Here is a 69,387-nt window from a genome sequence, read left to right as displayed (position 1 = left end):
ACTCAATGCTCTCATCTACACTTGGTACGGCTTACCTATTGTAAGCAAAGGATGGGAAAATTTCTCCCTCATCACTGTCAATGGCCTAGGTTTCCTACTGGAATCCTCCTATGTCCTCGTCTATCTTTTCTTCTCTTCACCGAAGGGAAAGGTCAGTCCATTCAAACATCCTTGGAATCTTTTGATACTTCTAGGAGTCAGAAGCCTTTTTTTTCTTTTTCACACAGTTTGGGGAACAAATGACTAATGTTCATAATTTAAGCAACATATTATTCAATGAAAAAAACTCCGTCAAGGCTTGCACGAAGATTTTGAAATATTTTCATGACATGATGCAGGTGAAAGTTGCAGCATTGACACTGACCTTTCTTGCACTATTCGTAGCCACAGCATTAATCTCTGCCTTTCTGTTGCACGATCATCATAAAAGGAAAGTATTTGTTGGGAGTGCAGGGTTGATAACTTCAACAGCACTGTATGGTGCCCCTCTTATCGCTGTGGTGAATCTTCATAACTCATCATACTGTCTACAATTAAAACATCATGATTCTGGTTTTCCAAAACTAACAGATGCTAATTGGCTAAAGCACTACATGAATGCACAAATTATCATGTAACATGAAATCTATCATGTTTTGACATATACTTCTCGACAAATAATAAATTATTGGACCCTTTTGACAAGGAATTAACATCTTACCTGGATATACTGCAGAAGCAAGTGATAACAACCAAAAGCGTGGAATTCATGCCATTTAGTCTGTCACTCTTCACTCTACTTGCGAGTTGCTTCTGGGGAGCTTATGGACTACTGAGTCATGATCTCTTTATCATGGTCAGTGAAAGTCCAGTAATCTTCACTTGCCATACTATCATCCTTTTACATTTCATAGCTTCGTAAACTGCTTTATGATTCTTCTAACTCGAATTTTATCCACTTGGCAGTCACCTAATTTTGTTGGAATTCTCTTTGGCATCCTCCAACTGGTGGTTTATTGGAAATATAAAGGAAGAGGAATAGAGGAAGACACAAACAAATGGGATATAGAGAAGATCAAAGAGAAGCCCATCCAAGTGCAGCAACTGGTAACTGAAGACGAGACAAAAAAGCAAGAACTGAGTTATGCATACAGATTTCTACTTACACATTTATTTAATCTATGTATGCCACACTGCGAATATAGGTCGCAATTTGCATAAAAAAACTAATGGAAGAAATCTTTGTTCCTAGATTAAAAAAAAAAAGAAAAAAAAAACACTCTAAAAAACTATGATGAGATAGTTTTATATTAACCTTCCCTACTACATTATCTGATATTGATGGGTAAATGATTGAACCAAGTTAGGAATAAATTAAGTCATGAAGGCCAATATCATCGAATTTTAAGGCTCGCCCCGGGTTAACACAATCAACACAGATTCTATCAACATTTCAAGCATTAAACAAAACAGCATCTAGTCCTGTTATTTGCAAATAGATTCAATTTCATGACATTAAAGAACAGCTATATAATCTACCAATTTCAATAATTGTAAAAGTACCATAATTAAACAAATGATGTAGAAGCACAAACAATTGATCACAAACCCATAGCATGAACACTATATTGTCTAATCAAAGTTTCACAAATTCAATTGGGAACTTAGAATGTGACATTAAATCAAGAAATAACTTACGTATAGTTCATTGGCCACAAACTCCTACAAAAACATACTTCCTTCATTACATGCACCCATTTTGACTTTAACATTTGCGTAGGAAACAGGTTTGACCATTAAGAAAGAATTATTAAAAATTAATACTTTGAAAATATATACTTCTTCCATTCTTTTTTTATTACACCATAAGGGATTTCACGCTTGCCAATGCATTACTTTAGCTATCAATATCTTCAATTATACTTTTGTAAAAATGATAAAAATTTGATATTTGAAAAGTAGAGTTCGATACGAATCTAACTAGATCCTACATGACTATATTTTTCCTAATATGTAAATCACAAATGATTAAGTGAATAATGTAAAAGTCCTAATAGTGCAATAAAATAAAAACGAAGGAAGTATTAAAGTTAACCCAAAAAACAAATAAAATAATGCTATTTAATTTACATATTATTACTACTACATAATAAAAGTTGGTCAAAGTTGTATATGAGCAGCATAAAAGTCAACATGGTGCATATATTGCGAAACGGAGGAGGTAGGATTAACTAATTGCAATGAATTTGGAACAATGAGATCAAAGCAAACAAAATTAAGAAATTAATAATCCATAGAAGGCAAAGAATTGTGTATACCTCATATATCTTGGGATTGGTCATTGGTGTAACCAGTAAGCAGTGTTTTGCAAGTGACTAAAGCTTGATTAGGCATTTCGTCGAACAGTTGGAGTACAATCGCCGACATTGAAATGTACTCGTAACTTAGCTACTTAGGTGGATTTACTTCGGTTCAATTTTTTGAAGGTGGTTAACATTTGGAAGCAAAAGGTTCACGACATGGACTATAGAGTGAGAATGCCATGAAAACTTTACTACTCAGTATAATTAAAAATATTCAAAAACTTTTGTATATATCCAATGTATAATAATATTACTGTACATCGGGATAACTTTTGTTGAATTTAGGATAACTTTTACACTTTTTTGAGTAACCTTTATCAATAAAGCATAAATAACTTTTATTGATATCAGGATAACTTATATATAATGGGTAATTTTCATTTATTAAGGGTAACTTTTGATCATTTTAAGATAACTTTATCCTGGATATACAATATTTTTATTATACATCCGATTTTTTTAAAATATTTGTGAAAAATATTAATGATCAAAATTTTGCAGTGACATAAGTAAAATTTGGATAGTAGTACGAAGTATATTTTATAAGACTATAATGCATTTAAAAAATTGTGAAAGGCCAAGTGAGATAAACAAAAAGGAATACAAAAGGTATATTATTTAATACAATGAGATTAGAAATGCCCTTAATTTAATTAATCGAATTTATAGGATAGACACTTTGAAAACAAAAGAGAAGAATAAAGAGTTTGTCTAACTGGGATCAAACTCAAGCAAGGCTCAATTCTTACCACTAAGCCTAACTTTACTTGATACTCAATTACATTATCTAGTTTTGTATGGTTATGAACTTCTAGATCCATATTCATACTTTAGTTGCTTTTATGTTATGTAAATAAACTTTATATTTTTTTTTCAAAGGACACCTGTTTTATGTTTTGAGGGGTGTCAATTTAAACCAAATGTACTATCTAGATTTGAAGATGCCAAAAACTTACTTGATCGACTAGATCCAAAAAAATCTCGATTGATAAGATTTCAACTCATATAAATATGATAATTTAGCATAACTTTACTCTGAAATAGATCTAACCCAACACAACCTCATCAAATCCAACTTTGGTACGTGACCGAATTGATGTACACCTCAGTCAGTAAAGGAGGCGTTATTTAACAATTCCTTAAACAAACCACCTCCTCGTGCGCATTAAAAGCTTTGAGCTTATTTTTAAAAGAAAAATACAAAGCTGAAAAAACAATAAAACGTGTCAAACCAATGTAAATCTTACACTTAGCTTGCATATAAGCTCCCTACTTCCATGCATGAAGACACGTATCAGTTCAACTTAGCTTCCAACCATCACTATTATGTCATAACCCATTCTCTCTTATCAACATCATCATATAAACTTTATGATAATCCTTTCTTCATAAAGTTATCATATCAAACGATCCAAAATTAAAAAAATAAAAATGGTGAAACTAGCAAGTGCAAGAGAGAGTAGGCTATATGGGCCAAGGCTAGCAAGAAATCGATCAGAATACATGAATGCTGGGCTATACTTGTTTGGTGCAATCGTCTTATTAATGGGCTTTATAGCCCAATTCTCTAAGGAGCCCAAATCTGGCCTTCTCCTACTATTGATCGGTTTTTTTCTTATCACCGCCGTCAATGTTCATGATTTGGTGGCCCACCTTGCCGGAATCGATTACCGGTTGCCGTTGATGGAGTTTGATATTCAGCTTGCTCTTGTTGAGTTTGCTGTTCCTGTTGTTCAGATTCTTGGCTCGCTTTTGTCTTTCTTAGGAGTCCTTTTCCTACTCATTCTGGTATGTTTTTTTTAAGAAAAATATTTGGTTACACTTTTTTCTTTTGTTTTTTTGACGGATACTTTAATTTTGATACTCGTATAGTCGTATATACCACCGTTACCTAACTATTGCAACGTGCTAGAATTTGGTACCCCTAATGATAAATGCAATTTTTAAGGATGCAAATAAGCATGTAATATTATTACTCCGTAATTAAATTTAGGAATAATATTATTGATAATTTGAAAGTATTTACTTAGATGAACCTAACCAGAGTATGTTTTATTTTCCAACATGTAAAATAGATTGTATTAATTAATATGTTAGATGCATGGTCAAATAGGGGTGTGTTAAATAGTTCAAATGTTTAAATTTTGTACTCCGTAATATTCATAGAATCATAGCTAATTCCATAAGGAAAAATATTACAATTAATTTATTAAACTTGGCATCGGTTCTTCCGCCGCAATGACAAGATATTTGATTTATTTGATAGATAGGAGATCACAAAGAGCAATAATATAAACGGGATTCAATTTCGCATATTTTTTACTCCACTAAAAGCTTATTGATAGTGGATATAGATGCAACTAAGGCAATGTGGGTAGTTTTTCTTCTAGTGTACTTAATAAGATGAGCACAAGCACAAGACTACAAGAGCATCTTGAGCACTAAAAAACCCTGTCAAGATTTAGTAAGTAAAAAGCAAAATGGAGATGTTGTTATGTATGTTATATGCAGTATTCTAATTAGGATTTCTTTCAACACTGATTACCTGCGGCAGGAAGAGAAGGGTGTTTATCACAGCAGTTTAGAAAGGCATGCCTTGAATATGCTGATTGCCGGGCCAGTTTTATGGCTTATTGGTTCGATACACAATTCATGTCAAATCTACGAAAGAGCTGATGGCCATATTCAAATATTGCAAGAGAGTGTCAACATTCCCTTTTTATTGGCAAGCTTATTGTTTGTCGTTGGTGCAATTCTCAATAGCCGCGAGCAATCAAGATGGATTTACCATGGCCTCATGTTACTTGTAAGTCATTTTTTCTTGGTCTATCGTCTATGGTTGTAACGAGACTCAAATCATCAACAACCTCCCCAAGTCTTGTATTAGTTGAGGATGTTATGATGTACTGCATTCTTAAATTGATGTCATGAAACCTTATAATTTGTCAATATGTATGTTTTTAGCTAATTAAATTGTTGTACATTATAAATCTATGACTTCAACTAATGATATAATGTTGGAATGCATGCAGGGGAAAACATGGGTATGGTTGGGCATATTTGGGAGCTTACTATTGTTCATAGGAGGATTAATGAATGTGGTGAAGGTGTTCAAGATGCAACAAATGAATGGACTACGTTTAGAGAAGCTACGAGGAGGGGCTCAAGAAGGGTTAATTCGAGTGAGAGAAGGTCGAGTTCCTCTAATGAATGAGGAAAATCTTTCTTCTCGTCGATTAAAATCAGGAGCTGATCAGTCAAAAGGGCCTAATCCGGCAACCCCTTATAAAGATGTTCTTGTTGGTAACACTTGAATTGAAGGAGTAATATAGGAGATGGAGCAATGTATTATGTATATGACTTTCTCCATATTGATGAACTATTGATGATTGTGAAATCTTTTCTCGGCCTATTTGAGTAACAAGTTTGTTGCTAGAATCTTTTAATTAGTTTTGTCCGATACAGCTTGAAACTTGTTTTATATTCTCGTGTTATAATACACGGAGTACCTTTCTCCTTAATCTCTCCCTTGTGTGATAATTTCTCAAAAACAAGGAAATATGAAAATGGGATCACTCATGTTACTCGTTTTACTTAATAAGAAAGGCGGAAAGTAAAGAAATATTAGTAGATGACAGAAACTAATAATAATAATAATTAAAAAACAAATAAAAAAAAGACTCATTGCCCTTTAAAAAAGCACGTAGTCTTGTCATCTCGTGTTTTTTTTTTGTTTTTCACATAATTTACAAAAAATAATGAAAAAGGTAAGATACTTGCATAATTTGACAATTTATCAAAACGGGTCAAGTATAGGTTACTTTCATGCTGTGTTAACTTTATGTTTTATCTCATTATTTCAGTACTCACAGTAGTTTCAATTGTGTTGTCTTATCATGTTATACACTTATAAATCAGCTCTAATTTCTTATGTGAACTGATTATTCAACACCCCTAATGGGCCCTCCCCCTAATGTTGGCCTTTGAGGCCCTAAAATAATCGACGTTCGTAAAAGCGTTAAGTAAAAGCGTTTTTCAGAATTTCACTTAACTTCAGATAAATTGAAATCACCCAAAATTGAAACCCATAAAAGAAGAAAAAAACCCATGATTTGACAAGTTTCACCGGAGAAGCCTCTGCTGTGTTCGCTCATCAATCTTCAGGTACACTTTCTCTCTCTATAATTTCTAGGGTTTTGATTATGCTTTAATCAGAAATTACTGATATACTGTTTCATTTACGTACAATTGCATCAACAATGTTGAATTTACAACCAATAATTTCATCAACAATGTCGTGTTAAACCCTAGTTTTTTCAGGTTTTATCGGAAATTTTCACGATGCTTGTTTTTGCTTTCAATTCAACTTAAATCTTTAGTGTTTCTGATCATTCTTTGTTGCTGCAACTCATTCAAACAATGTGATTTTGGGGAAATTGAAATTGCCTTGGATTAATCAATTAGGGTTTAACTCGATTGTTTGTTTAGAAAATGCTTTCGATTAGACAATCATAGACGAACCAGCTCTAATAGACATTGTTGATTGTTCCCAATATTTGAGCAGGATGATAAGTCAGAAAATTGCTGCAGTAGCTTATATGTGGAGTTCTCTTATGATATTACTGGGGTTTCTTGCTCAATTTACGTCGTACCCGAAATATGGGGAGGTTTGGATTATGTTTGGTTCTTTCGTGATGACGCTGGTGAATGTTTGGTATTTTCTTATGCTTAATGCCAAAGATCAATGTTACAAGGAACTGCATGTTTTCGAGCTGGTTGTTGATCTGGGTCGGCTTTTTGGCATAATTCTTGCCTTACTGGGTAACATCTCAATCACCATCATCAAGGTATATATACTACGTAGTAATTTTGTTTTCGGGTTTTTTGAATTGTGCCATTCGATTGCTTAGTTGCTGGTTTACAATATGTAAGAAACAAGATACAACAATGTTTGTTATTAATATAGTCTGTCTAATCTGTATGCAGGGTCCCGTTTGGTTGTTGTGGGTCGGTATCATTGGCTGCATACTGATGTTTGTTGGAGGTGTGGCGAATCTGGCAAAAGAAATCTGGATCGAGACGTTGGAAGGAAAGAGCTCACTCCCGGTGAAGCAAGGCGAGTAATGTTTTGGTGGTTTTCCGGGGTATCATGGCTTGTATAAAAGTACTATAACTGAATTTTTTGCTATCATGGTTTGTAAAGAGGTATAGCAGTTAACTCGTAGGTATTATGCATTTATGCATATCACAATAGTATGACAGATTGGCAGGTTTGAGATGTTGAGGCGTTGATGAATTTCTGCTGATAAATACTAGTATTACTACTAAGACAAGCATCTGAGTGCTAAAATTATACGTATCACTCTCACAGTGAAAATTATACGTATCACTCTCACAGTGAAAATTTTCTCGTCTAATTGCAAAATACTTTCTTGTTCATGGTGATTTTAAGATATTCATCTTAGTCATACTACGGATTTTAAATCGAAATGGAATGCAGCCAATATACTAATTGGCCATAAGTTTAGAGTAAACCAGACATGTTTGAACTAATCTAATACTTTGTATACAGTTGGTTCATGCTTCTTTTGTTCAAGATAAATTTAAAGCTTGCACATTTGAAGATAAGCATAAGCTTGATCAATTTGAAGATATATTGAGTTGCACGCAGAGTTTAGGTAAGATTGAATAGCATCTAATTAGTACCCACATTTTGTACAAATCGGTCTAAAACCGAGATCAGATCGATTAGTTTAGACAGGTTTTAGATCTTTGTATGTTTATTTTCAAGGATAATGCTCATTACTTCTTTTTTTTTTTTTTTTTTTTTTGAATAAAATGTTGGGTAGACATTTTATTTCAAATCATTTTGTGCCAAAGTGGTGATGCTTTGAGGAAACATGCACACCTATACAAACAACTTCCGAATTGTTATGACTTATGACTGTGAGTGTCCCATCTAAAAGCTAAATGGGCTATTGTATTTTCTACTCGTTTTACGTGAGAAATATTATACGAGTAGTAATTAGGAGGAAGCTAAAAACTCAATAACAGCATTAGGGAAAGACCCTGACTATTAATATCCACTTTCATTGCCACTGATATAGAGTCACATTCAAGCCAAATGTTGTTTTATCTAAACCGTCTGGCAATCTTGATGCCATATCGAACTACAGTCGCTTTGGCAAGCTCAGTGCCCCACTCACCTTCGAACCTACGACTTTTGTCGCAGACGCCCCCCTTCAAGGGATCCGGCCAACAGCGAGCCAGAGGCTGAGCGAGGTATAAGCACGAGCCTTTGCAATTGTAAATTCCTTGCTCACATAGGAACCATATTCTACTGCATTGCTGACAAAGCTTAGAGTCGTGTAAACCACATGGAGATTTTGTTCTCGAAGACAAGCTCATTACCTAAAATACTACAAATTTAACAAACATATTGATGTATATCGGTGTAAATTATGCTTAGGTACTTTAAACCTTTCATTTTTATTTTTTTTATAATGATATGAGAAATAAATTAATAAATAAATAAATTATATACTTTATACTTGATAAATTTATCATGCGATGCCTTTGTGGAAAGTATAGTATTAGTCAAAGCATATTTTAGTATTAAATATTGTAATAACAAAAACAGTAAAATGTGAAAATGAGATCACTCAGTTTTCCGTAGATGAGTAAGGAAATTTTAGTAGATGACAAAAATTAATACTCATGATAAAAGATGCCATAATTTGACATTGCCGTTTTAAAAATTCGTAGTCTCTTGATCTCATGTTCATTTTTTTGTTGTTCACAAAACTTATTAAAAATTAGGTAAAAGTTAAGATACTTGCATAATTTGACAATTCATAAATAGGAACCGCGCTTAGGCTGCGTTGTTTTTATGTTGGGTCAACTTTGTATTTTTTTCTCAATACTAGTGCGGCTAATGTACTCGTCATAGTTAGTTATGTCCAAAAAGTTCTTTCGGTTTGACGTTATATTATAACTTTAGTTGTTACTTGTTAGTAGTGTTAATGAGAGAAAATATGTAAGCAAATAATTTTTTTTTTTTTTTGAGTATAAATGTTCACACAATAAAAAAAGTGGACGGTCCTTAAAGGTGGAAAAAAAAAAAAGGTAGACGGTCGTTAAAGATGAAAAATTGTAAATGTGAGATCCTTGTATTATACTTGACTCACATTTTTAGGGCATAATCATCTTATCACTATTCATAAGAGTTTTCTCAGACTTTAAAAAGTAGGAATTTTTGCACTCATACCAGTTTTGATCCTATTGTGAGGCCCTAAAATAATAAACATTCAAAGAGTTATTTTCTTCTTATTTCATGTCTTTACAAAAATTTAAATATTGAATATCACGTCAAAGAGTTGTTTAGTACTTTAGTTAAATAAATGAGTATTTTAACATTATGTTGAATGACTGCTTTTTAAAACGATCGGTAATTATTTTGCGATCGATTATCATCTTAACATTCGGTAATTAGCGATCGTTTTTAAAATTATTTGCTTACTATTTCATTTTACCGAATGATATGACGTTCGTCGTTAATATTGATCGCTAAAAACGTGTTTTTTGTAGTGGTCTTTGATCGTATTGGTAATTTTAAATTTTCAAAGACAAAATTAATATATCCTTTTTATTTCTTACTATTAATCAAAGAAGTATTTATAAATAATTCATATATAGGGTTTTTTTTCCTAATTCAGTAATTATTATTGTCTAGTATATGACGATTATATGTTCTTTAAAAAAGATTTTCAAAGATTGCATATTTTTAAGTAATTATATGTTGTCAAAACACATATTTATAGTAGTTACATATTCATCTATAAAATGTAAAACATCTTTACTTATTTTATACAGTTAACTATGAGAATTTAACCCACTCCCCCGAATCATTTTTTAAACTAAGTATCTTAAGAGTTTATGTGTCAATTACTTCAAAAAGATTTTCGAATCCAAACAATTATCCCAACCAAGAAATGTGTCTTTTACCCCTAGAGCAGTGGTGAGAGAAGATGACTTAGTGTTCCTAAATAGTGAAGTAACTAACATGGAGACTAAAAATGTTTTGTTTATGATGGCTCCCATGAAGAGTCCGGGATCGGATGGGATACAACCTAGATTTTTCCAAAAATATTGGGATGTGGTGGGAGATTCTATTATTAATCTTGTTACTAACTGTTTTAGGAATGGCAAAATACCGGCTTATGTTAATGAGTCGTTTATATGTCTCATTCCTAAAATTGATCATTCGGAAACCATGAATGATTTTAGACCAATTGGGTTGTGTAATACTATTTACAAAATCATCACTAAAATCATTGCTAATAGAATTAAGCCGCTTTTGGGTGAATTAATCAATCCGGTTCAATCAAGCTTCATAGAAGGTAGATCTATCGATGAGAATATTTTAGTTATTAAGGAAATTGCTCACTTTTTCAAAAAAGCGAGTAAAAAACACCTTATGGCTTTCAAAATCGATATTTCTAAGGCCTATGATAGTTTAGAATGGGGGTTCATTAGAGAAACTTTAATAGGATTAAACTTTCCGAACAATCTTGTTAATCTCATCTTAAGTTGTATTACTACCCCGTCAATCTCAATTTTATGGAATGGAGAAATTACGGATAGTTTTACTCCTTCAAGGGGGATTAGACAAGGGGACCCCCTCTCGTCCTACATTTTTGTTCTTTGTCTTGAACGACTCTCTTTAATGATTGAGAACAAGGTAGGGGAGGGACTTTGGGATCCGATTAAAATTGATCATGATGTTAAGGTGTCTCACCTTTTCTATGCCGATGATGTCTTCCTTTTTGCTAAAGCCTCGGTTGAGAATGTTAAAGCTATTAAGGAAGTCCTTTTGGAGTTTGGTACCAAATCGGGTTTGTTCATTAGCCCCACTAAGTCTAAGGTCATTTTTCCTCCTAAAATGAGTTTATCTCTTAAGAGAACCATCCTTATATTAACGTTGCTAATATTAAAGGTGCTCCCTCCTTTGGTAAGTATCTAGGGGTCAATATTAGTCCTAATAGACTTAAAATCTCGGATTATGTTGATCTTCTAAATAAAACCAAGAATAAAATAAAAGGTTGGCAAGCTAAACTTCTTAATATGGCCGGAAGATGCACTTTAATTAAATCCGTTCTCAATTCTTATCCTCTTTATACTATGCAAACTACTCTTCTTCCTAATACCATTCTAAATGATTTAGAAGGAAGTTGTAGGAGATTCCTTTGGAACAAAGTGGATAGAACCCATTATCTCCCTAGAACAAGTTGGGAAAAGGTTTGCCTTCCTATGGGTTTGGGTGGTCTTGGTATGCGTAATCTAAAAAATTGGAACCTCGCGTTTATGGCTAAACTTGGTTGGAGAATTATTCATGAACCGGATAAATTGTGGGTTAAAATTCTTAGAGCTAGGTATTTTAAAAGATCCACTTTCCTTAATAGTATTCCTAGTGCTAATGATTCTCCTTTATGGAGAGACATTCTTAAAGGGAAGGAATTACTAATGAAAGGAATATCTTATAGAATAGGAAATGGAGAAGACATTTGTCTTTGGTTTCACCATTGGGTGGGGGAAAAACCCATTTATTTAATCATTGAAAAACCTATTCCGAATTATATGGCTCATTGGGGTGTTAATCATATCATTAGCAACGGAAAATGGAACACTATTAGAATAAAACATATCATTCCGGAGTTTCTTTGCAAGCTTATTGAAAGCATTCCATTACCCACTGTGACTAAGGTTAAAGATGCTCTATGTTGGGGCATTGAGACCAATGGTCAATTCACCATAAGGAGTGCATATAAGCTTGCATCCAACTTCTCCTCCCATCATTCTTTCCCAAGTATTAACTGGAAAAAGCTTTGGCACATTCCCATCCCATTTAAGTACAAAATGTTAGTTTGGAACATTGGGCATCAAATCCTTCCCACTGCTTCTGTTTTGGCTGCTAAAATTGATAACTTTGATTCAAATTGCACTAGATGTAGTCTTGATTTGGAAACTCATTTACACTTGTTTAGGCATTGCATAAACGCTAGGACTCTATGGACTAGGATTTTCACCTTAAATAAGATGGATAAGGAGTTCAATTATCATACCTTTTTCAATATTAATTGGGAGGGTTGGGTGAACTACAATCTTAGCATGAGCACTACTTGGAGAGTTACCTTTTCAGTTGCTTTGTGGCACATATGGAAGGGGCGCAATTATGCGGTTTTTAAGCTTGCTATCTATCACTCAATTATCTTGTTTTATAAATATAAGCAGGATTTGGATGCTACTCTACATATATTTCAGGGGAAAGGAAGGATCCCTGCTGCTCTTATTCGTGAAGCAAGATGGCAAAGGCCAAGAGGAGCTTGCATAAAGATCAATACAGATGGAGCCTTGCGAAAAAATGGGCATATAGCTGGTGCTGGAGCTGTAGCAAGACTCTCTGATGGGACTTGGTTCTTTGGAAAGGGCTAGAATGTGACTGCAAGTACAGCTGCACAGGTGGAATTGATGGCAATGCGAGGGGGGATGCAGATGGCTGTTGATGCTCAACTCAAGGAAGCCATCATTGAGACAGATGCTCTATCTCTTAAAAAGACAATTGAAAGTGTTGAGAAGTATGGAACTCATGAGCTAGCAGTGATACTTGTTGATATGCAGGCCTTACTTGATAAGGGCTGCTCCTTCAGCTTCAATTATGTACCAAGAGAAGCCAATAGAGTGGCTCATAAGTCATAACATTGCAAAGAACGCTCTTGAGACAGGAAGTTTGGCTATAGCTATGGGGGTAGAGACAGGAGCAAAATTTTATGATGAGCCCCCCCAGCTTTGCAAAGGAAGTCTACGAAGATGATTTCACTAACAGCATCTGAAGGGAACCTAAATTGCTTGCTGGTCAATGATGAACTGGGATACTTGGATCAGTTTCTATTTCTTTTTAATGTAATGTACCTTAGGAGGGCTATGTTTATGAACTGGACTATTTTGCTTGCAGTAACTTTGATGATCATCAGCTTTCATAAGCTGAAGGGGATAAGCGTTTATGTGCTTAGACACCCTAATTTTGTAACCTTGATCATTTCCTTAATTAATTAAGCTCCTTTTTGAAAGACAAACTTGTTCTAATTGACATTGTTCCCACTGTTTGAGCAGGATGTATTGTATGAAAATTGCTGCAGCATTTCATATGTTGAGTTGTGGTATGATATTACTTGGGTTTCTTGCTCAATTTACGTCCTACTCGAAAGATGGGCGTACGGTTATTATGTCTGGTTATGCCTTGTTTATGGTGGTGTGTTTATGGTTGCTCATAATCAATGCCAAGACTCCAAAGGAACTGCGCGTTTACGAGTGGGCTTTTTTTGTGTGTCAGGTTTCTGGCTCAGTTCTTTCCTCTCTCAGCACAATCAACATCAAGGTATCCAGTAGTAATTTTGTTTTCGGGTTTTCGAATCGTGTCATTCCATTGTTTAGAGTTCGTTTGATATCGCTGTGCTTTTCCTTTTTGGTTTTTTTTTTTTTTTTTGTTTTCAAAATTATACGAGTACTTGGTATGTTATATGCCGTATAATTAGTTACAAATTGGTTAAAACTGACAACAGAAAAGTTGAAAGCCCCTTATTAATAAGGTTTGTCTAATCTTTATGCAGGGTCCTAATAGATTTGTTTGGGCCGGGGTTGGGGCCGGTGGGAGTCTGCTGTTGTTCGTCGGAGGTGCGGTGCTTTTGGCTAAAGAAATCCGGATCGAGCAGCTTCAAGGAAAGATCCTCCCGGTGAATCAAGGCGAGCTGTAGTAGCTTTTTAATTGGTTTTCCTATAGAGTTTTAACATTCTGATTTCATTTTTTTTTTGGGTTATCATAGTTTGTATAAAGGTACTTAACTGAATATTTTGTTATCATGGATTGTAAATAGGTAAATAGCAAGTTACTCGTAGGTATTATGGCATTTAGATGTTGAGGCGTTGGTAAATTTCTAGTGAAAGTTGCATATATCACTCTCACAATGAATGTTTTCTAATTCTCTGATTATTAATGATAGTTTTAAGAAAATCATAGTCATACTACGGAGTAATGGCCAGTAAATCAATCTCATGAATGTCATGATGATGGATTTTAAATTAGATCATGAGTTTTTCAAACTATTATTTTTGGTAGTGGTAATCAAAATGAAATGCAGCCAATATATTACCGGCCATAAATTTGGAGTAAACCAGACATATTTGGATTAATCTAATACGAAGTACTTCTATATACTGTACTTTACTAGGTTCATGCTTCTTTTGTTTAAACTCTAAATTGGTCAAGATCAATTTAAAGTAAAAGCTTGCACATTTGGATTTAAGCTTAAGCTCTGTCAAGTTGAAGATTGAATAGTGTCTAATTCGTACCTACCTTTCGTACAAACCGCTCTATAACCTAGACCAGATCAACTGGTTTGGACAGGATTTAGACTTTAGATCTTTGTATAAATTGTATATACCTTAGATTTATAAGGATAGAAAAATTAGAAAAAAAATCAATCATACGGAAGGAAAAAAAAAATACAGACTCAATTGTACTTTAAAATCTACCAAGAGTCCACAAGAGAAAGACAGTAATTTTTAATAGAAGCAACGAAATACGAAGTATTTGATTAGATTTTAAAATATTTGATGATTAGATCTTAATTTCGTTAAATATTACTTTGCCTTTACCACTAATCTACCAACTCAATTCTACATATCTATCTAATACAATAACAATATATGTGTAATTTTGGGGCCTCTTATATTTGGAGGCCCTGTGCGAGCCCGCACCAGTCGCACCACCCCTGTCTCTCTCAACTGGGCAAGCCCCGAATCACTCATTCTCTCTCTCTTTCTCAACAATAGCGGGATTGTTTTAACTCTGGGGATGGAGGGTGTAGCACCAGCGACAATGTTGAATTTAGTGTTGAGCATCTCTGTCATCAGCCAACGTTAACAAGAATTATGTCCAATAGCTCCTCGACAAAGCTCCTCAGGTTATCAATTTCAAGGTGAAAAGGTCATCCCTACCCTTTGGGGGTTGACTAAGCCTTTAATTTGACCTTTATTTTATTCATAGGATTTTTATTTAATTTGACCTTTATTTTATTCCAAGGATTTTTATTTCACTTGGCGACAAAACCACTGGAGATGGTGGTATCAATAGTGTTAGTGGACGATTTAATGGATGAAGCCTGAAAATGGTGTTATCAATGATAGTTTCAATGGAGGAAGCAGCTTAGACACCATTATTAGTGTCAACAAATGAAGTTATGATATGCATGGGCTATGGTTGTTCGTGATTAAGCATTGACGAATCACAAGTATGAGCTAGCTGTTATGACTAAGCATAGATTGACAAAATATGTTACTCCCTCCGTCCCTAAATTACATTCCTCTTTGGAAATTTACACGGGAATTAAGGAGGGAAGAATAAGACAAATAACAATAATTGGATAATGCAATGGGAAGTACAAAGATAGAGTAGTTATTACTCATGACATGTCATCAATCCTTTGCAAAAAAAAAGGACCAATCACATGCTCCTAATTGAAAATTTTTAACCAATCATATTCATTGTAATTTGGCACAAGGATTATGAGTGAGATTAGGTAAGGATGAGTGAGAAAGCATTAAATATAAAACAGAAAAAGAGAGTTGATTTACTAAAAAAACTTACTTAAAATAGAAAGGAAGAATATAATTTTGGAATACCCAAAATAGAAAGGAGAAATGTAATTTAGGGACGGAGGGAGTAATAATAAAGATAAACTAGGGCGAGCATTAATTGCCTTAGGCTAAATTTTAAAATTGATTAAAGAGCTCAAAAAAGAAATTCCATTCAATTTAAGATGCTACAATATTGTAAAGTTGCAACTAATAAAAATCGGAGGTAATATTAAAAAATAATTAAACAAAGTTCCTTGTAAAACAATCCTTATGGCTTATGCATTGTCAAGCTAGCAAGAAAACTACTAGGGAAAAACATTTCATTCAAAATTATTATTATTATTATTATTATTTTTTGGAGAAAAAAAAACGAGAAAACTTAATTAAGATTAAACTCAGTCGAGATCTAGGCCAAGGACTATGAGTAAAAAAGCTCATACTCATGTTTTCAAATTTGTTATTAATATCCTATCTTACCACTAATTCATTTGCCATGCGTTTGGATTAGTTAATAATATTCTCATCTTACCACTAAATGAGCCATCCTAATATGTTAACATGATAAATTGAAATAACACATTACCCTTTCTAGAAAATTTAAAATGTTCACAAGACACTTTACTTAACACATTATAAAATTGCAATAGATATTTTGCGTAGCATACTATATCTTCAACTATTCAAGTAACGGTGTGATGCTTTTACATAAGATTTATTTACAACTAGTGAGTAGCTCGGGCATTGCCTCGGATTGCTACTTTTATATTCGTGCAATTGGGGCATTTTTTGTAAGGATTTTGAAATATGAAATCGATATTATTGAATGTTTTTTTTTTTTTAATAATTAAATCACGTGATTTACACTTATGTACAATTTTTTATAATATTTATAACACTCAATGGGCTAAGATGGTTAATAAGCCACCTTTGATATAAGTTGTTGGGGGTTCAAATCCCCTTAACATCATATTTTTATATACTAAGTATGAAGTAATGTGGATTGCTTGGGTGATGATGTGTCATAAAGAGATGTTTTTATAAATTATTAAAAATATACACCATAACATTGTTAGAGTATTTTAGGGATTAAAAAAATTATATTTCATACATTATTTAATAACCATCCTATTGTATGGAGTTATTTTCTTTATCTATTACTGTAATTTTTTATTTTTTTTTTACAAGTAATACTGTAATTTTTTTTTTCATTTTTTTTTCTTCTGAAAACAGTATTACTGTAATTAATATAGCACTAATCTTTCTTTTGTGGTTTCAAAAAAAAATCTTTCTTTTGTTTTTTTTTTTTTTAGAAAAGGTATGGAGTAATTTTGTTGGAATGTGTTTTTACACTTGACGAGTATTTATCCTCAAAATACAATGATGACCGTTGATCTACTTAGATCTAACGGTTGACATTATATGATGCGTTTCATTACTCTTCAATCTTCATCCTCCCATATTTTCATTTTTATTTAATTTCTATTGGAGCTTCTCACTTTTACGCTGCGTCTCTCTATCTCTCTCTTCTCCATTGAAGCGTACTCTGAATTCTCCATTAAAGTAGCTGCTGAGCTTACTCACCTCCATTGAAGCAGCTTCTGAGGTATGGTGTTTTGTTCCTATTTCTTTAATAATCTAATACCAATTTCACAATCTAGGGTTTAATTTCTTACTATCGTAAATCGTCAGTATTGTCAATTTAGGGTTCTTCGAAGGCAATTGAATTATTGTTTATAATTTCTGAAGTTATGAAATATTATAACGAGCGAATTTGCTGCTAGAATTTTGCTATGTGTAGTTTTAAGTTAGATTGCTAGGATTAAGCGAGATTGCGAGAAGAATGTTATTTGATCCTCCGATCCTAATCTGATTCGGTTGCTAATGTGTTGCACCTTTTGACCTTAATCTAGCCCACGAGCTGAGCCGAAAATATTTGAGGCGATTCGAGCTTCGAGCCGAGCCTGTCTATTACTTCGTATATTGTAGCTCGATCCTATGACTATTGGAGTATTCGGGCTCAGCTTGAAGGTTTAGCACGCCTAATATTTGATCATACACTCCACATGATTGCATTAGCAAATTGGATTGTTGAATTATCTTCTTCATTGCTAGGCTATGCAATACTATGATTTATTCTATATTATGAATTTATGATAGATTGATAGGATATCTGTATGGTTTTGAAGATATCGCTACTCAGTGAAAATTATGACGGCTTATTTATGGAAAAATTGTCACTTAGAGGGTTTTATATATGCCATTTTGAAATTATACCCTTCTCAAAATAGAGTAAAATATTGCAATATACATACTTTATAACCTCTTTTAAATCTAATATTGAGACTTCTTTCAAGTTTAATGAATCGAGCTTGAGAATGATGTCATGAAATTCCATATTTACCATCTGCCTTGTATCTGTTTTACAAAAAAAAAAAACTATATCGTCCCTATGATCAACAAATAGCCTGAATCCTCCTTTCTTTCTAGTAGAGCAGGGCCTATGTTGCTCAGACTCGGCTAGAAGTGTAATACATCGGTATCAGCGGTATGTGTCCAAGTGATAGGCATGGCCACTTCATAATTTTCTTGCCTAACTTTGGTGAGAAATTAGGTGTACAAGTGTCAAACAAATGATTAGAATCCTCCTCTCTTTCCAGTGGAGCAGGGCCTATGTTACTTAGACTTGGTTACAAGTGTAATTCTCTGGTATGTGTCCAAGTGACAGGCATGTCCTATTTATGAAATTTTTGCCTAACTTAGGCAAAAAATGAAGTGTTCTAGTCTCAAATCAAAGTCCGAATGTTGAGTATCCGCCGTGAGGGTCATGAGTATTTGAGGTGAAAAAATCATTAATTGGGTAAGCTGTATAATGGAGTTAGTTTGCCTTTCAATATATTATCATTTTTTCAATCAAGACGAAATAATGAATATTTGATAAATGTTCTTGCTCAATTTAGAGTTGTTTGATGTCCAATTGATGGTCAACTTTTGGTCATTTTTTGCTGAAAGATAGTGTTACTTTAATAAAAATATCAAAATGTGTGGTTTAGAAATTTATGTAGTGTAGTTCTTAAAGAAAATGCTGGATATAATGATATTTTCTGAGTGCTGCAACCCCCCATACTCCCAAATAAAATGGCAGAAAATGTTTGTCAAACTGGAAATGTAACACATAGCTAATCTGAGTGGTTAATTGATTTCGTTTAGAAATTTTCAGCTGTTGTCGATATTGTGCTGCAGGAGTTTATTGCTTCATCTGTGTGGGGCTACTTGTGTAATGGCATCTGTGTCGAGTCAGCCACAGTTCCGTTACACCCAACCACCATCGAAGGTGCTTCATTTGAGAAACTTGCCTTGGGAATGCACTGAAGAGGAGCTGATAGAATTGGGGAAGCCTTTTGGTAAAGTTGTCAACACAAAGTGCAATGTTGGGGCCAACAAAAATCAAGCGTTCATCGAATTTGTAAGTGCCAATAATATTGCTGTCTTACTATTAACACCAACCTCTCCTGAGGTGAGATTTAGTAAATAGCTGATGCTTACCTTCTGTTATACTTCCTCCGTTCTGTTAATATTGCAACAATGGACTTTTTGCACTATTCATCACTCTTGTTTGACTATATAATTATGATTTATACGTTAAACAAAATATAGTCATGTGGGATTTTGTTGGATTCGTCTCATAAAATACTTTCACAATATTAAGTTTTTATAATTTTTACTCTTACACAATTATAGATATTTAGCATATAAAATGTGCATTGGGATGTGTAATTTCTTCCTTGTTGCAATATTAATAGAACGGAGGAAGTATTATTTTTATTTTATAAGTGAAGCTATCTTGAGGTTTTCAAGGATTACTCGATTGAGGACATTCATAGGAACTGGGTCAATCTTTAATTTATTTTTTGGTTTTAAATGAATGCTTGTCCTCTTTTGCTGGTACTTCTTTATCTGATTCTCTGTGCTGTTATTATAATTTAATTTCCCGATAAAGAAAATCTATCTTTTTTAACTGCATTCCTGCGATATAGTGCCTATGTGGTCAGAGTATGGTAGATTGGTTGGAGTGAAGGATAATGTGGAAAAGAAAGCCTGTTATCTTATTCTAGGTGAACAAAAGATCTTAGTATGATTATATATTGTGCAGACATGACAAATACTATGCTTAGTCTTTTGCATTTGTTGTTGAACCTTATTGATCAAGTCTCATGAGGACTTGCTTGAGGAAGCTGGAAAGAAGTTCTATTATATTGGAGTCAGATTATAGCAGAGCTATACTTTCTGTCATGTCAGATTAAGTGGAGCATGGAGTAGTAGTCCATGGACTGGAATTGATGGAGTTTGGTGTGCCCCTATTTGACTGTTAGGTTTGGATTCTGGATGTCATGACTGATATATATGTTTATGTCTTTTCCAGGCGGACCTTAATCAGGCCATTGCCATGATATCCTACTATGCTTCATCATCGGAACCTGCTCAAATACGGGGAAAGACTGTGTACTTACAGTATTCCAATCGACAAGAAATTGTGAACAATAAGACCACTGCTGACACTGCAGGAAATGTGTTATTGGTTACCATTGAGGGAAATGAAGCTCGGCAAGTCAGTATTGAAGTATTACACTTGGTAAGTCGCACATATGCTCCTTCATGTTATGACATGAGATATAGTTGACTGCAGAGATCCTTGGGGTTAGTTTTCCGGACTAGGCTATAGTTGGTCATACTTAATAAGCCATTTATTTGACATGAGTGTAAATGGATCAGCAGGCCCTTGTCAAGGATATATCTTCGATGGCAGCTTAATGCGTCGGGAGAAAGAGCGCATGTGTGTTTGTCTCCTTTATCCTTTTCCTAACACTGCCTCTTTCTTCCCTCCTTTTCTCCCTCTTTCATCTACCCCTACAGTTCTTAAAGAGTTATGAGTGCTCAATATGCTGTACTGTTGTGCATTCTCTCTCCTTGTGTGCATGTCCTGTTATATTTTATTTATTTTAAATTACAGTAATATCCTTATTGATGATAGTGAATCATGTTAAATTCCCTTAAATAGAATATAATTTTTAACGTTCAGTATCATTTTGTTTTGTATACAACCTGCTTCATGTTGTGCTTATAGTTTCTTTGTGCAATATTTTTTCGCTCTCTTTCTTCCTGAAAATTTCGATGTTAAAGCATTGTTTGAAGGATGCCTATGTAGACATTTTGATTGGCATCTTCTGACTTGATAGTCTGATCTAATATCCTGGAACCTGATATGGGAACTCAATCTCTGTCATGACTTGGTAATGTTTGGCTGTTACTTGTTGTAATTATACTTACATTTTTTGTAGATGATTTATTCAGTTGCACTTTATATGATTCTAAGCCTTTAAGCATAGGGTTGTATATGTAATGACCTCGAGCTAACCTTTCACCCCAATATCAAGATTGGTGGGTTTATTTTTAATCCAATATTGCTGATGTGAGTTGAATTTTTTCCTTGATTGCCAATGTTATAGATTTAACAACAACTAGAGGAACTCTTCTAAAGAGGCTTCCTCCTTGGTTGGGTCTTGATTCTGTATGCATTCTATTTGAAGTGTGGACAATTTAGTCTATTATGAGCCAAATGCTGAAGAACAGTGAAAATTTTACTTTCATTGATATCAAATTAGATGCAAGTCTATTTGTATTTGTACATCATTAAGCTTTGTAGATTTAGTGATGATGAAACCTTTTGTATTGCATTTAAGTATGTTTTGTTCCTATAATGCAGATTGAGTATATTTGTTCCTTTTCAATACACAAAGAATAGGCTGACGTTATAAAATTATAATTGTCTTGATGCAATTTTTAATCCTATTCTCTGGACATGTTTGTTTCTGAATGAGATATTGCTGATGCAGGTATTTTCAGCATTTGGATTTGTGCACAAGATTACAACTTTTGAAAAGACAGCTGGATTTCAGGCAAATCTTCTAATTTTTGTTTTCTCTTTTTATTTCTTTGACTCTACACTCCTCTCCTGTGGTTTATCACCCTTTTTCACTGCTGCTGCTGATGGTGTTTATTTAAGAAATAATTGTGCTATTCTGCATGTCTTACTGAAAATGAAGCCTCACTCTGTTCTCTTTCTCCTTGCAGGCGTTGATTCAGTTTTCTGACACAGAAACTGCGTCTTCTGCAAAGAATGCTCTTGATTCAAGAAGCATCCCAAGGTGATTTTGGATTTATTGTGTGGCTTCAGGCGTTGTCCACATTTAGTGGATCTTACACTATGCATGTCAATCCTGTATGCGCTGGAATCAGTTGAAGTTGTGAGAATCCTTCTCGCACCATATTTCATTGATAGTCTTAGATTCCTGCGTGTGGAACTGTGGATAATATGCTAAACCTCCCCCCCCCCCCCCCCCCCAACACACACACACACACTCACATCAAAAAACAATGGTAAAAATCTTATCAATTACACTCTAAATTCTTATCTTAATAATTGTGTTGAGATGCAAGGTGTCCACACTTAGGGTCAGTCCATAATCCATAGGCATGATAGCATATTAGCTGATGGGTGTATGCTGTCCAATTCATGCAGTGTTAGTATTTTACGGTCTAGGGTTTCCATCTCTGTGCTTACCCTTGCCAGATTACCTGGCTATATGTTTTACAAAGTTATGAATGAATTTGGTCATGTGAAATGTATATTTTTAGTATTGTGGCTGATTTTTTGCTGTTGACCTAGGTACCTACTTCCTGAGCATGTTGGGCCCTGCACTCTCAGGATAACTTATTCCGCACATACTGATTTAAGTGTCAAATTCCAGAGTCACCGCAGCAGGTAAATTTCTCCTTGCTGTTTTTGTTTTATAAAGTTCTGACAGACATGTGACTTTATGACTTTTAATGTTTCAATTACAGTATCTCTTTTGTGAACTACTATTTCTTACCGATCTGTATTTTTTTAGGGATTACACTAATCCATACCTTCCGGTTGCCCCATCTGCTATAGATGCAGCTGGTCAGGTAAGGCATACAATCTTGAACTTTTATCCCCCCCCCCCCCCCCCCTCTCCCCTCCTTTTCCTGGTGATTGGGTTTTTGTTTTTCCTTTCACGGACATTTTATGCTCATCTAAAAGTATCCTGGGTCATAGAACTTTTGCTCATGTCCCTGAATAAACTTCGACATTACTAATTAAGTTGTCTTGAAAATTATTCTCTCTCTTTCAGTTTGGTGAAGTTCACTATAAATGTGATTTTCCATATCTGCCGTAAAACAACGCTAGGGGCGTTCGGTTCACAAGTTAGTATGGGTTTATTAGGAATGAAATCATAGTGGTATTGATTTGGAACTTTATATTAAATACCACATGTTTGGTAAATATTCTGGAATGATTTTTTTTACTTTTTAAACTCCATACCCTTGGGGTTTGAGATGTGAGTTTTAAATTTACAATTTTTCAATCTAAACATACCTTATACCAAAATATTGTGAACCAAATGCCTCCTGTGTAGTATGCTTACAGATGTGGAATGCATTGAATAGTTATGCTAATCACATTAGCATTCTTAATTGCCATGTTTAAGACCTTTACGTTGAAAGAGATTGAGTAATGTTCAAAGTAATTATCATTTGATTCACATGCTGACAATTAGAGCTAGCACTCTTTAAATAACCATTTTCGTGCTTGTGTAGATATTGTATTTATATGTTTCTGTCCACAAAATAGACATGTATGTGCTTTTGCTTACGCATGCTACTACAACCAGATGTTTCTAGAATCTAGCTAGCTTCATGCATTACTAGGTGGTTGGCTGGAAATCTGTACTTCATGTCGGTGGCAAATTTTTTGCTGTTGTATTTACGTTTTCTTCCTTCTCTACTCTTATGTTTTTATGGCCTACATTATTCATATTTCAGCTTAGTGTGGGAGTGGATGGGAAAAAGCTGGAACCTGAGAGTAATGTACTATTGGCATCAATTGAGAATATGCAGTATGCTGTCACATTAGATGTCCTACACACGGTATTGTCATTAATTCTGGTTTTCTATTTTTATGGCCTGTTTGGTAGCCGATAATACATGGTGGTAATGGGAATGAAGTATAAGTGTAAATTGAGAAGGAAATTAATTTTGTAATCCCCATGGTAATGCAATTTGATCCTCAAGCATGTGCTTTCTTCATATTTTTCATTACCATCCTTTACCACTTGGGAGGAGGTATTAGGTGGGAAAGAAAATTTCTAAAGAAAATGGTTTGGGGTGAGTAAGTGTTACCATGGGAATGGTCCTCGATTTTCCCTACAAATTTACATACAAATTTATTTCCCCATTACCATCATTTATGGCCATCTACCAAACAGACCATTAGGGTATTGCTGATTGTGTCATTTACTGATTTCTTTTCTTCTTCTAGGTCTTTTCTGCCTTTGGACTTGTGCAAAAGATTGCTATGTTTGACAAAAATGGAGGGCTGCAAGCTTTGATTCAGTACCCTGGTGAGTGCCAAACTTATGGGCTGAATTTCTGTCTATGGTTTTCAACTATGAAAAAAATGTTCAAAAATAGATCACTGGTTTTTAAGAAGGTAATGATATTGCTGATGCCTATGTCCATAGCAATGTAAAAGGGCATGCATTTATGGCTGATAAATTTTCTTGAAATAATCCTTGATATATTAAATTATGCTGGGCACAGGAAACATCATGGATTTTTATATCATCCATATAATTTGCATGTGGTAAGGAGTTGAACTTCCTTCTCGTCTCTCCTTCAGTTCTCTTTCTCCTCTTTACCTTCTCAACTTCTCCATCTCTAACATGAGCCATATAATTTGTTTATCATCTCTGGGGTTCTTGGTGTCATCTCTTTGCCTGAGGCTTCCCTATGCTGCAGCAGTGTGCATTTTGTCAAAAGTAGCTGCTAGTTACGCTGAGTGGCAGGGAGTACTCTCTCTCTCTCTCTCTCTCTCTCTCTCTCTTTCTCTATCTCTCCCCTATGGCGCCTTTTCTCTTCTTTGAAAGCATTTCGCTATTTTTTCTCTCTTCAAAATTCCTGTATGAATCTAGGAACATGCTTTTGTGGTTTCATTAGCTAAAGACGATTATATTGAGACTAGCTAGATGAAATTTATACTTATAAATGAGATATCTTGGCAATTTATTGTTATTATATTGGAGATACCTATGTTCCTATATTGCTATGGGTTGACGTTTTAGAAGTTTTGGTCTCCTAGTCCTAGATAGTACACATAAAATTGTGTTGGATATCCATCATCACTCATTATGCTTAAAAATGAAACTGGAATATAGCATGCATGAAGTTTGATATCTGGCGAGTGTTTATTGCTGTTCTCGGAATCTCTGGTGCAAAGTAGACCACTAGTCTTGTTGTCTGCCTCTCTCTCTCTCTCCTTTTTTTTCTCTTTTTTTTTATTATTTTTTTTTGGGGGGGGGGGGGGGGGAGGTGGGGAACTTGAGGTGGGGGGGAGGAGGGGGTGAAGGCGAAGGCATATTGGCAAAACCAGACAACTTGTCTTTTAACTGCTGCTGATAATTTAGTCCTTGTGAATTTTGTGCTTCTTAGAAGGATCTGTGCTATGAAAGACTGAACTTTGTGATTTCCACAGATGTTCAGACAGCTGTTGTTGCTAAAGAAGCACTTGAGGGACATTGCATATATGATGGAGGGTTTTGCAAACTCCACCTATCATATTCAAGGCATACTGATTTAAGTATCAAGGTTAGTGACTCATAGTGAGTACTACTTTCTTTTTTGAATTGTGCATTAGCAATATTTTCTTTGATAGACTGATACAGCTAACACCGATTACCTCTTTAATTCCATTGTTAGTTGATCCAGAAGTTGGTTATAGGACTTTTTTGATTCATAGATGTGCGTATCTTTATTGTGGTAGGAATTAGGTGTGAAAGGATCCTACCTATAAAAATTCATGTATGCTACAAACTATGCATCTACTTCTAATTCCTGCTTGTTCTTTGCTTCTTATTCAAACCTTTGCTCAATAAACACCCTAGGAAACTGTAGAGTGAAGAGAAATGAGTGAACCTATTGCAGATCCATATATGTTTTATGATGTACTTAAAAGTTCTAATGTTTTTTCCTCATCAAGAAGGTTTCGTTGGATGTGCTTGTCTTGCCATGTGCCATTCGTATATTATTTTGGAATTGCTTTACTCAAAAGTCAGTCAGTTTTTGATGTAATTTTAACTTCTGTTACAGTGATAATTATTTTTAATTTTGCAAGAACTTTTCTTCCTTGATATGTAAACATTGTTGATTGTGATGTCTGAAACTCCAGGTAAACAATGACAGAAGCCGAGACTATACACTTCCTATACATGGGGCCATGATTCAACCCTCAATTCTCGGACAACAGCCAACAGGAGGGCCAATGTCGGGAGCTGCTGCTGCTCCTTATAATGGTGGGCAATATCCAGGACCACCTCCTTCATCAGGAGGCTGGGCACCACCTCAACATATGCACATGCAGATGCCAATGCAAAATTACCCATACAACATGCCACCTGGACCTGGTGCTGCACCTCCTGGTCCTCCTGGCACCATGCCGCCAGGTTCCATGCCACCAGGGTCAATGCCACTCGAAATGGGACCTGGAACAATGCATATGCAGAACCCAAATGGCTTGCCGCAGCCACCTGCTATGCCTCCATACAGTCAATGACATGATGTGGCTCGAAGACTGACTGGGTTCTACTGAGGTTTTTGGGTTTGGGGAATGTGAGCAAAAAAATCCAGCCTGCCAATCTCAATTCTTGATTTGTTGAGGGCTTGCTATAATTTCGTTTAGATTACAAATAACTTTTTATTGTTTGAACTATTTCCTAAATTCTTAAAGGTTGAGCTTCTTTGGAACTCTTACTCTTATTCTGGTATAAAAAATCTTTATGCTGCCATGGAAAAAGCTCTGTTTTACTTCATATGCCTTTTGCGATCTTTTTTTCTTGGTAAATACTCGTATCCGTTTTAGGTTTGACAGACGAGTAATACCACATTGCTGCATTGAGGTTTCAATAATTCTACTTTGGTGACCTGTGTGTATCAAATTTTGTTTTATTTTGATGTCCAATGGTTTGGTAATCTCACTTTGGTGCTTGAGATTTTAACTTTTTTCCACTTTCATGCTATAAATACTTGCTCACTTTTGTAACAAAGATCTTCTATTACGGAGTATTTTGTTATTTGTCAGGGATAAGTTGATTTTAATGAATTTTACGAATGTAATTTTCTCCCTAATAATTACATATGTAATTCTCTCCCTAGTCATTATATATGTAATTTTCTCCCTAAAAGAAAATCCGGTTAATCCTAAAATTGGGCATGGCTGAAAGAAAGTAAATGCTAGAGGGTTGATCAAGGACCCATTTAATCTTAATTACGAGTATCTTATTTAATTGACCACATTCAATACAAACCATCAGGCAAAAAAATTAAAAAAAAAAAAACCCATATGATATTATCTTCAGAATCTCGTTGATTTATTTGATAATTATCTTATTTCCTATAATTCGACTCTATCTGAGATAATATTTAAAAACAATATATATAAGATTATCTTTAGAATCTTGTAGTTATTACTACTATGGGGAGAATGCTTCATGCTTTTGCTCTTAAAATTGGATCGTGCAATGCTTTTATGGCTGATTAAAGGGTATAGAGTATGGACTAGAGTTGGCAAAGAGAATGCGTGCAAGCAGGATTCAAATTCAAGTGGATAGTCAGCTGGTTGTCGAGGCTTTGAATAATGAAGATACTCATCGAGGCCAAGGATACCACATCATAAGACATTGCAAGCAGATATCATTGATGAAACTAACTGGCAGGTGCAAATCATTCACATCTATCGCGAAGCAAATAGAGGCTGCAGACTGGCTTGCAAATCAAGGGTCACCCAGAACAACTCCATCGAGTTGATTCAATTCCCTCCTATAGAATTAGGACGTATTTTGCACGATGATATTGTAGGTGTGGCCTTGCCACGTTTAATTCCTGTTCAGTTTGTTTTTGTTTTGTTTTCTCAGGGCCTAGCCCCTCGTATGCACCAAAAAAAAAAAAAAAATCTCGTAGTTATTTATAGTTATCTTATTCCTTATATAAATATATAAAGAGGATTGTTTCTATGGTTTCATTAGACTCAAATTGAAAAAGTCATAAATACCTGTCTTCTCCCTACAACCAAACATTGTAAATATTAAGTTCATTAGTTCATTTGCAAACATTGTAAGTAAATAAGTTCATTTGTACATTATAAACATTACAAACAAGTTCATTTGTATGTTATAGATTCATTTGTATATTATAGATTTGAATTTTTATGGTTTACCTTTCCTATTACGATATTTTACAACTTATCGTCATCATATAATAATCCAAACCAAAACCTCAATTTAATAGTCCCACAACAACAACAATTAACGTGTGAAGAAGAAGAGGATACAAAATTTCCACAAGAAGAAACCAAACGATTCTTTGTCCCTACTTCCAACTTCCCTAGTCTTTCCTTGAACTAACAACAGTTGTTGACTCGACCGAGTTGCACACTTTCACCACTCGCTCGACTCACCAGGCGCCAATTTCAATCAACCCAATCCAATCCCTCCAAAGATAAGGTTTTTACTCTCTACCCTTCTTCTTCTTCCCTTCTTTTGCCTCTTTCTCTCTCCTCCATTGTTACACCTCCTTGAAGGAGAGAGAAGGAGACAACTTTCAATTCAATATCTTTGAAAACCCAATAAACCCAGAAAAACCCAGAAGCAGAAGAACAATTATGACGACATTGCAAGCTTCTCTTTTGTTGAAACCCCCAAATTCTGTCCCTTTAATCCGTTTATCCCCAATCCTTCGTTTTCGCCCTCTATTTTCTCATTCTTTTGCCCTAAATTATTGCATCTCTCGTTCTCGTAAATTTTCCATTAGTTGCTGCACATTACACCCTCAAAACCCCCACATTAGCTCAAATTCTGACTCAATTGAAAAACCCAGTTCCTCGAATTCTGATTCTTTCCTTGAATTTGATGGTAAAAATGGGGATAATTCTAGTATTAGCAGTAGTAGTGATAGTGGTAATGAGGAGAGTGTTTTGAGAATTGGGGAGAGAGAAAGTGATGAGGAGAATGAGGGTTTTGTGGGGGAGAAGAAGGGGGAAGAAGGTAAATTGGCAATAGTGGTGTTTTTGGTGGGAGTTTGGGTTAATTTTAAAAAAAAGTTGGAGAACATTTGGTTATCTGGGTGGTTGAGTTGGTGGCCGTGGCAGCAGGAGAAACGGCTGCAGCGTTTGATCGCCGAGGCCGATGCCAATCCGAATGATGCCGCCTTGCAGAGTTCTTTGCTTGCTGAGCTCAACAAGCATAGGTTGGAATTTGTCATGGGAATAGTAATTATCTGAATACTTTGATTTTTTATGTGCCTTTTTTTTTTTTGCTGAAATATTTGTGGCAATGTGGGTGAATGTGATGATTGTGTTATTTGGAATTTGTTCAATGTATGCTGGTTGAATTGATATCTTGCTTATTGTTTTTGGGTATGTGACTAGGTCCTGGCGACTAATTTGATTTGAATTTGCTTTGAATTGTGACTAGTAGCCAATTGAACAGTTTTTTACTTGCTACTTATCTAATTTGTTGACAGTGCTTAAGGGTTTAGACTTCTGTATCTTGAATGAGCAGAAGCTGTAACGTATCAAAGGTTGGATCTTTTTAGTAGCAAAGGTTTATAGATTATATAGAGTACTTGAAAGTTACCGTTGCTTCTTCATGTTTGTAGTGTGTCCAAAAAAACTCACGTTTGGGATCATTAGAGCTACTTAGTCTGAAATACCTGAAAATAATAGCTCCATTTGCTACTAATTTGCTTAAAGGCTGAAATTTTGTTTCTTAAAGGTTTTAGAAGTTCATACAGCATTTAAGATTTCATCTTTTTCCCACCTATGGGATTCAGGAAAATTATACTGAATGGTGAAAAGCAAACTAAACTGGTTACAAGGGAGCTCTGCAGCATTGTACCGACTCTGTCTTGCATCTTCATCCCATTTTGTAATTTGTTTTTATTTGTAGCTGCTAGGTTATCCTGTCTCCTATTCTGAAATAATAAGAAGAAAAAAAATGTGATGTGTTTTTTGAATTGTCTTTTCAGCCCTGAATCTGTCATCAAGCGATTTGAACAAAGAGATCTTGCAGTGGATAGTCGAGGTGTCATAGAATATCTTCGAGCTTTGGTAGCTACGAATGCCATTGCTGAGTACCTTCCTGATGAGCAATCTGGGAAGCCATCCAGTCTCCCTACATTGGTAACTTCCTATTCTTTTAAAGTATTATATGCTTTTGTTACATTTCTGTTTGTAAAATGCAAATCTTAATGTTATGCTACTGCTCTTTTCTCTGTCTATGTGCCACTTCTGAGTTTCTTCCATCTGGCTTTGTCCAGTTAATATATGGATTTTGTAGAGCTTAATATGCTGAACAAAGTACCTCCTCTTCATATTCTGACAACAAATTTTTAGTGAATTTGTATAAAGTAATTGATGCCAATATTTGTTTGTCCTCACATCAATTTACCTGAAAAACAGGTTAACCTTGTCAAGCCTTAGATGCAACAGACCTTCTCTTTTAGTCTTGTGCAAATCTTACTTCAACTTTCCCTTTTTTTAATAAAGTTTTGATCAGGAGCTCTGCTCTATGTACTTTGTTGAAGTGTGATTCATTATGCCTTTTATATTTTCCATACATCAAAATATGTATGATAACAGATGCATTAGTTGTACTTTACGAAAAAGTGACATTAAGCGTGATATCTACTTACCAATAAATCAGTACAATTGCGATATTTATACTCACCGAACTGTAACATGGTGGACCCCCTCTTCTACCGTTGTCTTCATGTCACTTGAGGTTTCTTATCTTTTGTTTTAACCAGTGACACCTTGTTGAAACTTGTTAAGTATGCCATTTATGTTTTTCTCATACATTAAAGTTGTAACTCTTTTAAGTACTAAGGATTGTAGGACTTAAATGTAAAAGGTACAAATAATTGCATTGCTTTTACATCAATTTGCTCAAAATAAGTTTAATTCTTTTATGCTGAAAGGCCTGGAACTACCAAAATCCTAGCTGCTGTAACAAACTGGATTTAGTAGGTTCATTATCTAGCTTACTGCTGATTATTAAGCATTTTTCGGTTTCCTCTCATAAGGTTTAAGCCACATAACTCAGAATTACTATTGTGCTGGCATGGCCATTGCTAAAAAGTCTTTGTTAATTTGTGGTTTGCAACTATCTGCAATTCAAATTTATAGAGATGCCTTTTTTTTTTAAAAAAAAAAAAAAAACTTTTTATGTATGACGCTTATGTTTTTCTGTTTATCTTAAAATAATGATCTTTCGGCTCTTTGGTTGGAAGTGACAGAATGTGAAACATATTACGTTATGTAGCATCCCCGTCTGAATATTATTTCCATTGTAGCTGGTTATTGACTTTATGATTCATATCACTTAATTATACTTTCTAGCTTACTTTTTATGAACTGCAAGGTTTGCGTAATTACTTTTGATTATACACTCAATTGTTATCAGTTTAGTGTTAATTTGTCATCACCAGTACCTGTTTCTCATCAATCATGATCCTTCTTGTAGCTACAAGAGTTGAAACAACGTGCTTCTGGAAATACAGAGGAGCTTTCCTTTAACCCTGGAATATCTGAGAAGCAGCCATTACATGTGTTGATGGTAAGGTGGCCTGTTAGATAAATAGTCCTCTTTATGTATGAATTTGTGTTGTTTGAGGGCACTCAGCTGTAGAAATTTTGTGAAACTGTATTGAAAAATTAGAAGTTATTGTCGTACATTCAATCAATCAATCAATCAAAGCCTTAATCCCATAAGTGGGGTCGGCTACATTGTCGCACATTGATTCTATTAAATATTTCAATTGTTATATATATCACGAACCTGAACCATGATGCGTATCCTGGTCTTGGATGAACATATAGTTTAAAAATTATGAACAAATATTTCAACGATTACAAGCATTTTTAATATGCTCATAGTATTTTAATTATATGCTCATTTTTACTCAACAACAACAACAACAAAGCCTTATCATTTTTACTCCTGAAGTAAAAATAAAAAATAAAAAAGAAGGCGAAAAAGGGAGTGTGATTTTTTTTATTTATTTTTACTACGAACTATATAATTTTTTAACTATATTATCATCCTGGACCAGGATGCACATCCTGTTTCAGGACCATGATACACTTTAGTTAAATATACTCCATACAATGTTTCTGTCACTAGTCATAACTCTCTATGGATTGTGTTTATTCAGGTTGATCCTAAGGTGTCCAACAAATTGTCTCGTCTTGCACAAGAGCTCTTCTCTACTATCCTCTTCACAATCGCTGTTGGTTTAGTTTGGTACAAGTTCTTTCGTGAGTCTGTTATATGTATTTATGGTCGCTAGTTATTGTGTAAAATTCTGCCTTGTGTGCAATCAAATTGATCTGTCCATCTTATGTCAGCTCCTCTTCAGCTTTGACACTGGGTGTTCATGCAATAGATTCCTGTCTTGAATTATTTCCGTATTGGTATGCTCAGGATAATGGGAGCTACTGCACTTCAGAAGTACATAACTAGCTTAGGTGGTATAGGAACCTCTGGTGTTGGATCAAGTTCTTCGTACTCTACCAAGGAATTGAGTAAAGAAGTTGTTCCAGAAAAGGTATTATTCTTTCCATAACATATCATCCTACTGTTTGGCTCATTAACACAGTAATATGATCAGTCTTCACTTTAGGTTAAAAGAGATCTAATCAGCTATATAAAAGTGATTTTTTGGGTATTTGATTAATTTTACTTCGTATATGATGGCTACTTGATGCAAGCTCTTCAAGAATCTGATGCAGAAGTATTGTTCTGTTTAGCATATATTACCCTTTTTAAAAAAAATTATCATGCAGATTTATGAAGTAAAATGGATATTTACAATTTAGAACTTGTCATATTAGGGTGCTGATTAGCTGGTTTTTTTTTATCAGAATGTCAAAACTTTTAAGGACGTTAAGGGCTGTGATGATGCAAAACAAGAGCTTGAGGAGGTGGTGGAATACCTCAAAAATCCTACTAAATTTACTCGCCTTGGAGGGAAGTTGCCAAAGGTCTGTTAGAGTTTCAGTTTTGTGTGTATTGAATATGTTGCTTCTCCACTTAATGCCATCAAAATGTTTACCATTTACTTGGAGAATCCCTTTTAAAATCTTGGTTATACGTGATGAATTAGAGAATTTTACAGCTTATGATTTTTCAGTAGCTGAGTATACACTTAAACGTTGGGTACTGTTCTTAGTTTCTTACCTCTCCTCTTGCTCATGCTCTCTGTTACGGTTTTTTTGTTTTTTTGTTTTTTTTTTTTCTCTATACATATCTGATGCCCATCTTTATTTTCTGCTTCTGGTTCTAAACTACCTTTCAAACTCTTCTCTTTCTCCTGTTTTCACTGCCTTGTCGTTCCACTAATTTTTTTTAGGAAATGTTACTTATTGCTATCCCTGGAGTAGTTGGTGGTAACAATGCGTATGTCTGTAAATTAATTAAGCTTCTAGATCCGACTTTCTATTTTTATTGCTGTTCTCTGTAGCAACTTTCCTCTGAGCTACAACTAGTCCTCTGTTTGCCTGTCCATTGTGCCTTGTTGATGTGTACATGCTCCATCTTTAATTCCTGCAGCACTCTTTCTAGCCACCTATTGTGCATTTGACTTCCATTCAGAGAGCCTACCCTCCACATTATAATGTCTGTGACGTTAAATATCTTCTATATCATGCTGTCCTTTGATAGTATGCTTTGTCTAAGTTGTCCCTTTGTCAAAACCTGCCCTGGTCCTCCTCTCCCTGACATATATTTTTCCTAAAAAAAATTATTTAAAACATGATCATTTGTACTTTAGTCAACTGTAGTGTTGAACGACATCAATGACTATTCATTGCTACACATGCCTCTGTTTTGTTTTAAGCAAAGTGTGGCAACATTGAACAAGAAATTTGAGCAGTATCTTGGCATAGAAAAAGGAATTGGTTGCTTAGCTAGGGAAGGTCTTAATGAAAAGATTATGTGCTTTTGTATTGAACGCAGGATATAAATGAGATTTCGAGTAAGTGTTTAGATAGAAAGATAATTCTTATATACAACAAGCATTGATTGATCTGCTGTGTTTTTACTTTTAGTTAAAAATAAAAGTAAAATAAAAAAAAAAAGTATTCCACTGTAGATCTTTCACAAATAACAACTCTCTGATAGTTTAAATGTATGATCTTTTATATTCTTGTTGTTACTACTGTTGGTGTTTTACGCTTTAGTTGTAGCCTGTACATAAATGTCTATTTATAATGGGTCAAAATACTAGAAATTTCTATGTAAACACTTTAACAACAATTTGTATCTCTGATGGCAGGGAATTCTTTTGACTGGAGCTCCTGGTACTGGGAAAACACTGCTTGCTAAGGTACTTCTTTCTCAACCTTTTGGAGCTTCTTGAAAAGGAAATCACATAAGCTGTGTTTGGTAACTAGCTTAGTTGAGCAAAATTAGCTTATTTGACCAACATTAGCTTATTGACTATTAAATAAGCTAATTCAAGGTGTTAGGTGGGAAGCTTATTTAAAGAGCTTATTCCACTAAATAAGCTCTTTTTCAAAAAGCTCATTTTAGGAGCTTTTTCAATTAGCTTATTCAATTCTTATGGTGAAATGACACTTATGCCCCCATTTAATTAAAAATCGTATATGAACTACCTACCCCACAATTAGCTTATTGGTCATTTCACATAATCAATCAGCTTTAAACAATCAGCTATTTACCAAGCACTTTTCTACAATAAGCTAATAAAATAAGTTAGTCAAATCAGTTAATACAATCAGCTAACACAATCAGCTTCAGCTTTCAGCTTTTCCCCAAATACGGCCATAAACTTAGAATGTTATGTGTTGCCTACGTAGTTTAGTTATGTTGCTTTGGATGGGTGCTGTTGTGTGTGATTCAAATTGCTGAACCGTATAACCAGCTGAAGGTTTATGCTCATGTGGGCATTTATGTAGCCGTTGAGGTTAACTGTTACTGAATGTGATATCTTGAATAGACTGAATTTTAAATCAATAGCTACAGATCTTTTATGCTCATGAGGATGCTTACAAAATCAGAATAGTGATGCATATTAGATTTTCTTGATAAATAACAGATAGGGGCTCCCAAATATATTCCTTAAGTTCTATGTTGTTTTTCAGTGTCAGTAAATGAAGCTAGTCTTAGATACATGTTCTCTTAGAGGAGCTGGTAATTTGATTATTCTGATTAGTAGGTGATTTATCTTCCAAGGGGTGATGTTGATGCTGATCTCATAACTATATGCATTTGCTGGTGAATTGTTAGATTCTGACGTGGAATGCCAACACATATAAATTCTGGAAGTGGTAAATTGTTAGATTGAAAATAGTGTTAATACAAATCCATGCCAGAGTCTGTGACCTTGTAAGAATAAGAGAAACATAGAAAGCAAACTTGGAGTCTGGGGGCAGTGAATATGTAATGCTATTCTTTTTTATCATGTTTTGTGTATTACATGCTAACTTCTTCTCACGACCCATAAATGTTGCAACATTTGAACTTTTACACTACTTACACTATTATGATTAATGCGCAAGGAAAAAGAGTCATGTGGGATCTTTTAGACTTGTTTGGATATATACTTTCAAAATACCAACTTTTTATAAAATTTACCTACAGATAATTAATGTGTAAAGTTGTGCATTGGGATTTGGGAACTATGAAACTCTACGTGATGCAATATAAATGGAACGGAGGAAATACTTCTTAGGGTAGATATCCAAAGGTTGTCATAAACTCACACTTATCCCTTTATTATTGACTAATTTATTTACTGTTCATAGCATGTGCTGTTTTTTGTGATGCTCTTCTTTGAATCTTATTTAATAACTTTAAATGTAAATTTTTAAATCAGAGTTAGATCATCTACTCAATATGCTGATCCTCCATATATGGTCATGACCATATTCTAGTTCATCATGAACGGATGAACCTAGTCTATGTTACTTGGACTTTTCATTTTACAAGAAGTACCTGTGTTGGATCCTTGACACTCGGACATGAGTAGAACACTTTGACCCTTCATATTGGGCCAAAATCATGGACAAATTTCTCATAAATAGGTGAGTTGAACATTTGGATACTTAAAAATGTTGGGTATGAGTAACTAAGTTTGAGCAACATAGCTTGACCCTAATTACAAGTTTTTTTTGTTTGTAACTTAGAAAATTTTAAAAGTTGCAATGCTTGAAATTCGTTCATCAAGTATGGAAATAGAAATTAGTCATTGAAATAAGATCAATGTCAAAATGTTAGGTCACTTGCTCCCATTAAGTTCGTTTAAGAATGATGCTTAAATGTTTAGTACTGGTTAGGCTATTTCAAAGAATGAGCTTTGTAGTTTTTTTTATTAAGGTCTATTGTAGACAAAGGCACGAAGCTTCACATTGGCCTCTCTTATGATTAGAGCTTTTCCTGTGCCTGTGAAATAACACCTGAGTGCTTTGGCTTATTGTATATTACTTCTCTTTATGTCTAAGGCTGACAACTTGTTAATGCATCTGGAACTTTGAAGGCTATTGCTGGGGAAGCTGGAGTACCATTTTTCTACAGAGCAGGTTCTGAATTTGAGGAGATGTAAGTGTTTTATCATTGGTGGTTGCTTTTGTGGAAACTACGTTTGATATGCTTTGATAACACTAACACATCTTGGAAGTAAATTAGTAAATTTTTACAAGTCAAATGATTTGTGTAAATATTCCTATTGTATACTATGTTTTGTTCTGGAGATCAACAACCTCACAAACTTGTACTGCGATGTAACTGCTCATAAAAGCAAGTTTTAAATTGATTTTTTTTCTCCCTAAGTCTTAGTGTGCTCTCCTGAAATTGTCTTCTTTCATTTTGTGTGTGCCTTTTGCTACACACTAGATGGATGGTGCTTTGATTCTGGGAAATAATCATCGATGTTCTCAAGTTAAATAATATTTTGTTACTGCAGGTTTGTTGGTGTTGGTGCTCGACGAGTGAGGTCTTTATTCCAAGCAGCTAAGAAAAAGGTTTAACTTTAATGAGTTACACTATCACTATGCTTTTCTGTCTGTTGATCTTTTGCGTTTTAGTAGCTGTCCTTCATAAATTCTTAACCTTTATTGCTATGAGGCCACAAATATTTTTTTTCCTTTTACTGAGTGACTATTATGATCCTTGTACTGAGGGAATATTAAGGTAGATATCTTGCTTGTTTAGGATCATTATCATAGCCCTCAAAGTTGGTTTTTTGTTGATTGATCACTATCCCGTAGCCTCATTAGTATTATGTCTTCAAACCCAATGTCTTAGGTTGACAGAGGCTTCCCTTTGAATTTAGAATTTCACTCTAGCGAAACATGAAAGAATTTCTTTTGGGGGGAGTTCAGCACAATGAGGATTTCGAGCATTTGATGCGTATTCTAAAGATTCATCCTGGGATCCACATAATCTCAAAGTAAACTTAAATATACTACTGTTTATACAGGCTCCATGCATAATTTTCATTGATGAAATTGATGCCATTGGATCAACTAGAAAACAATGGGAAGGACATACCAAAAAGACCTTGCATCAACTGCTTGTTGAAATGGATGGCTTTGAACAGAATGAGGTACATACTAAAAGTTCACATTAATAGTGCAATATAAATTATGCAATATGCAGTAATTCTTAATTTGATATTTGATGCAGGGCATTATATTGATGGCTGCAACAAACTTGCCTGATATTCTGGATCCAGCTTTGACCAGACCCGGCAGATTTGATAGACATGTAAGCTCCATCATCTTATTAAATCAACTGAAATTTAACTTAAGGTCTTCTAAGAGGAATTAGTCTAGACTCTAGAAAGGTGTTGACTGTTCTTTAGAGCAAGCAGGTGGCATTCCTTAAACCAAATAGATCATCTGGAGTTCCTTGATTTCTGGCATTTAGACCTGGACTTTGGTTTATTCTCATTTTTGTTTTATGAAATCTTGAGTCCATTGTAGGTTTGAGCTGGGTATTGATGCTCTAAAATATCCAACTTAGCTAACCTTGGACAGCACACTTGTACTAGATTCAGGTACCCCCAATATTAGTCCATATGGTCTGAATTGTAAAGAATACTTATCAATGTTGTCCCAAGCTAGACAACTTGGGGTATCCGAATGGCCAAATTCACAGCCAACTGTCAAAAAACTGAAAAAAGTCTGGATACTTGTTCTGACAGAAGTCATGGCCCGTCTTATCAGAAAGTAAATCTCATTTCGTGAAAACATAAGCCTTATTTAAAAGATCAAATAGTAGTTTTCCGTCTTGTGATTGAAATGTTTGCTAAAATATTAAACAAGGTTTAAGAATAAATGTTCCTCATAAATCAGAACCTATACAGTTCACTAACATGCCATTATTTTTAGATTGTTGTTCCCAGTCCAGATGTACAGGGTCGCCAAGATATTCTAGAGCTTTATTTACAGGATAAACCAGTTGCAGATGATGTCGATGTCAAAGCAATTGCTCGGGGTACCCCAGGGTTCAATGGGGCAGGTAAATTTATGTCTGTTTTCCATCACACTAAATAATTCCACACATTTCCAAGTTTTGGATGTCTGAGTCAATAAGACAAATGTTTCCTGTGACTTTTCTCCAGATCTGGCTAATTTGGTCAACATAGCCGCCATCAAGGCTGCAGTGGAAGGTGCTGAAAAATTGACATCTTCTCAGTTGGAGTTTGCAAAGGACAGAATATTAATGGGTACAGAGCGAAAAACTATGTTCATAACTGAGGATTCCAAAAAGGTGAGTGTATAGCTTATGAGAAACTTGTACCAAAATGGTCAGACTAGAAAGATAGTATATCTTGAAGACACTTATAGGAGTTAATTAGTTAAGTTAATAGGGATGTGATTGGCATATTTTTTTAGAAGATAGATCCTTCTACCGCCTCACTGAGTATGGTCATCTACAAAATCATCTTACACTTACAATTGCGAGTAGTTGCACCTTTTGTATAAGGGGAATTGTGTGATGCTTTTAGCAAAGATCTATGCATAGTGTCAATGATTTACAGTAGACTACAAAATACAAACATGTGCAAAACAACTAAACAAAGGCAGAAGGACCCCCCACCCCCCACCCCCCCCCCCCCCCCCCCCCACCCAAAAAAAAAAAAAAAAACTACTCCAACTGTACTTGAATCACTAAATTATCTACAAGGGAACAAAAATTTTCAGTTCACAAAGATGAATAGCAGAATAAAGAACATAGGGATTATAGTAATTCTAATGGATGCATATGTAGCACAAAAGAAATGAATAAACAAGCTGTTATCTACTTGCCCTGTCTGCAGCTTACTGCGTACCACGAGAGTGGCCATGCAATTGTAGCTTTGAACACTGAGGGCGCTCATCCCATCCATAAAGCTACAATTATACCACGTGGATCTGCTTTAGGGATGGTCACACAACTGCCTTCAAATGACGAGACCTCAGTTAGCAAAAGGCAACTATTGGCCCGACTTGATGTTTGTATGGGAGGTAGGGTAGCAGAGGAGCTTATATTTGGTCAAGATTACATTACAACTGGAGCCAGTAGTGACCTTAACACAGCGACAGAGCTTGCTCAATATATGGTATGGCTTGGTAAAACTTTTGTTTAGTTATCTTGTTAGAAAGGAAGTACTGGTCTTAAATTTAATTTTATACCCAACAAATAAGTTAATACGGAGTATTCATCACACTTAATAAATGGTAGCACATTGTTTGATTTGCAAGGTAACAAGCTGTGGGATGAGTGATGCAATTGGTCCTGTTCATATCAAAGAAAGGCCAGGTTCAGATATGCAGTCCCGTATTGATGCAGAGGTCAGTTTAAGAATTCCAAATTCTAGTATGTAGTTAAGTTGTTGGCGTGATGACTAATACTCTACTGGTTATTGTGCAATAGGTTGTCAAACTCCTTAGAGACGCATATGATCGCGTGAAGTCCTTGCTAAAGAAGGTTAGTTAAAAAAATTCCTTATCAATTAGCTATCTCCCTACTAGTTAAATAAAAAGACAGTGCTCAAGATTTCATTAAATAAAAAGACAATACGTTATTTTTGTGTTTAAGATATATATATATATATATACCCTAACCGACTTTGAAAAATCATTCGGAGAAACTTATGATTCCTACTATTTGGCACATTCATCATTGTCTCAATGGTCGGGTGAAATTGATCAACATTGTAGTCATGATGTTCCATTTTCGATGATTACTGTTTAAAATGTGTGAATTACATCGACCGGTAGAGACATTTTAACTATTTCCTTGATCTTCTACATTTGTTAAAAATTTATTGTATCTAGAACTCTTTAAGTTCATCCATTTTATCTTCAACTTCGTTAGCCCGAAAATCAACTACGGCCAACATCAAAAAAAAATGTTATAATGTTAATCGTATCACTAAGATTCGAATTCTAATTAATTGTATCATGTAAAATTGTGTTGCGGCATCCATTATAATTTAAATCTAAAGTAAAAAGAAATTTAGAATAATAGCATACAATTTCTATTGCAACATCTTTAGTAGACTTCTTTGCTACATTAGGCTTCTTCTCAACATTCTCAGTAGACTTCTTCTTGGGTGACTTCTTCCTAACATCATCCATTAAGACTTTTTTTAGCGGCTTCTTCCCAACATCATCTAACACTTTTCCAATATCATCAGTAAACTTCATCTTGGGCGGTTTCATTCCAACATCATCATCGGTAGGCTTCTTCCTGGTGGCATGTTTATGTGGGAATTGTATTATATTATTAGGGAGTCATGCACTTTTTATGTATAGCAAATATTACATGACCTAAATTATATATAAATAGCGTAAGACTCCTTAATAATATGGTACAATTCCCACATAAACATGCCACCTAGGAAAAAGCCTACCGTTGACGATGTTGGGAAGAAACCGCCCTAAAGGATGTCTATTGATAATATTGGAAAGGTGTTTGATGATGTTGGGAAGAAGCAGATCAAGAAAGAGTGTGTGGATGATGTTAAGAAAAAGTCGCCTAAGAAGAAGTCTACATGATAAAAAGCTTGATGTAGCAAAGATGTTGCAATTGAGGTTGGATTGCATTATACTAGTTTTCTTTTTACTTTTGATTTAGCTTATATTGGGACGCCGCACCACAATTTTGCAAGATACAATTGATTAGAATTTAATTTTGGTTATACGATTAGCCAATTATAACATTTTTTTTAACGTAGAATTTAGTTGATTTTCGGGCTAGCGAAGTTGAGACATGATATGAATGAACTTCAAGAGTTTCGGGAATAAAATGGAGAAGATTCTCGATACAATAGTTTTTTTTTTTTTACCAATGTAGAAGATCAAGTAAATAGTCGAAATGTCTCCATCGGTCAATGTTATTCACCTTTTTTAAACAATGATGATGGTAAATGCAAATTCCAACATCATAACTATAATGTTAATCAATTTCACCCAACCATTGAGATAATGATGTATGTGCCAAAGAGTGGGAAAGCACAAACGAAGAAGATGAAATTCTTAAATATCTCTGTATGATTTTTCAAAATCGGCTAGGGCATTAATTTAAATACATAGTGTAATTATATAAATCTTAAACCAAAAAAATAATGTATTATGCTTCGAGTATGTGACCCATACCTTTACTGGGTTTGGCACAAGTGGTCAAGATTATTTTACTTGGACTCTCCACTTCAAGTGTGTGACCCATACCTTCACCTGCACAAGTACTCGTGTCCAAGTAACGTAGCTTCTTTCTCCTTTTAATCTAGACTAGATTTATTCTTAACTGTGCTGACATTTTTCCAGCATGAGAAGGCATTACATGCTCTAGCTAATGCTCTATTGGAATATGAGACACTTAGTTCCGAAGACATAAAACGTATTCTTCTTCCATATCGAGAGGAAAGCCAGCTGGTGGAGCAGCAAGAACAACAAGAAGGAGAGCTTGTCTTGGTCTAAAAATCAAATTCCCCTATTCTGTGTTATTCAAGAATTATACTGTGGAGCTGCTGCCTGTTGAGGAACAAGCAGATCGGAGGGCTGACTGCTCGGGCCATCACTGTATATTGTACACTAACATACAACCTTGATACAGTAAGGCAGCTGCAACGATTCCTCTGCTAATGGTCGTCTTTGTTGTATTGTCCAATGGATTTGCCACGCCGATCATCTTTGCAGACTACTTTTACAGAGAACTTCTAGGCTCCAGCGAAGAATCGTGGGGCTTGCAAAAAAAAACTTAGTGTCTAGGGGAAATTCTGTGTAACTTATTATTTTTTCTATATCTTGGTAGATTGATTAGCAGAAATTGTCCATATAGCCGGGTCAGCAAATATTCCTCTCATCTCATACATCCAGACATTCCCAATTATATACGCCATATTCTTCGTATTTCAAATTTGATACTTTTATAGATTGAATAAGGAAAAGTCTATTTTGTTATATGAACTGATGCATTATTAATACGAGTATTATTATTTCAGTTTTTTTTTTTTTTTTTTTCATTCTACCGTAAAGGATAGAAGAGAGTACAGAGAACATTAAATGTTGTACATTCTTCAACAAATACAAGTTTAGAGAAGCTAACCAAGTGACGGATTGCTTTGTTAACGTAGGACAAATGATCATAATTTTGTCAAATCACTTCTCTTTCAAGTGTTTCAACGACTAGCGATTTAAAATTCCCCTTGTGATAAAAGTACACAAAAATATCTTAAAATAATGCTGAAATTACGTCAATTACCATTTAAAAAAAGGCTTGGGGACCAAACTATTAGGATAAGAAAGTCATTTGACATATCCAATAGTACGAAATTACATCCCTACCCTCCTATACATATAACATTTAATTTTCTACCAATAATTGTACTCTAAAGGAAAAACATTGCGTAAACAATTCTAAATCATTTACTCGTATTTCATTTATGTAATTAAAAAAATGAAATAAATAATTTCATTAAACCTTTCCCCCAAAAAAGATCCTTTGGAGATCCAATTAAACAATTGAGATATTCCAATTTCCAAATGTAGTTGAATGGGTAAAATTGTAAATAATGCCTAAGCCTAAGATAGATATAGATAGGTAGATTTGTCTAGGAACAGAGTACTTAAACTTATAATAATAATTAAAAGTGGATGCCTCTCCATTATCTAAACATAACAACCTGCTCCTCTGCATCATTCACCTAAAAAAATAATTAAATAAATAAATATCAATCGTCGCTTTTATTTAGACGGCTAAGGCGCTAACTTAACCGAGCTGATTCATATAAAATTTCGGTTCAATAGAGCTATTCTTCTTACCTTACTAAAAAAAGTACAAGTATTTAGTGATAATAATACGGAGTAATAATAATACCAAGTAATAATGGAAGAATATTAAAATAAGAAGGAAAAAAACTGCAATCACAAGTAGGAAAAGACTAGTAGAAACTAAATATGGGGGCCCGTAACACTTTATACCTGTTAAAAGGGACACCCACCTCACAATGTGCTAGAACAGTTCCATCTAGAAGCTTCTCGGAAATTCTACAACTTTGACAATGAATTTCAATAACCTGTACACTTTCTTTTAGGGAAGAAGGGGTGAGGGGTGAAGGTTATGGGTGAGAACTTAGCTATAGCTAATCGAAGGCGGCCACCGCTATCGCTAAGGTACCGAAAGCATGGTGAGACTAACATACAAGATGTTCTTAGGAGAGTTATCCTCAGATCACTAGCTAACAAAAGATTAAAAGAAAAAAAAAATTGACCATAAGTTTATGACAACGACAGTAATTCACAAATGACGATAAATTTATGGTGAACTGAGAAACACTACTTACAAGCCTCCCTATACCCTAATGTCATTAATTGACTACCTATCAGAACACCTCTATAATTCTCTCCACAGAAGCTATAATACGACGACAAAAGATCTACAATCACCCGTTTAATCACATGTTTATATACAACTATAAAGCATGGACGCACAGAATGAGACTGTAAAGACTTGAGAACGACACAGTTTCCAATTCTTTTCCTCTTCCATGAACGTTTTTAACACACTTCTAAAAGTTGTGATTCTTGGACTGCCTAAAGGCGGAAGTTCGTAAACAGGAACTACAGACAGCAGCCATATCTAGCAGATGGAAGAACCAGTCAACCCCAAGGCCTCTGCAATCCGAACACCTTGGTAGCTTCATTCATGGAGAGAAAATATATCCTCCCATCACATCAGGCTTCTAATCACATCCTATCAATAGGCTCAGTTCTGTCTTGTACAGCCAAACGTTCAGAGACATCAGCAAGAGACTTAAGATTGCACTTGATCAAAGCTTCAACAAAAAAGCATGTTTCATCCTTGGTGTTGCCTTCAGGTACATCAACCACAAATGACTCGATCACCATTGTCCCAGGCCTTCCCTCAATGATCTCTGGATGTAGAGACACCACAGAAGAGTAATTCTGAACAAGAGAAACGTGACTTAGACAAGGTAAAACTCAGTACATACAAAAGGATACATAAAAGTAAAGGCAACAGAAGAAGGTAGGATAAAGATTCCCAATAAACTCTTTCTTTTCGGCAAGAATCTTATAAATTGGGGAAGTTGCCACCAAGTATTCAACCAAAGATTCCAAACATATGACTAAACAGTAAATACCTAGTAAACCCTAATTCCAATGCTCCTCAACAGGCAGTCTTAGTTTTTTGTCCTACATTGTATATGCCAAAAAGGCAGGCGTCCAAAATAAAATAAACTCCAAACTATTTCATTTTAAGAATAATTTTATGAGCATATATCATCAACCAAAAAAATAATCATACATCAAAGATCCAATAACATGAAAAAAGAACCCTGATACAGCCCCTGGGTAGAGTACTAGAAGAGATGACACAAGGGAAAGTTATGGATGAGGACCTAATTATGTTCAATGTTCTCCAACAACCAAACATCCCTCCGAATTGAATTCAAAGGCCTTGCAGGTAACAAAATTACCAACAATAATAACATAATACAAAGGACTTGCAGGAAACAAATTGACCAAAATAATAACAAATGCAGAGGCCCTGCAAGCAAACAAAATGACCTACAATTAAAACATAGTACAAAGGCCATTAAGGAAACAAAATTACCTTCAATAATAACAAATGCAGAGATCTTGCAGGTGAACAAAACGACCAACAATAATAAAAAAAATGCAAAGGACTTGCAGGTAAAAATGTCATGACCTACCATGATAACAACAATCAATATCTGTATTCAGCATCCTCTTCCCTTTTTCTCCACCGATAGTTAAAATGAACATATGCCATAGACCATAACAAGATGTTGGATAACATCAGTTAATCAAATATGCGATATAACCAACTCAGAGTATAGACCCACACACACACAAGGGAAAAAAATGTAGTCCTGCACTGAAACTAAATCACTCCAAGACATTCATTCATCATCATATAGAACAGGATCGACTTTGAATATTTCAGAATAATTAACAAAGTATTAAATGATTAAAGGTGTTTCTGAAACCCAAACCGAAACACCATTTCCCCAAACACGCACAGAGCTACACATACACATAATAATGCAAGGAATCATAAAGTGGAAGTGTCATACCTTTAGCCTATGATCTCCACCAACAATCCTGATACTGAGAACATGCTCATTGTCATCCAGAACCTCCAACCTCTCAGTGCTCGTAGTCGCTGGCAGCCCTGATTTAACATCAACCTCTCTTACACTTCCAATCTCAAGATTTCCCTGCACCACGCATCTGCTGATAAATGGCTTATACTTCTGGGGTTGATCAAATCTCCTCACTAAAGACCAAACCTGACATGCAAACACTACATTAATAGAAGAAGACCCACAAATAATCATACACAACTTCTAACAGAATTCGACAAACGCTAATCGCATCCAAATGAGCAACATAATCAATCTTCTATACAACTTTAAATTCTAACTACATAATCCAACTTCATAACCATTATCCATACCCTTTCCTCCCATTTCGAAGGTATCAAAAATATTTGAAACAATTGCTAACTAATCAGTCCCAAAGTAGAAACTATCTTTATAACACAGCCAGTTATTTATGAAATTCAACAACCACATTTCCTTTTCATCTGCGATATGATTTGTACCACAACTATGAACAAATAATATTCCAGATTTTAATATTCTTTTTTTTTTTTTACCAAATATTGATCCCAAGATTATATGCTCAATTCCCAAGAAAATAAATGCTTCATTAATCAAACTACAAAATACGTATTACCAATTAAATAAACCCCATATTTGCTAAATTCCATAACAACAAATGGATCAAGCTAAATAAACACACCCAAAACATCAAATTCAAACGCACAAAAAAAATAATCAAGAATCAAACTCATGATTTAATCTGGATCCATCAAACCAAATATAATCAAAGAAAAACCAAAACAAACAATCAAAAACAACAAAGAAAAATCATCAAAACAAAAATTAAAAAAAATTACCAAATGAACAGGAGCTTTAATGTGCTTGATTAAAACAGAGCTACATTGATTATCAGCAGGTTCATGCTTATGATGTATCTTAATGTACTCTTCTTCAACTCCACCATATCCGTTTCCATTCATCATCCCCTTTAACTTTCTCTTGAAGAAGACGAAATTGAAATTCAACCCTAAAACCACCGATTAAAACTTCGCCGGAAAGTAATCTCCGGTGGTCGGAAAATCGGCGATTGAATCGATAAACAAACGAGTTGACTCAGTAGAAATGATTAACGCGCTACTACCACCATAGCCAAACAATCTCAAGCTTTCTCTCTCTTCGCTATCAATTTTCTCTCTCCTCTTCTTCTTCTCTTATGAGTGTTTGTTTTTACTCCACTTTTTTTTTCCTTTTTTTTTTTTTTTTTTTGATGTCTGCTTTTCTCGAAGTCTCAACCTCATCGCCTGGGATTAAAAAAGAAGTTAGGCAAATAAAGACAATGAATATTTTATTTTTTAAAAAAAATAAATAAATTAAATTGTTTTTTTGGACAGGAAAAAGATAAATTAATTTTGTTACTGAGGGGGTATTGATGTAATTTTAATTGGGAGAGTATTGAATTGACGAAATTACCCTTGTGTGCGCGTCTTTTTTGTGTTTTGTCTGTTTGTGGATTTGGTAAATCTGGTCAAGGCTATTGGTTGAGATTGGATGTTGCTTATTGTGGTAGGTTTGGCTTAACTTAACCATCTTTCATAGCCTCAAATTAGTCCTCTTTTGGAAATTTTCACTAAGGAAGTCCTTTACCTTTTAAAGTTTCTTAGAATTTATTTCTTAGTAGATTGAATTAAATGGTGGGGTTGCGGTTTTTACGGATCTGTGTCGTGTAAATTTTAGAATCAGTTATTTTTCCAACGATGTCTGTGACTAATTTGAGTTTTCGATCTAACAGCTGTTTCTTGCTAAATCCAAAAATTCCAACTCACTGGTTCCTTAAGGGTGATGCTAGTTAGTTTTCTAACACATAGTTGGTGTTTGACAGGTTGTGTTGTGTCTTGCGTGCTGTAATTTTCTATGTCTCTGTGACGTGTCGGTTTATTACATACGTTTGTTGTCACTAAACACTTAAATAAGTTTTAAATGCTTGTTCATGTGATATCAATAAGGTAGATAAAAAAAATGGATTTGACTTTCTAATTTAGTATTGTTAGCTTTACCATGATGTCTTCCGTGTGATCAGGCAACAAAATAAATTCGGTTACTTCCTTTATTGTGAATTTGGTAACTGTGAATTGAGTTACGGCTTTATTACATGATAAGAGCATATTGTTGTTGGTTCATGATTTTCATCAAGGTTCACTTACCAATAAAGATTGTTATATAATCCTTACGTCTATAAACAAACAATAAATAATGCATTTCTCACATATATTTCAAAAAACAAAAACAAAGGGAGTTGATAAAGCAAACATATTGCTCCATGGATATCATGAACAATACATATATTGTAATTATGTGATGATTTTCGGGGATCATTCCATTTGTCATTTAAAAGGCTTAGAAAAGACAATGATCATAAACAATATTTGTATATTTACCATATATGTTGTTATTGGTGATGTAGAATCCAGAGAAAGACAATTTGTGAAAAATATAAAAAGCTATTGTTGTTACTTGCATAGCAATAATATAGAAATCACCTCTAACATGACAAATTGAAAAGAAAACAAAAAAAAAACTTTATCTTTACTCAATACTTATATTTGTATGTTGGTATTTTTTATTTCTAATGGGTTGAATATTAGCGGGTAATTAAACATGCAACTCATCCTAAATTGCTAGAGTCACATATGCTTCAACATAATAAGCTAAGACAATAAATTAACAACAATTCACCCCATTTGTTATGACTATACATCTACTATTTTTTTTAAAAAAATAATATTAATAATACTTAAAATCTCTCTTACACTAATTAGCCGAAAAACGGTCATATAAAAATACTCTGTATGAAATTATGCTTAAATAAAAGCCACATGTAGACCTACACTAGCTAATTCCATTCTATAGCCTGGATCCAAACCAACCTCAAATTTTTCTTAATTCAACAAATGTGGCTTGAAAATTAATAATATTTCTCGAATATGCTTCGATTTCTAGATTCCACTTACCCCCTCCTCTAGAAGTATCAATTGGGGTATACGGGTCATGTCAAATGAAGTCGAATCTGGTTTATTTTAATTTGAGTCATGTTCACTCAATAATTGAGTTAATACAAGTCAAAAATCTACGATATGATTCGAGGCGGGTCAGTCAAGTCGGTTTTTAACATCTCTACCTCCCTCTCTCCTCCTCAAATGTCCCACTTAATTATCAAACATCATTTAACCCATTGAAAAACGCTCAATCATACCACATCGACTCATCATCAAAACAAAATCTTATTCTGGTTTTGAAGTGTACCTTAATACGACATTTTTAATTAGTAGCTAATCTAATGTAATTTAATACTCCCATCATTAATTTTAATTGCAACACTTTACCATGTGTTATATGGAGTACGACAAAATCACTAACGGTCTGTTCTGATTGACTGAACTTAACTGAATATTTTATGAGTGAAGAAAATTAAAAACCGAAATTAAGTGAAAATAATTTGGAGAGAAGAGACCTTAAGTATTCCTAATAAGTACTCGTGTTTGATTCCAAATCTAGGTTTATCAAAAAGGGAAAAGAAAGTGCAACTATTACGAAGTACTCTCTTGGTACAGTATGTTTTTTCATTTTTAAAGTGGTCAAAAAGTCAAAATTCCCAGAAATTGCTACGATCACTGCAAAAATCACACACTAAACCTCTGTCTACTACCTTCTCTTCATCTCTCCTCGATCCCGTTGGTTCTCGCAAGGTTAGTTAAATTTTCATGTCAAGCTCTAAAATCTCAATTTGATTTTCCAGTTTGTTGTTTTTTTCGTTCAATTAATTCGTGGGTTTGATTTTTTAATGTTTGTGATTTGGTAATTAATTGGGTTTTGGTTGATTTCGGAGGTTGATTGATGAGAAATTGTGAACCTAATTATTCAAATTAAGCTGACTTTTGGTGGATTAGGGTTTTCAATTTTTGTGTTGTTGATGCAGCGAAGTAATTTTTAAATTAGGGTTTTCCTGTATCGTGTTCTAGATGATAGATAGGTTAGTGCCTTAGTGGGGAGATTTTGAAATTCAGATTTTATTGGGTTTTTGAAGGAGAAATTAGTTAGGGTTTAGTGATTGTTCAATGGGCATGTAAATTTGATATCTTTATTATAATCACCAATTCACCATTGCTTGTAAAATGTATTCACTATCAATTTCATGGTTACATAGTTAATGACTATGATTTTGATTGTTTGTTTCATATGCGTATTTGCTATAATAATTTACGTTGATCTTTTGAATGCAGTAATCTATAGATTTTGGTGTTCCAGCATCTTTTCGCTTTCGTCTGGTTTTAGTTCCTTGTTGATAAACACACTGGTAAGTAGAATGACTTAAATATACTCGTATTACATTTTATGGTGTATTGAACTACTAAGCCGGTAGCAATGACATCCTTATACAGGAACTACTTAGAAGTCTGACAGTATGCACGGTGGCTTTAATGTTCCGAATATGTCGGGTACACTTTCATCCCGAAATTCATCCATGAATAGTGTCGCTTCTGGTGGGGTTCAACAACCAACAGGGAATGTTCCAGGGGGGAGATTTGCATCAAATAACATCCCAGTTGCTCTGTCTCAGGTTTGTTGTTAACAGGCTATGCTTGTTTGCAAGTTTAATGCATACTGGCCATTTAATTTGTGCCTCATATTTTATTTCCTATTTCGGTAAAAATTCCTTTTCATCTGTAGATGTCTCATGGGAGCTCACATGGTGGATATTCAGGAGTCACAAATAGAGGAGGTATGAATGTTGCAGGAAGCCCTGGATATAGCAGTAATACAAATGGAGTTGGTGGCTCTATTCCTGGGATTCTCCCCACCTCTGCTGCAATTGGTAATCGTAATGCTGTTCCAGGCCTAGGAGTCTCCCCTGTGTTGGGAAATGCTGGTGCTCGAGTTACTGGCTCTGTGGGAAGTATGGTAGGCAGTGGCAACATTGGGAGAAGTATAGGTTCAGGTGGAGGACTATCTGTGCCTGGCCTTGCTTCTCGCTTGAATATGTCTGCAAACAGTGGATCTGGGAGCTTAGGTGTGCAAGGACCAAATAGATTAACCGGAGGTGTACTCCAACAAGGTATCACATCTAACTCATCATCTCTAATCATTTTAAGTATTATTTTCTGTGTTGAAACCTTGGGTGGTTGAGTTTCAAGGCTCAAATCCAAATTATCCTTACACAACACCGTAAGGAAGAAAGGATTGTTGATGGACTTTAAAGAGTTATTCTGGGTTTGAAACAAATTTTTTTTAGTACATGCTAAAATCACTGACCTTAGTTTCAAAAAAGACTGTTCAATCAAAGTCTGGTTATATGTTTTACCATATTATGAAAAAGACTTGGGTGACAGAATTGTTGCTGTACTTCTAGTAAATTAGGATCAAAGTGTTTTTGTGGTTAATGTTTTAATTCTATCGATTCTAACTTAAGACTCAAGATATGAAGTTGGATGGGCCATACCCTGGGGCTTGGTAACTTAGCCTTAAAATGCTGTTCACTTGTTAGATAAGCTGAGAAAGAAAAGGAGAGCTGGATTGGGACAGTGGTTGCAAATGAAGTAAGTAAAGTGTTAGCGTAGGAATTATGAAGAGCTAGGTATTGTTTTGATGACATGACCTCCCTTTCTAGTGCTACAATGATCTCTGTCAGTGTCTCACACAGCAATCAGCTGTCCTCTTCCCACTCTCTAATTGTTCCAGAGGCTGCCTAAGAGCCCAAATTGCTTTTAATGGTAACGCTCATCTTACTTTCCGAACAACCTTCCTTCATTTCTTCTTGGGTTTTTTCCTCTTCATTCCCCAAAAATGATCTTTTGTCATCTCCTTAATGGAGCATCCTGATGCCTCTTAACGTTTTTAAAGCAGTTAAGTTGTGCTCCTTTTGCATGTTTTTTTTTCCAGATATACACCCATCTCATCTCTTACCACTTACTTTCTATGACCAGTTATTGTTGTGATATTTTGATTTTTGCACTAATCATACTCTAAATATGACCATTATTTTAAATCAATATATAACAAAATGCTATTTGTTAATATGTTGTTTGGTTGGTCTCAATGTGTTTTTTTCATCATAATATCAACATTTCATCATTTTTTCCTAAAAGATATACTTCCTCCGTTCTTTTTTACTTGACGTGTTTCATTTATCACGTCTGCCAATGTAAAACTTTAACTATCAATTACTTTAATTCCCCATAAGTAAAAATTATAGAAGTTTTATATTATGAGTATTTATTGAGACGAATCTAACAAGATCCCTCATAAATATGTTATTATTTACATATAATTCAAAAAAGACGGTCAAATGAGGGGTGGTGAATAGCATAAAAGTCAAAGCAGGTCAAGTAAAAAAAGAACGGAGGAAGTAGTAAATATTTATGAGCAAGATTATGCGTCAGCAAGCTCAAAGGTAAAATATTGCCAAAAAATAATAAAAAGAAAAAAAATTGAGGCAATTCTTCATTACTATATACAAAGTGTGTGTGTGTATTCTGTCAAGTTTTCCAAGGACTTTGCCCTCATTTTTTAATCTCTCTCTTTATCAAGATCTGGAATAGCCGAATAGGTTACCAATGTTTTGACTTTCGCCACTCAAATCAATAGAGCTTTTTAAAGAAGTTAAATTTGATTTACTTCTGGAAAGAATCTTTCAGGCTTGAGGTTTCTTTTATATATTTTCTTTAGTTACACTTTTACAAAACGGAAGCAAGGTTGCATTCCTGGCTTTTATGCAGAGGCCAGTAGCAAAACCTAAGCACAAGACTAAGAAATTGTTATAGACTAGGATTTTCAGATTATAAATTCTATTGAACAAGAAATTGAAAGATAAAAAGCTTGAGTCTTTGATTGATAATGGCAGAAATTTGGATACAAAAGTGATAGGATAATAGCTTTAGGCTATTACTCTCTTGATAACTTGAGGTTATCACTCTCTCTTTGTAACTTGAGGTTACCGTTCTCTCTCATTACACATTACAAATCTCATGCCTTTCTACTGCTATGCTACCTCCCTTTTATAATCAAGCAAAACTACGAAAATTAATATTGTTTGTCCTCTACTGCTCAAGAGATCACAATTCAGTCCTATGTTGCCACACTCCCTTGTGTTTCTTTAATTAATTTTGTCTCCTAGTGTTGCTCCTTGTACTGGGTTCATTACAGAAATCTGCCTAGGAAGAATACAGAATATTCTTAGGGAATAAGAATATATGTAGGACAGTAGGAGAGATATTCACATGCAGTGCTGTGTAGGGGAATAGTAATTACCAACCCACCATACTACTCTCTCAATTCTTTCTCTTTAATTTGATCGATATATCCTTGTTGCAACCAACTCTCAAGATTTTTATTATTTTTTAACCTGACACTTGTAAATTAGTACAATCTATGGTACATTTGTTAGTTTCTCTGTTGTGCTGATTGACTGGCTGAAGCTATTTACATAGAAAATTTTACTTTCCTATAGGTATTTTAACTGGTTCAGTTCTACTTTCTAAGTCTGAGACATTTCTTTATTTCCTTCCAATCATTTTTACCCAGTGCTGTTTTTAACTAAATACAATTCCTAACTGTACCTAGCTCTTGCTTAGGTTGTACTAGCTTCTATAGCTCTATGTCGGGTAAATTGTTTGTTAATGTGACATAATTAATGCCTCAAATGTTGCATATGGACCTTTTTTTATTTTGAGGAAGCTATGGTCCAACTTTTGCTATGCTGATGACTATTTGGTTTCAGCTTCTCCGCAGATGCTTTCTATGTTTGGAAACTCTTATCCTTCTGCTGGGGGCCCTCTTTCGCAGAACCATGTCCAAACAGTGAATAATTTAAGCTCCATGGGAATGTTAGGTGATGAGAACTCCAATGATGCCCCTTTTACTTTAAATGACTTTCCTCAGTTAGGTAGTCGCCCTAACTCTGCTGGAGGTCCACAAGGACAAATAGGTATAGTTGTAACTTTTTTTGTTTGTAATTAAAAAGATTCTTTAGCATTTATTCCTGCAGTTTGAGATAATTGGTAATTCTGCCAGGTTCTATGCGAAAACAAGGCCTCGGAGTTAGTCCCATTGTTCAGCAAAACCAGGAATTTAGCATCCAAAATGAGGATTTTCCTGCATTACCAGGTTTCAAAGGTTTTCCCTGCTCCTTGCTTTCAACCCCAAATTGTCTCCTCGGGCTAATTAACTGCTTGGCGGATATGGTTTATCCTAATATTGATTGGTTGTGAAGGGATGTTGATTTTTATGCTGAGGTTAAATTTCTTGAAAATTAATCCCTTTGTCCCAGTTTTAAATCCACTCTGAAAGTTGTGTTACACCTTTCAAATTGGACTAAGCTTGGATGGAATGGGTGTTATGTTCCATCACTATATATTTTTCAAATAAGTTGCATTTTCTATATAATTACCCATATTTGACAATTTTTTTTCCCCATGTATTACTGATCTTTTGGACTAGCCAAAGTGGTATATTTAACTTCCTTTGTTTATATTTTCTTCCCTTTCGTCAGTTTTGAATGTTCTAATAATCTGCCAACTTCTTTATTAAATGGTAACGTTTTTTGAACTTCCTTAGTGTCGGTTGATTAATATATGAATTTTCTCAACTTAAGAGTACCAGTGCTTTCAAAAGGGTAAAGTTGAAAACTGATGGTGCCTGTCCCAACATTGAGTTTAGGCGCGTTTGCTGATATTCTCTGAAGAAGTTGTATTATAAGTGATAAATATCAGGATAAGATTATTATATTATTAGCTAGTTTCAATAATGACTATAGATGCATTTACTCTACAACACTATGAATTTTCTGGCATGTATGGGGGTTCATTGGCTGCCACTTGCCAGTATAGAACATAGAACATCAGTTTTCTGACTTTTCTCTGCTTGGGGCCTTTTTTTTTTTGGTCTGTTGGGTAGCATCTAGCTACATATCAGAGAATGATGGCTGTTTTTATTTGGTATTTTACTTTTTTAAATACATATTTTCTCATTTATCACTCCTTTTTTTGTAGTATATAAGTATTTTCTTTAATTGAATTGAAATTTGCTTCTTGTGCAGCTTGGAATGTTGGTTGTAAATTTTTTGTTGTTTTAATGGATATTTTTTCAATTGTAATGAAATCTGATTCCTTTGCAGGTGGAAATGCCGATTATGGGATGGATTTCCAGCAAAAGGAACAGATTCATGAAAATGGTGTACCGATGCAATCTCAACACTTCTCTGTGAGTACTTGTTCATTATCGAGATATTATTTTGTATTTTAGGTGTTATCTTTATCTACTTCAGCTGGGTTTCTTGGGAGATGTATGTGTTCTCTTATTTCAAAGATTTATGTCTAGATGGGAAGGTCACCCGGCTTCAACTTAGGAGGAATGTACTCATCACACCGTCCACAGCAGCAGCAGCAACAGCAACATTCACTTTCGGTCAGTAATTTTCCCTTGTTTCTGCTGTAAGAAAATTTTTGCATCTGAAATTCCCTGTATATTTCAGGAAACTTACGGGCGTAATACGACACCGAATGAATCTTTTGAAAAGTTTGTGGCGAATCAAGCTGTTTTACCAGTTAAAAAGTTATGCCAGCGTTGTATACGAGGCATCTTATCACTAGTAATTGAGTTATGTGTTCTGTGGGCAGTTCTGTTTCTGCTGATTAGATTAATGGAGAGGACCTAAATTTTAGTCTCCATGTTTCCTTCATAAATTTTTTGCATAGGCGATGTAGCAGTTAAGGTGAAGAAATGTCAAAGGTGGTAGAGATATGCTTACTATATCTAGATTAATTTTTTCCCTTCCCCATAACTAACACTGCCAGAAATATGAGCTTAAGAGTAATAAGACCAATTTTCCATATTGAATAAATACTTTAGGTTTCAACGGATATGTAATATTGATTTAAGAGATGCTAAATACACATTCTGGACCAATTAGTATAAAAGTTATTTGACAAACTTGCTGTAAATGTTCCCTTGCTGAGTGTAACTTTGTTATAAAGCAATGTAGGGGGAGGGGGGAAGTGGGGATAGGTAGTCATTATGAAAGAAAGATTATCCTTTTTGATTTCTTCTAATATCGCAATTTTGTTATGGTACAGAGTAGCATGCCCCCTGGCATCAGCCTAAGGTCCATGAACACTCCGGGTGGAATTTCTAATATGAATTCTTACGAGCAGCAGTTTATGCAGCAGTATCAACAACATAACCAGACACAATTTCGCCTTCAACAGTTGCCATCTCTCAATCAGACTTTTAGAGATCAGGGCATAAAGCAGATACAATCTCCACAACCTGCTCCAGATCCATATGGATTACTTGGCTTATTGAGTGTGATGAGAATGAGCGATCCTGATCTGGCATCTCTTGCCCTTGGAATTGATCTAACAACATTGGGATTGAATTTGAATTCATCAGAAAATCTTCACAAAACTTTTGCCTCCCCTTGGTCTGATGAACCGGCCAAGGGTGAACCTGAGTTCATGATACCTGAATGTTATCATGAAAAACAACCTCCCCCACCAAGTGTGAGCTGCTTGAAACCTCTTGTTCCCTTTTGTTGTTAGGTTTTCTTATTTATGCTCTTTTAATAGTTGTTTTGCTTGCAGCAAGCTTATTTTGCAAAATTTCAGCTGCCAACACTGTTCTACATCTTTTACAGGTAAATCTTCTAGCTGAGGTCCTAATTCTATCAACTATCTCAAATTTTGTGTTATTATTGACTAAATTGTTTTCCGGTTTGCAGCATGCCAAGAGATGAAGCCCAGATATATGCAGCCAATGAACTGTATGTTCTTATCTTAATTGTTCTTTATACATGTGATTTAGTTCATTCATTTTTGATCTGGCTCTTTTCCTCTTCTTCTCTACCCATGAGTTTCTCCTGTGCCTAATGGTTGTAATCCTATTAATGACATTTGAAGTAAATTAGAAAATCCATTCATTATATATATACTAGATTGGTTTCCTGTGCTGTGCATGATCCAATATTTTTTTTAAAAAAAAATCAACTGTTATACACTCTCTTTAAAGTGATTCTTTTAGTGTTATGGCTATGAGACTCGTGAACTATGACACAAAGCATAGACGCTAATTTTTTTATACGCAAAGTTTGATATGTTATTAGTATGTAGTTTTACAACACTTCAATAATTGAATTATATGATCTATCTATATGTATTTTCTATTAGGGCCACTCTGTAAATGATATGATCTTTCTATGTGTATTTTCTATTAAAATATGAAGAGGGCCACTCTGTAAACGATATGATCTATCTATATGTGTTTTCTATTAAAATATGAAGAGGGCCACTTTGTAATCAATAGAGATCCCTATTGTAGAATGAGGGTTTATATCAAAAACAAACTTATTTATGTATGGAATCCACTTGGTTACTTGAGAGGAGTGAGAGCGGGATTTAAATGATTTTCTGATGTCACTGGGTGCTTCTGCACGAGATTCCATGTAGCCAAATTGCGATGGTAGTATAGGAAGATTTCGAACTTTGACATTCAAAGATTTGCCAAATAAGATAGCCATGAATCATTTGACAACAGTTCCTGGTTGACATCTTTATGACACAATGGAACCAACTACCCGTCTTCTGTGGTAGATTGGTTCTATGGTTTTCTTATTTGTCTGGTAGGGATTTTTGTCAGGAGCCATTTCACTCCGCAAAGAACAGGGATTGAACCCATGTATAGTAGATTATACTATCTCTTGGCATCATAAATCTCACAGTTTTTTTTTTCTCTTCTTTTCTGGCAGCTATAACAGAGGTTGGTTCTACCACAAAGACCTCCGACTTTGGTTTATGAGAGTTCCCAACATGGAGCCTCTTGTTAAGACCAATGCATATGAAAGAGGTTCTTATGTTGCCTTTGATCCCAATACATGGGATACGTCTATTAAGGTATGTAAATTTCTATATACTCACGCTTTTATGAAATTTACATGAACTCAATCTCATTATGGTGTTCTTCTGCAGGAGAACTTTGTTATCCATTATGAACTTGTTGAGAAAAGACCAGCTCTACATCATCAATAGGTCTCCTGGTAGATTGTACATTCAGTGGCCGATGCTTGGGTTCAGCACCAGCCTGCTAGTGCTGCAAGAAATCTACCTTGTGATAATTTAAAGAAAATTTTGCATTTAATTAGGCATTAATTTTTAGGGCCTGAAAGATGCAAAGCTAATTTCTTCTTTTGATTAGTTTACAGAATTGTAAATTCCAGTGTATTATTAGACTGAACCGGATGCTGTTGGTACAGTTTGATTTGGGAGTTCAATAACAAAATCCTGTTGTGTTTTTCCCCATAGTCAGATTTTGAAAATTTCTAATGTATATTCTTTAGCTTGCAATCCAGATGCATTTCAATGTATGTTCATATTAATGTTAGTTAAGGGGTTTATTTTTTTTGGTGTTAGGACTTGGAAATATAATGTGAGGGTGAGGTTGTGTGAAGTGTATTTGTAAATACAAGTAGTTTTTATGCTGGTTTCCACATTATTTTGTCCTGTTTAAATACGCAATATGTTTAGGCTGCTGCTTTTTAACCATCAATCAGTAAGAAACTAAGAATAGGCTGAAAATCAAACCATCTTCTCCAATTGAGGCTCCCTCTGGTTAAGTGTGGTGTACTTGTGTAGACCTTACCAGAGATGAGCCTGAGTCTGAGATTGGATTGTTGGGCCGAGAAACGGCTGCTGGCCTATTCAACTATGGAGAGAAAAAATATATAGAGAAGAGTAATAGAAATAAGGGTTATAACCTTTAAAAGTCGTCATTTTTCCTATTTCATCACACACCAAAAAAAAAAAAAACTTAGGATTTTGAAAGCATACATTATACTTCGTAATAGATCGAAAAAAAAACAAGTCGATTTTAGATTTGATTCAACGATGAAAATGGAGTTGCTTGAGTCTTAATATTGCCCTTTTTTATGTCTCCTTTTTACTAAAAATTAAATTTTCACTAAGAAATTTTAAATACTTCGTATGATTGATACTACAAGATTTGTTGTGTGGAAATGAAAAGGGTAATCTATTCTATTAATAATAACTAATACTAAAACAGAACATGGTTACATCATTTTTAACGCATGTTAAATTATCATTAAAATATTCCTGCAAGAACAATATATGATGTCATCTTTAAGTTTTTTTTTTTTTTGTTATTCTATTTAGCTTATTTTTTAAAAGTACTTTATATAGTTTTATCGGAAAGAACATATTAATGTAATATAATTACTTATATATAATTTTCTTATATACATTACATTTGTTTTTTGTTTTTTTTTTATTTTTTTATTTTTTTAGCAAACATTACATTTGTTTATTCCACATGAATTGCCTTATTTTCATATTATATCACAAATTAATTATTAAAAAAAATTATTATCGATGCACGGTCATTATTCTAATTAATTAATACTTATACTACATATAAAAGGTTTATTTTTTCATTAAAATAATTATAAAGCTCGACTCGCCCCATTAAACGACCCATGATTGGACGATCGTGTAAGAGTAATAAAATCCGGCCCATATATGTTTTGGACGGATCTTACCCATTATAATTGGGGCTTTTATTAATGGGGCTCCAACCCATTTAATTGCTCTGTCAACAACGAAAACCAAAAAAAAAAAAAAAAAAAAAAAAAACAAAAACAAAACGGATGAACATAGCCCTGCCTAGTTCCTCCCTCTATCTCCTCCTCCATTGAAGCGCACTCAACATCGCACTTCACCTTCTCCATCCAATACCTCTTTCCTCCATTGAACCAGCTTCTGAGGTAACTGGTCGTTCTTTCTTTTAGTGTTCATCATTTCAATTTCACAATCTAGGGTTCATCTTTGCTCTAATTTTGTTTTATTGTAAGTGTAGGGTTCCAAAATCTCAACTAATTATGACCCTAATTTCGTTATTGAATTACATATTTCTAAAATTATGTGATTTTTCGAGATAATTGAATCGAATTTGGTTGCTAATGTATTGCACAGCCCTTTAATGTTAGGACTGAACTACACGGCTTGGCTGTGTGCAATTTACGTTGATTTTTGTTTTATTGTTTGTGAATGAGGTGAGTATACATGTGTTTTTGAGCCTAATTTGATAATTGAATCAAGTTTGGTTGCTAATGTGTTGCAGGTTTTTGATTTGAACCCTTTAATGTTAGGACGGAACTATGAAAATGGACCTTTTAACCATGCGCCCGCCAATCCGGCTGCGGCCTGTGAGGATAGTGATGATGAGGATACCCCATTAGTTTTTAGTAGAAGAAAAACAACCCCAATAAGCTCGGAATTAAAGAATTCTTCATTGTCAGTGAGAAATGATAAGCCGTCGGGGAAGTTGGGTTCTGATGCTAGAACCTTGAATGATCGAGGTTCTAGTGCTTTGAAGGGGAAGACGGTTTCATCTTCGAAGCCGTCTTCTTCAAAGCCGACTCTTGGAACTCAAAAATCTCCACCTCCATCCTCCAGAAACCTAAAGTCACCGCCTTCATCAACTAGACCTTCTCCCTCTCCACCTTCATCAACTCGACCTTCTCCATCTCCACAACCTTCATCGAATAGACATTCTCCATCTCCTCCTTCAACTCGACCTTCTCCATCTCCACAGCCTTCATCGAATAGACCTTCTCCATCTCCCCCACCATCTAGGACAACACATAGCAAATTACCTCCCATAAATGGAGCTTCTTCAGCAAATCACCAGCCAAAGAAGGATATTCCGGTTAAAGGTGAGAAGCGTTCTCCAGTTGCAGTTAAAGAGGAGAAGCGTGCTCCAGCTGTAGTTAAAGAGGAAAAGCTTGCTAAGCCATTAGCTGATGACTCTGATGATTCTGATGATGACAAGCCACTTAGTACAAGATGTTCTGTTGGTTCAAAGAAAGGAATTTCCAATATGGCTGAAGGCAAGCCTTGTAGTAGTGATTCTGAGGATGATAAGCCGCTTTTTGCTAGGATAGATAAGGGAAGGGCTACTGCTGGAACATCACAGACTCAAAAGTTAAAGGCCGGGAGTGTGAAACCATCAGATGATTCAGAGGATGAAAAACCTTTGTCGACTAAGTTACAGATGAAAGGCAACAGTGGGACATCTGCTATCAAGCATGATGATTCTGATGAAGACAAGCCATTGTCTTCTAAGCTACAACAAAATGGATCTATTAACAGGGAAACTCAAATTAAGAAAGGACCTGTTAGTTCAATTAAAAGGCCTTCAGTAGATCTCTCTGCTGGTCAATCTTCTATAAAAAAGGCAAAGCTTTCAGATGCATCTACCTCAGGTAAAGCTAAGCAAATACCTCTAAAAGCAAGGGTCAAGGATGATGATGACCACATTCCAATTGGTCAACGGTTGAATAAATCTGCATCAGGTAGTAAATCCGTGCCAGCTAAAAAGGTCACTAAAGTTAATTCTTCCAAGTTGAAGAAAGTCAATAAGAAATCAAAGAAAATTATGAAGAAATCAAGTTACTCGAAGTCTTCAAAAGAGCTACCTAATTCAGGTGATGGGCAGAAATGGACCACCCTGGTTCACAGTGGTGTTATATTTCCTCCTCCATACCAGCCTCATGGGGTTAAGATGCTGTACAATGGTAAACCAGTTGAACTCACACCTGAGCAGGAGGAGGTAGTTTACTCACGTGCTTGTAGTTTCTTGATTTTTGACTGTCTCTCTAAACATTTATTAGCTCATCACCCCCCCCCCCTTTTTTTTTTACCTTTATGCAGGTTTACTTACTTGTATGCTTCGTTTTATTTATTTCTGTTCACAGGTTGCTACTATGTATGCTGTGATGCTTGAGACAGATTATGTACAGAAGGAAAAATTTAATGAAAACTTCTTTACTGATTGGAAAAAACTTCTTGGGAAGAACCATGTGATTCAGGACCTTAGCAAGTGTGATTTTAGGCCGATACATGAATGGCATTTAAGTGAGAAGGAGAAAAAGAAACAAATGACCACTGAAGTAAGTGTGTCAGTTAGAATAGTGATTTTATTTGATGAAATATTTTTATAGCCTAAGATGGTGATTAGATATAATCTTGTAGGGATGACTTTGCTTGTTTACATTTGTGTATCATGAGTTCATGATGATTATTGCTTAACTTTTTAGTGCAATTGTACCTGCTGATAGGTATAGCTGTTTGCTGTACATGATAAGAAAAAATGATTTTTTTTCTTGCTCGTACTTGGGAACCGCTGTTGCTGCTGGAGTTTGTTGTCAAAATCTGTTGTGGGCATTTAGCTGTTAGAATTTCCCTGTGTAAAGCTATTTGCAGGTTTATTTTGGGATGTAGGGAGTACAAATATCTGGTTAAAGGGGTTAAAGACTACTTATTTTTAAATTTTTTTTTTTTTTTTTTTTTTTTTGGGTGTCACATTGATATGTGTATCGTTGTCATTCATTCTGCCACTGGGTTATACCTTAGGTGACCCTGTTGTCCATGTTTGTTGCTTTGTGTCTTTTTGTGATTTGTCTTTTGATCCTTGATGATTTTGGTGAAATGAATTATGTGATTTGTTTGATGCTTTTGCTCAAGAATCTGACTATAATCACCATTATTGCAGGAGAAGAAGGCATTAAAAGAAGAGAAATTGAAACTAGAAGAGAAGTATATGTGGGCTATTGTTGATGGTGTCAAAGAAAAGGTTTTCTATCATTTCATCCTGCAATTACAGTGGCTGTGTTACTGTGTGCATTTTTTTTGGCCTTGTTAATTGTATCATATAGTGAGGATGTTCATACTTGTGGCAACTTGAGGTCTGTTTTTTATGCAGGATTGTAGGAATTTGGTCTTGTTTGTTGAATGTAATTTCATATGAGGTTGATCACCATGTGTATAATGTCTTGTTTGTGAATGTAATTGCATATGAGGTTGATCTATTTATGTGTATAATGTTCATACTTGAACCAAAATTTCATTGTGTATAGTATTAAGGCAACCCTTCCACTTGTGGCACCCTGCTTCTTCCATTATCAAGTGCGTCACAGAATGGTTGAGTTTCAGATTTTGGACTGTATCCTACTTATTGCTGGTTCCATAGTGACATTTTTTTTCTAGTTTTTGATTACTTGTTTATAAATTTAATTAGAGCAGGCCTTGCAAACATGGTTACATGTTCACTATTGAATGATTGTGTAATAGCATATTGTGATACTGCCTTCATTCTTATCTGTATGTTTTTATTATCTTTTCTCTTGGTATTTAGTATTTTTTTGTTACAAAAAATTTTCTAAAAAAATGGGCTTCTCACTAGTATGGCACTTATGAGATATTTTTGGGTAGGAAGAAGGGGGGCCCCATTGAGTGTCAAGTCCCTAATATATTTCAAATGCCAAATATGTTGCTGTTTTGGTGTTACTGATTATAAGGCCAATCAATATCATTATAGTAAATACATCGGTACTACCGTACTATCATTACCAAGCTGTTGATGATTTAAACATAGTTTCTACTTCCTCCGTTTTTTAATACTTGCAACACTTTCCTAAAATGGAAATGTCATCATACTTGCAACACACCATAAATGGAAAGTTATTTTGGAAAAAGTTATACTATTTCCCTTATGGCCCACTAAATTACACTCTAACAACCACTCACCCCATTTTAAAGTGTATTATACCATGTGGACCCCACATTTCTAAAATACCGTGAAAAAGTATGTGTTGCAACTATTAAAAAACGGAGGAAGTATGTAATAATGCTTCTTTTTTGTGTAAGACGCATACTGTTGCTGCACTAGCATGTGTGCTCTCTCTACTCGTTGAGAAGTGTTCATTTATATTTGATAGAAAGATTGACAACCTTGTGAGGGTGATTAACTCTTATTTAGATTAAATAACGGGTAAACCAGTCAGTTTCCCTATTTCTTTTTGTGTGAAGCAATGCTACTGATCACATTTGTGTATTGTAGTCTGTTAATTTAAATCTGAACCATTGTTGAAATTTGTTACAGGTGGGAAACTTTAGAGTTGAGCCTCCTGGGTTGTTTAGGGGCCGTGGAGAGCATCCCAAGGTTTTCATATTTTCATTTTGTGTCTTAGGCTTAATGAGCTTACTTGGTCACATCTTTAATCATTATTTTTATTTGGCATGGCACAGATGGGGAAACTCAAAAAACGTATTCATCCAAGTGACATTACAATAAATATAGGAAAAGACGCTCCGATTCCAGAATGTCCCATCCCTGGTCAGAGGTGGTGGTTCATTCATTTGTTTATTTTTCACAAAATAAGATAATACTTCCTTCTGTTCACTCATTGTTTAAAGAATTCTTGTCTTTCTCTGTAAATATGCATTCAAGATGTTCCATCTTTGTTGGCAGTTGGAAAGAAGTACGGCATGACAACACAGTTACATGGTTAGCTTATTGGAATGATCCCATAAACCCAAAAGAGTTCAAGTATGTGTTCTTGGCAGCTAGCAGTACGTTGAAGGGGCAAAGTGACAAGGAAAAATATGAGAAAGCAAGGAAGTTGAAGGTTGCTCGACTTTCACTCTAATGTTTATTGTTGGTATTGATCTGTTGATGGTTTGTTTTAATGCTTGCTTTTATCAAGTGCAGGACTACATTGAAGGTATTCGAACAACATATAAAAAGAATTTTAGGAGCAACGATATGACCAGGAAACAGATAGCGGTTGCTACCTATCTCATTGATAGACTTGCTTTGAGGGCGGGTAATGAAAAGGTAGAGTTTACTAACTAATTATACTTAATATGTTCCGTAGATGAAGCTAAGTGCCTGTTTCACAGTTTTACTAACTATAAGTTGGTTCATTGAAGTTGTTTTGGCATGGGTTTTCCCTCTTTATGTTTATGCTGTGGGGTGGAAGCCTTAAAGCATTGGATGAATCTTTATTGTTTAATTGAAAATTTTAAATATGTGTATTTCTTGAGGGATATCTGTTCGGCTAAAACTAGAACCGCTGGAAGGATAATTTTGAAGATGCTTATTGTGGTTAGTTATTTTCCCGCAACAAATAGTAGTATATGTTCAGATAAGACTAAATAGAGTAAGCCGTATACTAGTGAAATCTTTGGTATGTTTTTGCATGTATAAAAGGTGGTATTACTCCAAATTCTGATTTAGTTTGCCCACATATCAAAGCATGTAATCATAGGAGGTGTTTTGGTGTTTGGTTATCAATTATTATTTGAATAAAAAAGTAGATGTGATAGGAGATAATGGGGTAGTATTATATTCAAAGTATATGAGAAGAGAGAAAATTGGTTGGCCACGAGTAGAGGAGTGAAGTACTAAAATAATACTGGGCCCTTGGCAACTATAGAAACAGGCAAACTATTTTTGTATGGATTAAAAAGGAAAGTAGGAAAATTTAATGGGCAACCCTTTTTTTTTTTTTTTTTTTTTTTTTTACCTTCAATAAACAGAATCTCTTCAAAATAGGAAGATTTAGGTCCACATAAAAGCCCCATGATATGATTTGGAAGAAACAAATTTTTTATCTTCAATATTTGAGCTATGAAAACAGCAGTTTCACGAGTTTAATTGTGAACTAGCAGGTTGATGTGGAGTGTCTAGAGATTCCAGACATGGGCTGCTGATGAATGTACTCATAACTTAGTAAAAATAGATTCATAAGCAGAAAATTAGGACTCCATTACTCCCAAGGGATTGTAAGCAAAACAAATGTGCATCCTATTGTCCTCTTCATTTTGAAATCTGTTTGATAGTCACTGCAGTCACATAAGCAGTATATAAGTTCAAGATTCCGGTTCGTTTCCATTGCTTGTTTTCCCAATGTTTCCTTAACCCACTCAATTGTTACCAGATAATGGAAAATTGCCCCCTTGCTCTCTCTTCCCTCTCCCTCCCTCCTTCCCCTCTACATCCTTCTATCCAAACACGTTTATATTCACCAATCTTTACTGTATTTTAGAGTTTTTGATTAGCTTTGTGGTCTCTGGTTTATACCTCAAGACGAGGGAAGTGTGGATGACACTCTGGGAATCAGGTTACTTGTTTATTAACACATTTTTATACTGTGATACCTCTTTCCATGTTCCAGGATGATGATGAAGCAGATACAGTTGGTTGTTGTACATTGAAAGTGGAAAATGTAATACCAAAAGAAGGGTGTATATTGGAGGTAAGTTGATTTTCGCTCCTTTCTGGCTTTATTCAACAATGATAATAGGGTTGGGGTGAGGTTCAGGCAATGTTTGTGGATTTCTAAAATTTTGCAGCTTTGATTTATCACGACCTTAATATTATTTATGCTGTCCAGTTTGATTTTCTTGGTAAAGATTCAATCAAGTACTACAAACAATTTGCTGCTGACAAGGATGTATATGAAGCAGTTAAGATTTTCAGACAAGGTATCAAACAATAGTTCATGTGCGACTATGTTGGTGTTTTTTTGGCAAGTCTTGATTTACAATATTAACTCTTTTTATCAGGGAAGCGTGACGGTGATGATCTCTTTGACAAGTTGGACACTAGCAAGTTGAATGCTCATCTGAAAGAACTAATGCCTGGTCTCACTGCTAAAGTATTCCGTACGTTTAATGCATCTGTCACTTTGGATGACATGGTATGGATTTCGTGACTGTCTCTCTAGTCTATAGCTTAGAAAGAGTGGCTATGTTCACGCTGTTACATAATCCATATCCAGTAGGAAAAAGAGGAAAATTTTGAACCTGTATGTGATTTCTCAACAGTTTTTTAATCATCTTTGAACAATGGAATACTTCTGTTATGTGTTGCGTGAATAAAATGAAATAGGAGTCAAAACAACAACTTAATGGTGATTCCTTGTGCTCATATAGTTTTATGATCAGTGTTGCATATTTGATTTCAAGGCTTTTTATGGCCTTTTCAAACTCTGATGCAATACTTTAAATGGAGATGTACATGAAGTAGATCCCGATCCCCCTTTCGAAACAGAATATAATTAATGTTAGTTTGCAATGAGTTAATTTATATCCTTTGATGAATTTTTGTTTGTGTATATTAGCTTGCTAAAGGGGTTGGAAGTGGAGAGGTGCCAGAAAAAATAGCCAGTTATCAGCATGCAAACAAGGAGGTAAGTTGAGTCTTCAGCGTTTCTTGAAAACTTTGCTCTGAAGTCCATGTACTAGGTTTCATGCAATGTGTCATTTCTCTTGCAGGTTGCAATCATTTGTAATCATCAACGTGCAGTATCAAAGTCTCATTCTACACAGATGGATAGACTTCAAATAAAAATAGATGAAGCAAAGGTATGATTCTCTGTTTTACGCAATTTGTGAAGCTTTTGATATGGGTATATGATTCCTCACAGACATCTACTAAGAAGAGGAGCAGTCCTTTTGTGTATTCCAATTTGATGATTTTTTGGAGTATAACTGATGTTTCTCTTTTGCCCGTTACATTGGTGAGTGCATATTAATTAGTTACATGGTTTCAAAACTGATACTAGGCTGAGTTGACTGAACTGGAGATGGATTTGACTCGGGCAAAGAAAGGAAAGCCTCCATTGAAGGACAGTAATGGAAAGCAAAAGAGAAATTTGACCCCCGAAGCGTAATTGTCTTGACGCCTTATGCTGATTGCTTATTGTAAAATCTTTTCTAAGTTACTTTTGAGCATTTGTGGCTGATCTATGACGATGTTTTTGTAGGATTGAGAAAAAGATTCTCTCAGTGAAGACAAAAATTGATAAATATGAGCGCGATATGAAAAGTAAAGAAGATCTCAAAGAAATCGCTCTGGGCACATCAAAGATAAACTATCTTGATCCTCGGATCACAGTTGCATGGTGCAAAAGAAATGAAGTCCCCATTGAGAAAGTAAAGTTGTTTCTCTTGCAAAACTTTCCCATCTTAGTGTTATAGCTTAATAAATTAATTTTATAATGTTGATTAATCTGAACACTTTGGATCCTAAATGATATTTTGGAAAAGTAACAAAAGTCCCCTTAGTAATGTTGTTATTCAAAAAACTATCCATAACTATAATATATAATCCACTTCTTACTCTAAATCATATATCCACAACTGCTTGTACTGTCATTTTTTAATTAATTTAAATCCATTCTTGAATGGAATTTTTATTCAAATAGTCGTCTTTAAGATTGAGTCATTGCTATGAAAAACCACCCTCAAGTGACTAGCAATTTGGAAATTGAATGAATACACCAGGTTGTGTGGATGTGGACTAATATCCTAAGATTAGGGGTAATATTAGTCTAATATCCTCGTTCTGTCGTGGTTGTGTTAATGTTTTTAACATCTAATCCCTTTAATCTAAATATTATGTATCTGACCTGTACTTCTCTGTATCTTCTCTGTTTCACTGGTTCTTACAGATCTTTAACAAGTCTTTGCTGGCAAAGTTCTCATGGGCTATGGATTGCGATCCCAGCTTCAGATTTTGACTGCCTTTCAATTATCTCTTTCCAGCCATTACCCATCATCGATACAGGCTGGTATTGCCAGATTTCATTTCTTTCATACTTTGCTCCTCCGGATTCTTGTGCTCGCTGTTGGGTTTATGGAACCTTGGGTTTTTCAGCTTTAATCTGTCTGAGCGGCCTTTTCTTTATTTTTCCTTTGCTATTCTAAGACAACGGGAAATTAAGACAATCCTCTGCTGAGTAGAAATTTTAGTGTTGTACCATTATTGTTTCAATGCATAATTCAACATTTCAAAAGGAATTGTGGGCTGTTTGCATTAGTGAAGCTGATGAAGCAAGTTCAGTGGATATGAAATACTGCCCCCGCCCCCCCCTACTGATATAACTTACAGAATCGTGTTCTTTGTGCTAATATTGCTAATGTATTATGTATAGACCCTTTTCAGAAATTAATGTACAAGTATAGCAGGTTAATTTGATTGCATTTTGAGGCAGGGTTCAATTACACCGATAATGCAGCGTATATTTCACCCTACACCTTGTTCACATAGAAGCCGGAACTGGAAGTTTTCAATTGAGATCCATATCCGCTGGCTGACTATGTGTGAAGCTTTATTCAGTTTTAATTTTTTTAAATTTGTATACCAAGTTCTGCCGAGGCAATGGTAACTTGGTGGATAGAGGACGGGATGTGAAACTCAATGTTCCCAGTTTTTTCATCTCATAGGATTGTTACTAAATTTTTTATATTTTTAATCGTTTATGTATTCTAATGTTGGGCACTCCTGGTTTGGCTACTTATCTTCATCTAGTTTTTTGGCATGTTCAATGCACTAGTTATTTCTTATAGATTATATTTTTTGGTGTATTTTTAAGAAATTGAATCACCTCATTTTGATGCTTAAATTATGCAAGTTATGGAATATTTAGTCTCTTTAACCAGTTAACGTTATATAATTTGTATTTAAGTTAGTGAGAATATGAAAGAAATAATGTTCACTACATTTAAAGAATTAATTTTACTGATGATTTTAATCTAAATGTTTTTATAAAACTAACTAAATGGTAAGTGTGAGATGTGGTGCTATTGATTTGCGTGATGATTTGTGTAATCTATACTTAGTATTTAAAAACACAAACCAAAATTGACACATGTCATCATTC

At 34.8% G+C, this 69,387-nt stretch overlaps 8 protein-coding genes across 9 annotated transcripts in view; 7 read left to right on the top strand and 1 right to left on the bottom strand.

The window, feature by feature from the left end:
• Positions 1 to 1,254, top strand: part of LOC145564348 (bidirectional sugar transporter SWEET3b-like) — a 1,668-nt gene extending 414 nt beyond the window's left edge. The window contains exons 3-6 of the mRNA XM_081624669.1: positions 1 to 151; positions 339 to 500; positions 716 to 835; positions 946 to 1,254. The exon at positions 1 to 151 is cut by the window's left edge and continues 72 nt beyond it. Coding sequence (XP_081480795.1) covers positions 1 to 151; positions 339 to 500; positions 716 to 835; positions 946 to 1,200 — 688 coding nt within the window. The 3' untranslated portion in view covers positions 1,201 to 1,254. The remainder of the gene's footprint in view (positions 152 to 338; positions 501 to 715; positions 836 to 945) is intronic.
• Positions 1,255 to 3,762: 2,508 nt separating this feature from the next.
• LOC145565579 (uncharacterized) lies at positions 3,763 to 5,656 on the top strand. The gene is made up of 3 exons (XM_081625535.1): positions 3,763 to 4,130; positions 4,897 to 5,166; positions 5,375 to 5,656. Exons 1-3 carry the CDS (start codon positions 3,774 to 3,776, stop codon positions 5,654 to 5,656), a joined length of 909 nt encoding a protein of 302 aa, XP_081481661.1. The 5' UTR covers positions 3,763 to 3,773.
• Positions 5,657 to 6,295: 639 nt separating this feature from the next.
• Positions 6,296 to 7,730, top strand: LOC145562721 (uncharacterized). Its single transcript, XM_081623094.1, has 3 exons — positions 6,296 to 6,506; positions 6,907 to 7,189; positions 7,329 to 7,730. The coding sequence occupies exons 2-3, from the start codon at positions 6,908 to 6,910 to the stop codon at positions 7,464 to 7,466; spliced, it is 420 nt and encodes a 139-aa protein (XP_081479220.1). The 5' UTR covers positions 6,296 to 6,506; position 6,907; the 3' UTR covers positions 7,467 to 7,730.
• Positions 7,731 to 17,480: 9,750 nt separating this feature from the next.
• LOC145562719 (polypyrimidine tract-binding protein homolog 2-like) lies at positions 17,481 to 26,977 on the top strand. 2 transcript variants are annotated; one of them, XM_081623092.1, is made up of 11 exons: positions 17,481 to 17,637; positions 19,275 to 19,497; positions 20,455 to 20,664; positions 21,926 to 21,988; positions 22,164 to 22,237; positions 22,759 to 22,854; positions 22,982 to 23,039; positions 23,937 to 24,041; positions 24,433 to 24,514; positions 25,645 to 25,757; positions 26,338 to 26,977. In XM_081623092.1, the coding sequence occupies exons 2-11, from the start codon at positions 19,312 to 19,314 to the stop codon at positions 26,719 to 26,721; spliced, it is 1,371 nt and encodes a 456-aa protein (XP_081479218.1). In that variant the 5' UTR covers positions 17,481 to 17,637; positions 19,275 to 19,311; the 3' UTR covers positions 26,722 to 26,977. The 2 variants fall into 2 exon arrangements, with proteins under 2 accessions (XP_081479218.1, XP_081479219.1); XM_081623093.1 differs by having other exon boundaries at positions 17,524 to 17,637; positions 19,252 to 19,497.
• A 1,612-nt stretch (positions 26,978 to 28,589) lies between these two features.
• LOC145562718 (ATP-dependent zinc metalloprotease FTSH 11, chloroplastic/mitochondrial-like) lies at positions 28,590 to 42,673 on the top strand. The gene is made up of 17 exons (XM_081623091.1): positions 28,590 to 29,408; positions 30,189 to 30,342; positions 31,685 to 31,777; positions 32,376 to 32,464; positions 32,645 to 32,768; positions 33,085 to 33,204; positions 34,497 to 34,547; positions 36,720 to 36,781; positions 37,146 to 37,203; positions 37,662 to 37,787; positions 37,868 to 37,948; positions 38,575 to 38,704; positions 38,808 to 38,956; positions 39,507 to 39,788; positions 39,931 to 40,020; positions 40,103 to 40,156; positions 41,998 to 42,673. The coding sequence occupies exons 1-17, from the start codon at positions 28,825 to 28,827 to the stop codon at positions 42,148 to 42,150; spliced, it is 2,400 nt and encodes a 799-aa protein (XP_081479217.1). The 5' UTR covers positions 28,590 to 28,824; the 3' UTR covers positions 42,151 to 42,673.
• Positions 42,674 to 43,968: 1,295 nt separating this feature from the next.
• Positions 43,969 to 47,119, bottom strand: LOC145562717 (abscisic acid receptor PYL8-like). The gene is made up of 3 exons (XM_081623090.1): positions 46,679 to 47,119; positions 45,792 to 46,007; positions 43,969 to 44,637 (listed from the first exon to the last, which is right to left on the bottom strand). Exons 1-3 carry the CDS (start codon positions 46,802 to 46,804, stop codon positions 44,419 to 44,421), a joined length of 561 nt encoding a protein of 186 aa, XP_081479216.1. The 5' UTR covers positions 46,805 to 47,119; the 3' UTR covers positions 43,969 to 44,418.
• Positions 47,120 to 49,397: 2,278 nt separating this feature from the next.
• Positions 49,398 to 58,350, top strand: LOC145564347 (putative NOT transcription complex subunit VIP2). Its single transcript, XM_081624668.1, has 13 exons — positions 49,398 to 49,564; positions 50,099 to 50,172; positions 50,258 to 50,436; positions 50,547 to 50,931; positions 53,593 to 53,799; positions 53,886 to 53,987; positions 54,988 to 55,073; positions 55,191 to 55,277; positions 55,946 to 56,371; positions 56,453 to 56,505; positions 56,590 to 56,631; positions 57,613 to 57,757; positions 57,833 to 58,350. Exons 3-13 carry the CDS (start codon positions 50,281 to 50,283, stop codon positions 57,890 to 57,892), a joined length of 1,749 nt encoding a protein of 582 aa, XP_081480794.1. The 5' UTR covers positions 49,398 to 49,564; positions 50,099 to 50,172; positions 50,258 to 50,280; the 3' UTR covers positions 57,893 to 58,350.
• Positions 58,351 to 59,489: 1,139 nt separating this feature from the next.
• LOC145562716 (DNA topoisomerase 1-like) lies at positions 59,490 to 69,059 on the top strand. Its single transcript, XM_081623089.1, has 16 exons — positions 59,490 to 59,640; positions 59,997 to 61,487; positions 61,633 to 61,827; positions 62,430 to 62,510; positions 63,819 to 63,878; positions 63,965 to 64,059; positions 64,188 to 64,344; positions 64,428 to 64,553; positions 65,896 to 65,976; positions 66,115 to 66,205; positions 66,287 to 66,420; positions 66,844 to 66,912; positions 66,998 to 67,087; positions 67,288 to 67,391; positions 67,489 to 67,657; positions 68,176 to 69,059. Exons 2-16 carry the CDS (start codon positions 60,018 to 60,020, stop codon positions 68,242 to 68,244), a joined length of 2,991 nt encoding a protein of 996 aa, XP_081479215.1. The 5' UTR covers positions 59,490 to 59,640; positions 59,997 to 60,017; the 3' UTR covers positions 68,245 to 69,059.
• The last annotated feature ends 328 nt before the right edge of the window (positions 69,060 to 69,387 follow it).

The sequence above is a fragment of the Chenopodium album genome, chromosome 10 (assembly GCF_948465745.1).
Source record: "Chenopodium album chromosome 10, dcCheAlbu1.1, whole genome shotgun sequence".
In the NCBI taxonomy this organism is placed as follows: domain Eukaryota; kingdom Viridiplantae; phylum Streptophyta; class Magnoliopsida; order Caryophyllales; family Amaranthaceae; genus Chenopodium; species Chenopodium album.
The sequence above is the reverse complement of the archived record's forward strand: the minus strand, read 5'-3'. Positions and strand labels throughout refer to the sequence as shown.

What these genes read in the sequence shown, in the direction of transcription:
- LOC145562721 (XM_081623094.1), top strand. Translation starts at nt 6,908, where the DNA reads ATGATAAGTCAGAAAATTGCTGCAGTAGCTTATATGTGGAGTTCTCTT. An exon ending in TCTCAATCACCATCATCAAG is followed by an intron (nt 7,190 to 7,328) that starts GTATATATACTA and finishes ATCTGTATGCAG; the next exon opens with GGTCCCGTTTGGTTGTTGTG.
- LOC145562719 (XM_081623092.1), top strand. Translation starts at nt 19,312, where the DNA reads ATGGCATCTGTGTCGAGTCAGCCACAGTTCCGTTACACCCAACCACCA. An exon ending in ATCAAGCGTTCATCGAATTT is followed by an intron (nt 19,498 to 20,454) that starts GTAAGTGCCAAT and finishes TGTCTTTTCCAG; the next exon opens with GCGGACCTTAATCAGGCCAT. An exon ending in GTATTGAAGTATTACACTTG is followed by an intron (nt 20,665 to 21,925) that starts GTAAGTCGCACA and finishes TTGCTGATGCAG; the next exon opens with GTATTTTCAGCATTTGGATT.
- LOC145565579 (XM_081625535.1), top strand. Translation starts at nt 3,774, where the DNA reads ATGGTGAAACTAGCAAGTGCAAGAGAGAGTAGGCTATATGGGCCAAGG. An exon ending in TCCTTTTCCTACTCATTCTG is followed by an intron (nt 4,131 to 4,896) that starts GTATGTTTTTTT and finishes TACCTGCGGCAG; the next exon opens with GAAGAGAAGGGTGTTTATCA. An exon ending in TTGTAAGTCATTTTTTCTTG is followed by an intron (nt 5,167 to 5,374) that starts GTCTATCGTCTA and finishes GAATGCATGCAG; the next exon opens with GGGAAAACATGGGTATGGTT.
- LOC145562718 (XM_081623091.1), top strand. Translation starts at nt 28,825, where the DNA reads ATGACGACATTGCAAGCTTCTCTTTTGTTGAAACCCCCAAATTCTGTC. An exon ending in TTGGAGGGAAGTTGCCAAAG is followed by an intron (nt 33,205 to 34,496) that starts GTCTGTTAGAGT and finishes CTCTGATGGCAG; the next exon opens with GGAATTCTTTTGACTGGAGC. An exon ending in CCCAGGGTTCAATGGGGCAG is followed by an intron (nt 38,705 to 38,807) that starts GTAAATTTATGT and finishes ACTTTTCTCCAG; the next exon opens with ATCTGGCTAATTTGGTCAAC.
- LOC145564347 (XM_081624668.1), top strand. Translation starts at nt 50,281, where the DNA reads ATGCACGGTGGCTTTAATGTTCCGAATATGTCGGGTACACTTTCATCC. An exon ending in TGCAATCTCAACACTTCTCT is followed by an intron (nt 55,074 to 55,190) that starts GTGAGTACTTGT and finishes ATTTATGTCTAG; the next exon opens with ATGGGAAGGTCACCCGGCTT. An exon ending in AACAACCTCCCCCACCAAGT is followed by an intron (nt 56,372 to 56,452) that starts GTGAGCTGCTTG and finishes TTTTGCTTGCAG; the next exon opens with CAAGCTTATTTTGCAAAATT.
- LOC145562717 (XM_081623090.1), bottom strand. Translation starts at nt 46,804, where the DNA reads ATGATGAATGGAAACGGATATGGTGGAGTTGAAGAAGAGTACATTAAG. An exon ending in TTAAAGCTCCTGTTCATTTG is followed by an intron (nt 46,008 to 46,678) that starts GTAATTTTTTTT and finishes TTTGCATGTCAG; the next exon opens with GTTTGGTCTTTAGTGAGGAG. An exon ending in GTGGAGATCATAGGCTAAAG is followed by an intron (nt 44,638 to 45,791) that starts GTATGACACTTC and finishes TCTCTTGTTCAG; the next exon opens with AATTACTCTTCTGTGGTGTC.
- LOC145562716 (XM_081623089.1), top strand. Translation starts at nt 60,018, where the DNA reads ATGTTAGGACGGAACTATGAAAATGGACCTTTTAACCATGCGCCCGCC. An exon ending in TGTCCCATCCCTGGTCAGAG is followed by an intron (nt 64,060 to 64,187) that starts GTGGTGGTTCAT and finishes CTTTGTTGGCAG; the next exon opens with TTGGAAAGAAGTACGGCATG. An exon ending in TGAGGGCGGGTAATGAAAAG is followed by an intron (nt 64,554 to 65,895) that starts GTAGAGTTTACT and finishes TCCATGTTCCAG; the next exon opens with GATGATGATGAAGCAGATAC.